This window comes from Macaca thibetana, chromosome 13 (assembly GCF_024542745.1).
Source record: "Macaca thibetana thibetana isolate TM-01 chromosome 13, ASM2454274v1, whole genome shotgun sequence".
NCBI lineage: Eukaryota > Metazoa > Chordata > Mammalia > Primates > Cercopithecidae > Macaca > Macaca thibetana.
Genome location: NC_065590.1, coordinates 84,226,701 through 84,298,789, shown reverse-complemented (window position 1 = coordinate 84,298,789; position 72,089 = coordinate 84,226,701). Strand labels below are relative to the sequence as shown.

At 44.0% G+C, this 72,089-nt stretch overlaps 1 long non-coding RNA gene across 1 annotated transcript; it reads right to left on the bottom strand.

The window, feature by feature from the left end:
• Window positions 1-42,287: 42,287 nt before the first annotated feature.
• On the bottom strand, window positions 42,288-44,760 carry LOC126933700 (uncharacterized). The gene is made up of 3 exons (XR_007718709.1): window positions 44,710-44,760; window positions 44,439-44,588; window positions 42,288-42,387 (listed from the first exon to the last, which is right to left on the bottom strand). It is a non-coding gene; the product is annotated as an uncharacterized LOC126933700 (long non-coding RNA).
• Between the last annotated feature and the right edge of the window lie 27,329 nt (window positions 44,761-72,089).

Genomic DNA, 72,089 nt, shown 5'->3' with positions numbered 1-72,089 from the left:
GGTGGCTGATCAGGGGGATTCCTCAATTGTCCAAGTAGACCTGGACACTCTACTAGTTCAAAACATGTCGGGTTCAGATGAGGAGTTTGCTTGCAACAGAGCTGAGCCAGTCTGAGCAAATGCATGATACTACCTGATATGAAGAGAGTGTCTGACCACTGCAATTGTTTCCCTCAGAGTAGAAAGGTGAGTGCATCGTGGCACCCAGTGATTACTTGGGACCCCAAGGTTTAAAATTCCTTATATGTTAAATGAAAATACATAAACTAAGCATGCATGATTTCTAAACAAAGAAAAGTTTTAAACAGGAAATTTGGAATTGTATAATCCTTGTAGCAAACGTTCAACTTTGTGAAAGATACCTCTTTATCTCTGGGGCGGGGCACACAGAGCTCTGCATTACTGTTGAGAAACAATAGATGATATTGACATACTATAATCCCATTTTCTTCCATGTGCAGGAAAACCTTGTTTTATGGGAGTATCAGGGTCTCAGCTCATTAGTGGGTTTGTCTCAAAGTAAACGGAAAAGCTGGGGAGGTTAGAGCTTGAGAGGTTAGATTGGGTGGGGGTAGATTAAGGATATGTTGAGGATACCCTGGCATTGAGGCCCTGTTGAAAGATGACCACATACACCTCTTTCCAAGTTTAACCTTTTCTTACAGAGGCTGACTCCCTCCTCCCATTTGCCAGCACAACCACCTAATCTTTTCTCTACTTTTATAAGTCAACAAGAAAAATAACATTCCCTAAACAAGAGATTTCATTTTTCATCAAAACAGAACCTTCTTTTATGTAGCTACACATAAGCTTCCTTACTGAAGCACCAAATTCTAAAGCAGCTATAAGTAAAAAGAATTTGCTCTTATCATAAATAAAAGATTGTATATGTGAACTTATTTGCAGTAAAGCCTTACAATAAAAACATAATTTATACGCTAGTTTCTCCTGTGCATTTTATGTAATATCCTAGTAAAATATTTCCATTTTACAACATGTACCTATTAAAACCATTCCTTATAAAACTGTCGGCATAAAATAAAATACAAAAATTTGGAAGAAAAAGCAGAGGAAAAGAAAATATATCAAGATGAGGTGATGAAAGGCAACTGAAAGATCCTTGTAGAAATCCTCCCAGTGAGATATAAATAATAGTAATAAAGAGGCAGTGGATGATGCTGATAATTAACAAGGATATTTTAAGGTGAGAAATACTTAAATCCTTCTTAGAATGTCATTTTCCTCTATGCTAAAAAGGAATTCTATAGCAATAAAAATTGGAGACAGGACCCTACTACTGAGGTGGAATGACCTTACAAAGTAAGTCAATTAAAGTGTCCTGGAAATGGCAAATACTGTCTGTGAAAATGCTGCCTGACATTTGATTGGCATTTGCTCTCTGGTGTCCAGATGCTCCTCCCACCTGTAGGTGGAGTTGTAGCCTGTTAGCCAAGGACCTCTTAAAACCTCTAATTAGATCTGTCATTCTTTGTTATGGTCATAACTATTTTTAAGTGATTTCAAATTTACAGAAAAAAAATAAAAGAATACAAGAACCGAAGGAACTTCAGATACCCTTCTTTCAGATTCGACAGCTGTTAATGTTTTACCACATTCCCTCTCTCTCTCAATCTCACATGTGAGTGTGTGTGTGTGTGTGTGTGTGTGTAAGATAGATAGAATAGATATAGATATCGATGTATAGGTAGGTTTGATCATTTGGGAAGAAGTTGCAAATTTATCTAACCCTAAAACTTCAGTGTATATTTTGGATACTCTTTTATATAATTAGAATAAAATTATCAAAACCCGGAAAATATGTATCTAATCTCTACATCTTATCCAAAGGTTGCCAATTGTCCCAATAACAACTTTCCTATTAAAAAAAAAATAGAGAACTAAAGAAAAAAGAAAATTTCTTGTCCCAGATCCAATCCAGGATCACACACTGCATTCCATTGTCATGCCTCTTTGATCTTCTCTCAGCTGAAACATTACCCGAGTCTCTGTGTTTAGTCTAACCTTTACACTTATTAAAGAGCACAAGTCGGTTATTTTATAGAATGACTTGGTTTTGTCTGATGTTTCTTCAGAGTTGCATTCAGATTATGCATTCTTGGCAGGAATACACAGAAGCAATCTGTCTTTCTCAGTGTATTGTATCAGGAAGCACATACTAATTTGTCCTAAAAATCTCTTGGTTAAGGTGAGGTGATATTCATCATAAAATCGCTATTTCCCCTTTTTAATAAGTGGACATATTTTGAGATTAAGTAAATATCCTGTTTCTCATCAAATGTTTGCCCAATAGTTTCAACATCTGTTGATGACCCTTGCCTACATCAATAATTACTGTGGTGGTAGCTGAATGAGAAGCAATACCTCGCTACATGAAAGGGGTGTGCCATTATCTCTGGGTATGGGATAGTTTCTTTACTTGAAAAATAAAGCAGTATCTATTTTTACTACGATCTATAGAAAGTAAAGATCAACAAAATTGTCCTAGTTAATGGGAGTAGCTAGAACATAAATCCATTTTCTGTGCATCAATAATTCTCAATGGAAGAGTGAGGTTTGTATTGCTATCAAAAAGTTCAGAGGTTTAGACTGAGAAACAGTCTACCAGAGACATTTCTTTCAAGAAAATTAACCTCCAGTTTAGAAAATGAAATGGATGTTTTCATCCTAAGTAATTGTTCTGTTTTTATGGAAAGACACTTCGAATTATGTAACAACCAAGTATTTTTTCTTTTGAGAACACCTGCTAGGAAATTTAAAGCCTCCACTGTGTCCAATTCACTGTGGTAGGTCTTCAGAATCTGTGTTCTTGGTCTCATTCCTGGACCACGCTATGTTTCCAGCTAGTTTTTCTTTCTTCTCTTACTCTGACTTACTTATGTTATCTTGTTTCCGTAGCTAGACTGAAACCTTGTGGAGTAAGGTGGGCATATGAATGAGTTAACAAAATGTGCTTTCTTTGTTTCATCATCTGCTCTATCTCAAATCTTCAGATATTTAATTTCTCATAAACTAGAGCTGTCTTATATTGTCCCACTTGATATGTCATTTTGGAGGATGAGAGTAGTAAAAGAACTCACGGGAAACTTTAAGTCAGTGTCACTGGTAGCTTCAGCAACTTCCTGGTTTCCAGGACTCTAAAATAATGATTGAGTTTGGTTATTGTATGTCACATGGAATGAGTCTTTGCCAGTACAGGTAAAAGAACACTGGGCCAGGGGTCAGAAGGTTCATGAACGGGACAGTTCTACCTCTGCCATTAACCAGGTATGTGACCTTGAATAAGTTGGTTCAGCTCGCTGGGCTACAAAATCCTTGTCAGAAAGGGGACACAAAAGCACCTAAGCTGTCCATTGCCCTAAACTGTTGGAAAGTGTAACATCACAGTGCTTCAAGAAGTGCACGATCCAAGGATTCTTTACCTTGCCTTCTGGTAAAAGAATCAAGCAGACATTTAACAAGAGAACAAATGTACAAATAATTTAATTTCAGATAATGGTAAATTATACAAAAACCGGATAGAATAAAATATTCAAAAATGATTGGGGGGAGTGCCTTATTTTAGATAGGATGGCCAGTGGAGGCCTCTGTAAGGAGTAGATATTTCATCAGAGACCCAGATAATGGGAAAGAGAAAGCTATGCAATGAGATGAGAGCCTGTGAAGCTGAGACACAAGCCCTGGGGCAGGAACCAACTCAAGTACCAGCCAGAGGCTGTGTAGCTGTCTCCGCCTGTGCAGGGTAGAGATGAGTAGAGAGAAGGCAGGTGTAGCTTTTGGAAGCCAATCCCTCTGCAGCCTGAATATTGAGAACATAGACTTTGAACATCTACAAACCTCGGTGCACCTCCTGGCTCTGCTTCTTACCCATCTTGGTGCAGGTACTTAACCTCTCTGGGTTGCAGTTTTCTAATACATAAAACAGGAGTAATAATAATAGCAGCTACTTCAAAAACCTGTGGTGAGAATTAAGTGGAATATTGCATAGCACTGTGCATGGCACAGGTAAGCTCTCAAGAAGCAATAGCTATTATTTTCTGGTCTACTCTGACTTCTCCATCAATTGAACATCCGTGGCCCTCACAGAATAAACTGCATAACTCAGGGTTCAGGAATATTTTCTAAAACTTTCATATAAGGATAAGCAGGAAACTCCCCAAAGGTAGGGACCATGTCTGCTTTGGTCCCATGGCACCCAGCACAGAAATGCACATAGTGGGTGTCCAATAAGATACTTAACCTGAGTAATTATTTGTGAAAGGTGGTTTCTGATAGTTGTAACAAGCCAGTCACAAAATGCAGGCAGTAAATCACACTCCCTGTACCCAACTCTCTATAAAATTCACAATGAGCACAATTTGTTTTTAAACTATGTGAAATGTTTTTAGATCACACTAACATATTCAGATGCATGCTCACCTTAAGTAATGTGTTGTCTCAGGAGTGAGTCCCTGGATCTGCCATAGTAGCTGATTTTTATCAACAATTAGGAAAAAGAGGCATTTGTTTGATTATGCGCCCAATTTCTGAACAAGCGGCTCCTCAGCCAACCATTGCAAATACCTCCCCACCACCACCAGCGTTTCCAAGTTCAGACTTCTCATTCTGATCATGCTAGGAATGTAATCAAGGCACTCTGTGGAGATAAGTTAATTATCTCCTCAGGCAATGAACACACGGGTTTGGTTTCTGACCATGTTGCCTAGTGAGAGGACACCCCAGAGGAGCTGAGAGCTTGTCAGCTACCACCCCAAGGCCCTTCGTGGCATCTGGGAGCCATGGCCCAAAGTGATTCTGGCCCCTCTGTCCCAGGTTCTGCACTGCACCTGCTTCTGGTGATGCAGCACTGGACACAGAACTTGACTGGCCCTATTCTCGTTCTCTCCGAGCCAGCCCAGCCATGCCCTGCGTTACTGGGGTTGGGCTCCTGGAGCTCACCCAGCACCTCCTGCAGCCCAGGACATCTCCCAGCACAAGATGCCCCTACGGAAAGCTGATTTGGCTCCGCTGAGCCTCCCAAGATAGATAAGGAAAGAAATCAGCTTTTCTGTCCTCCGTCACCGGGCTGCCAGGGACAGCAGGACCCAAAGACTCTAACAGAAATCACCTGCCTGTCTCCATGTTTTAAACTTCTGCTTTAATCCAGCTCAGAGTGGGATTAGCTGCCTCAGAGACTGCTAATTGCCAGATGGCCGCTGATAGCCGACTGCAGAAGTGTGTGTGTCAGAGCTTGTCATGGGGTCTTAGGAAGTCAGATCCGAAAGGGATCTTAGAGAGCCCAGCCAACCTTTCATTTTCTTGTTATGACAATGGGCAAACTGAGGCCCAGAGGGGCAAGGTGGCTTGCTCTTGGATACACAGCTAGCTTACAGCATGTGCCTGTGGATTGCATTTGCATTAGGAAGAGAAAGAAAAGAGCATTGAGAGACCTCAATATACCCCTAGCTGATTATGCCCTGCTGCCCCTAGGGAGAGGCAGAAGCAAGAGGAAGGAGAGCTAGTTTATTGAGTATCTCTTATATTCCAGACTTGACGGCAGCTGGTTTCATGAGTAATACCTGGGTTCAAGCCCTCAAGCTGACAGGGCACGTGATCTTGAGTGAATCATGTCCCCTCTGGTCAGGGGGCTGGGGGATTCTTAATACCTTACATGCAGATTGAGAAGAGTAAACTGAATCATCTTGAAAAGAGTGGCTCTCATTCTTTAATGTGCACCATAATCTTTTGGAGGACTTAAAATACAGATTGCTGGGGCCCAACCTGTTTCTGATTCAGTAGGTGTGCATTAGGACCTGAGAATTTGCATTTCAAATAAGCTTCCAAGAGATGCTGATGCTATCCAGCCATGGGCCACACTTAAAGGTGTATTGCTGTAAGATACAGCCCCTAACTCTAAAGTTAAACAGCATGAGTTGGTCCATGAACAAGAAACACACACAAACACACATGAACACACCAACACCTTTTTAAAAAGAGTAATCAAAAGAACCCGAACTAGTAAGTTAATTCCAATGGATCCAGGCTTTTATGTTTTCTTAAATTCTTCAAAAAAACTCCAACATTAACTTATGGCAACCCAAATACAAACTCAGTTTTTTGTCCTGTACCTCAAGTGCTTTCCTTAGAGAAGAATCAAGTACCATCTTACACTCAAGGAGCCTACAATCCTGAATGAGAAGAGTTCACCCACACAGTCCCACTCAGAATGAGACCCTGACGGCATCCCAGGAAAGCGTCTGAAGTACCTTTAGCACCTGGTACATCCAGACATGTGCTATAGCCCCCATGAGGACCATAACTAGTGAGTGTACCACTGAGATAAAGGCAGGCCAGAAGCACTCACCATCATTCCTGCAGTGTGACCAGAGGTACACACACTGAAATCCCCACCTGGAACACGGCCAACCTGCTAGGACATCTGCAGATTGTTTCCAGGAAACTTTTCAAACATGCATCAACCCAAATAAAGATGGGAGAAAATACATAAATATTGAAAAATCCTGGGAAAATACCTGGAGTTCTTCCAACAGCATTTGACTCTTAATAAACTGTACTTGTCTTGCTCTGATTTGAGTGAAATTTTACATACTAGAAACTTTATCCCAAAGTTCATATGTTGATTGGAGATGGAGCCTTTAGGAGATAATTAGGATTAGATAAGGTCATCAGGGTAGGGCCCCCATGATGGGACTGGTGGCTTTATAAGAAGAGGAAGAGAGAACAGAGCTGACATAGGCTCTTACTCTGTGGCCATGTGATGTCTTTGCTACGTTATAACACAGTAAGAAGTCCCTCAGCAGATGTAGACCCTTGATCTTGGACTTCCCAGCCTCCAAAACTGTAAAGAACATATTTCTTTTTAAAATAAATTAACCAGTCTGTGGCATTCTGTTATGGCAAGAGAAAATAGACTAAGACAGTACTTGTGAGACAAATATCCAAGATCAAAGCTACCTTGGAGGGGTCTTATGGATCTTGCAAGGAAAAAACGGACAGTAAGGAAGCTAAAGAGATTTGACAGGGCTCTGCCTCTCTGTTAGGATGTGTGGTGACTCGAGCTCAGGAATGGTTGATGTTGGTGTCATTTTTAGCCTCTGGCCCTATCAGCAGGTCTGCTATCATTGTAGACAGAGTAAGTGATGTGGCCAAGGATACCACATGTGGAGAGATGAGATAAAAGATATAAAGACACCTTTCCCAAATCCCTGTGAGGCACCCAAGGTGCTTGATCTAGGGCTAGAGCCAAGGTCTCTTGGCCAGAATGTAAACTAATGTTTGTCTGTCTCTCCAGCTCTCTCCTTCCTACCTTTCTAGGTAAGCACTGAAAGAATTTACGCTAAAAAGTAGTTCTATATAATTGTTATAAATGTAGTCACAAAACAGAATACAAATGTCATAGATAATCCTTCTGGTAGAATATACATAATGTAAAATAAATCAATTTAACAACATGAAACTTAGCAAAGAGTAATAATTTATCAACATGCACTCCAGAGCAGAGATGAGGGATCAAGTACAGGAAAACAGAGTGGGAAAGAAAAGTAATAATAGGCATCTGAGATGGCAGAGAGTTCATGGATTCTTGGCATTGATAATAAATGATATGTAAGATTTTACTGTAATATAACCATTAATAGAATTTAAAAGGGCTTATATTCCAAAGAAATTTTCAGAAATAAAATCAGAAAATATGGATCACATAACCACCCCACCCCCCAAAAAAGGAGCCATAAATAAGACAAAACCGAAAAATAAGATAGCAGAATTAAGACAAAGCATGCTTTCCCTAAAGACAAACCAAAGCCAAGAAAAACACATTCAAAATCATTACACAACGCTCTGAATATATTTAACACCTCTGAAATGTATGCTTAAACATTGTTAAGATGACAAAGGGACAAGGCATTTCACCCTGGAGTGATGGGAATGTTTTGCACTTACGTAGAGATGAGATTGCACAACATCGTGGATGTGCTAAATGCCACTGAATTGTTCACTTCAAAATGATCGATTTTATGTTCTGGGAATTTCATCTCATAAAGAAAAAATACACACACACACCCCAAAATCACTCCTTTTTGGCGATGGCACAATGTGGCTTTATAATCTTTCCCTCCTTTTCACCTCCATTCACCTTCTTATCTTTCTTCTCCACTTTTTCATTCGGGCACACACAGGACTTTTCCTCTGAGTCCTTCTATCATTCTGGATGGACCCAAGATCCTGATCCAATACAGAGACTTTGTTTTCTTCACCTCAACTTCATCTTTATTGACCTTTTCTCTGCCCCAGCCACACACGGCCATTGTCACTGACTGGACTTGTCATCACTAAAAGTGCCACACCTCCAAGAGCCACTAAGTCAAACACTGCATGCCACAGCTCTTGACATTTCAACTGTGAAAGCAGACAGTGCAGATCCAAGAAAAGGCTTTTGTTTGTTTGGGTTTTTAATAGGAGAGAATGAGATTTTGAAAAAAAAAATCCAATGGAAAGAATTGTAATCAAAGGAAGAGGATGAACACACAGGAAAGAAAAGGGAAATCAATAGTGGCGACTTTTGAAGATGGCAGGAAGAGATGGGGTCAGAAGAAAGGGTGGAGACACTGGCCTTTTGAGTTCATTAAGCCTGCAGTTTATAACTACACATCAGACTTAGAGAATGAGACCAAAGAAGTACTCAGAAAAATTTGGAGACTTGATTTTATTGCTTCAACAAGGGATGAAATACATAAGCTAAGCATCCAGCTGAAGAAGTCAGAAAAAGAGCACATTATCAGGAAATTTTTGAAAAGAAAGACATTACAAATGAATTCTTAATAAAATCTCCCCCAGAAATGAATAATTTTAAGAGTTGACTTTTTAAGAAACAGGAAAATATATAGCTGATATAATTAATAAAAAGTGATTTAATCACATTTAAATCATTTATATTTAAAGTAAATATGAACCTTATATTTTAGAAATTAAATGAATATTATTTCTACCCTAGGAATAAATTTGATAATTGCTATGAAAGTTTCTAGAAAATCTATAAATTACCACAATTGACTCAAGAATTGACCCAAGTAGCTCATTAATCAGACAACCTGAAAGAGTTGCCACAGAATATATGCCTGTACATATATATGTGCATGTGTGTATATATATATTATGTATACACATATTAGGGTTCTCCAATGAAACACCAATTTTATATATATGTATAAATATTTATATATAAGCCTTATTTTAGATAATGATAAATGTTTCTATATATCTGCATGTATATACAATTTAAAAAGGTTTATATTCCAAAGAAATTTTGGAATGCATAAAAATGTATGTTCCATATACATACAGATACCTAGAAAGATTATGAGAGATTGGCTCATGTGATTATGTAGGCTGAGAAGTCCCATGATCTCTTGTTTCTAAGCTAGAGGCCCAGGAAAGCTGGTTGTGTAGTTCCAGTCCAAGCTCAAAGGCCTGAGAACCAGGGAAGCCAATGGTATAAGTTTCAGTATGAGTCTGAAGCTCGGATAACTGGGGACTGATGATGTACATCCCAGACCACATCCAAAGGCCCAAGAGCACCAATATCTGAGGACAGGAGAAGACGGATGGTCCCGCTCAAGCAACTCATCCTCTTCTGCCTTTTTCTTCTGTTCAACTCCTCAGAGGATTACAATGCCCACCCACATTGGTGAGGACAATCTGCTGTACTCAGTCTACCTATTCAAATGCTAATCTCTTCCAGAAACACCTTCACAGGTACCTCCAGAAATAAGATTTTACCAACTATCTGAGCATCCTTAGCTCAGTCAAGTTGATACATAAAATCAACCATCACAACATATATTTTATATGTATATGTGTGTATCTATATCAATATATATATCTTCTTTTGAGAAGGAGTCTCACTCCATCACCCAGGCTGGAGTGCAGTGGCACAATCACAGCTCACTACAGCCTTGACCTCCCAAGCTCAAGCAATACTCTACCTCAGCCTCCCAAGTAGCTGAAACCACAGGCAACCGCCCCCACACCCGGCTACGTCTTTTTTTTTTTTTTTTTCATTGTTGTAGAAATGGGATCTCCTTTTGTTGCTCAGGCTGAATGTATCTGTTTTTAAGCAAGCTATACCCAGGTGAAACTTTCATGTTCTCAGGGCAAAGAGAATCCCACTGCTACCCAGTCTTGCAATTCCTTATTTACAATTCTAAAATTTCAAACATTCTTTTTTCATAAAACATTTAAAGGCAAAATCTGACTAGAACTCATTTAACAGTAAAATTTGACCTGAATTTATATGAAGCTGTGTATATGGTCTTTTTTCTATTATTGTTACATATTATACTTTGAAATATTAATGTGCTTTATTATGCACGCTTGTCACAGACCCCACTGGGCAAGATATGTGTTCTATAGTATATGTGTGTGTGTGTAGTATATGTTTAGTACATGCTATTACCTTTCTAAAAACCCAAATGTTCTGATTTTGGAAACATATCTCAACCCAACAGTTGCAGGACAGGCCTTGTCAGCCTGCATAAACTGTTACAGAGCATAGAAAAAGATGAAAAGTTTGTCAACTACTTTTCAGAAGTTAGCATGACCCTGATCTAAAATTTGGCGAAAGGGTTTATTCCAAAATGAAAACTGCAGTGTGATTTCATCTGACTCTAGAAGCAAAATGCTTAAATAAGTGGTACTTTTCACTTTCCATCCTGTTGACAAAAAATATGATCACTGTATGGGCTTGTTTCTCCTTAAAATTTCAACAGTGCTAATGCCCAGTACCTCAGAACATGAGTGTATTTGGAGACTGAGTCTTTAAAGAAGCAATTCAGTCATAATGAGGTCATTACGGTGAGTCCTAATACAATATGAACAGTGTCCTTATAGCAAAAGGAAATGTGGACCTAGGCACAGAGAAAACGCCATGTGAGGACACAGTGAGAAGGCAGTTGTATTAGTCCATTTTCGCACTGCTGTGAAGAACTGCCCAAGACAGGGTAATTTACAAATGAAAGAGGTTTCATTGACTCACAGTTCAGCATGGCTGGGGAGGCCTCCGGAAACTTACAATCACGGTGGAAGGCGAAAGGGAAGCAAGGCACCATCTTCGCAAGGCAGCAGAAAGAAATGGCGAGCGAAAGAGGAAGAGCCCCTTATAAAACCATAGATCTCATGAGAACTCACTCACTATCACGAGAACCGCCCTTATGATTCAATGACTGCCACCTGGTCTCTCCCTTCACACCTGGGGATTGTGGCGATTACAATTCAAGATGAGCTCAGGGTAGGGAAACAGCCTAACCATATTAGCAGTTATCTACAAACCAAAGAGAGAGGGCTCAGAAGAAGCCAATCCTGCCAACATTTTGATCTCAGACTTCCAGTCTCCAAAGCTGTGAGAAAATGCGTTTCTGTTGTTTAAGCCACCTGGTCTGCCACTTTGTTATGGCAACCCCTAGAAAACTAATACAATCACACTTTAACCTGCAAAATTAAAAAAAAAAAAAAAAAAAAAAAAAAAAAAAACAGTTAGTACCCATCCCACTATCATAAAAACGCCTCTTTTCCTTCTCTCTGGGCACTATCTTCATGAAAACTCCAAAAATCCCAAGGACACTCACTGAGTACAAATAGTGCTGATTACTAGTTTTACAAGAAGAAAAAAGCTAGAAAATCTGATCAGTCCACCAGAGGGCCAAGTGTACTGCTGCTGTTATTCATAGTACATACACAGTGTCTCCATTGAAAGCATGTGACCCAGTATCAGGGGTCATCCTTGTCCATGAATCAAACCTCATTGGCCCAGACAAGGGCACCAGGTAGTCCGGTGTGCAAGCATGGAGTGCTTGAGGCCAGTGCTATAGAAGTTCTCAGGACACGTTATTCAATATCTGAGCTCCCAGTGCTGCTATTTCACTATTCACCCCTTTCTCCATACACCAAGGCATTTTCCTTAAACACTTGAATTGTGCCAAAGTCACTGAGCCCAGGAGGTTCGGGCCTCAGGCACACACTCTGACCTGATACCTTGTCCCATTATCTATTTCCTGGCTCCCAGAAGAAAAAAAGTTCTTCCTTCACTCAGCCCAAAGCCTGCCTATTCTGTCTAGAATTATTTGTATTATTTTCAGTCGGAATTTTTGTTGTTGTTGTTGTTGTTGTTGTTTGTTTTTTTTTTTTTTTGAGACGAGTCTCGCTCTGTTGCCCAGGCTGGAGTGCAGTGGCACGATCCCGGCTCCCTGCAAGCTCCGCCTCCCAGGGTCACGCCATTCTCCTGCCTCAGCCTCCCGAGTAGCTGGGACTACAGGCCCCCGCCACCTCGCCTGGCTAATTTTTTGTATTTTTAGTAGAGACGGGGTTTCACCGTGTTAGCCAGGATGGTCTCCATCTCCTGACCTCATGATCCGCCCACCTCGGCCTCCCAAAGTGCTGGGATTACAGGCGTGAGCCACCGCGCCCGGCCTTCAGGGGGAAATTTGACCTTGCAGTAGCCAAGTAAAACCTTACCACATAGGATCATGCAAAGCAAAAAGAGTATTTATTGCTCCATAACTAAGTAAGGATTGTTCTAGGAATGCAAAGAAAGTTCAATATTAGGGGAAAACTTAAAACCTCGATCTTATATCACTAAGTCAAAGGAGACAGTGTAATAAGGTTAAAAAAAAATAAGAAGAAAAGGATCTTCTACCACAAGAAATAAGAAGGTTCAATTATTACCACTTAAGGATGAGATAACTCTAGATAAAAGAATCAATTGATAAATGATTAGAAATATAATATTTTTTAAATAATTAAAATGATTATTTAGAAATTAATGACTTCTTTCTACGCTAGTGTTAGCCAGTTAGAAAGTTGTAATGGGCAAAATAAATGCCATTTACATGTTAACAAAATATGTAATATACGTAAGAATGCATTGCATATAAAATGTAAGACACCGATACAAATAATTTTAAGTGGCTTCAGCTGTGCCTTTGCCCACAATTTAGAAAAGAACCTAAGATGTTCTCTGTGATGAACACTGACCTGCACTTAGGTACATCTTTCACCCACGACTAGGCAGGTCACTACTCTCATCAGACTAACAGTTTTTAGTTTTTAGTGACTGTTGCCCTATTATCCAGCCTGAGTGGCCATTTTCCAAAAGTAACATGTAACCTATAATAAAAGAACATCAAATTCACTGTTGCTCAGTGTTGAAAATAACACTATTGATGAGGGGAATAGAACAGCATCTTTCCTCCAGAGACTAAAATCTTCCTTTGGACCAAACCAGACAGTCATATAATCACGAGGCTGCATTGCATCATTTGTTCCTCCTTGGGGATTGCTTTAAGGGGCTTCACTTTGGTGCTGCAGTGGCCTATGCTGAGGAACATTATAAGGAATGACTTTATACTTGCAGATGTGTGTACCATTAAATGTCAAAGCACACACTGTTCACTGTATCACTCTGTCTATTATTATTATTATTTTTTTTGAAATGGAGTTTCGCTCTTGTTGCCCAGGCTGGAGTGCAGGGGCGTGATCTCGGCTCATCGCAACCTCCATCTCCCAGGTTCAAGCGATTCTCCTGCCTCAGCCTCCTGAGTAGCTGGGATTACAGGCATGCACCACCACACCCAGCTAATTTTGTATTTTTAGTAGAGACAGGGTTTCTCCGTGTTGGTCAGGCAGGCTGGTCTCGAACTCCTGACCTCAGGTGATCCGCCCACCTCGGCCTCCCAAAGTGCTGGGATTACAGGCGTGAGCCACCGCGCCCACCCTGTCTCCTTTTCACTTGCCTTCATGAAGAACTTTTGTCTCTGGATTCAAAAGCAGAACTTCGTTGGTTCTTCTAAGTAACTTTTGCTTTTATTGGTTTGGGGGCAGTGCAATTCATGCAATTGATTCTCTTTCCTTCATCATTGGCGGCTAGAAAACTTAGGACCAAATATGCCTCATATTTCTGCCAAATATAGTAGAATTTATGGCACATAAGTTGAGTAAAGACCCTGTTTCTGGCCCCATCTTACATTTCGTATCCTTATATTTCTTTCATTTTAATCTTTACTTACTTATCTGAGCACTGCATTGTAAAGCATGATACAGCCATTATATTGTGCACTGACTTCATGGTTTGTCTTTTGCCCTATCCCTTTAATTTTTGTATGTGGGGCTAGTTCCTCCTCTTTTCCCAGATGACATTTCTTAGGGAGCTTTAACACTTTTTCAGAGACTCTGTACAAGTCTCTGCTCCTACACTTCTGCCTTGTCATCTGAACAGACACCACTTCCTTTGCATTATGCTTACTTGAAAAATGCAACTCTTATGACTTTTAATTTTGGCCAATAATGCAGATACTGAGAAATATTTTGCCCTATGATATATCAAGGGCAGTCTTGCCTGTGCTGAAGTTCAGTAAGGATGTGAAGACATTCCTTAGCCAATAAACCTTGGCTGGCTTTATCTGGATGCTAACACAATGTCATTTAATATAGGAGGGTGTTTGTATATGGTTTCTCTGAATCCTTAATAGTGCAGTTTTAAGAGGCTGGAAAGGCAAGGCAGGGAGACCTGGGTCCATAGCAGAAGTCCACCTCCTTTCCCTTGTGTTTAGAGCAAACCTGAGAGACTCGGGGGTGCTTCCGGGACCCAGGGCTTTTGTGATTTTTTTCTTATCTGTTATTCTGGTCTGAGGCTTGGGACTTTCTTATCTCTCAGATGAAAGACGCCTTTGGTCCTCGGGGGGAAAAAAAAGACCCCATAGAAACCCAAAGGGACAATTTACAAAGGCCCAAACTCATGGGAACTTTGTGGTGTTTTTCTACTCTAGATATAAGGACAGGAATCCCCCAGGACCATTTTTTTTTTCTGGGTAAGGGCCCAGAGAACAGTTGGCTGTGGGAAGTCGGGGAGACATGGGGATTCAGGTTCAGAGAGGAGGGGTGTCATTTCCTAAACTTCAAGTGATGAAGAAGCAGCAGATTTGAATGATGAGAAGTTCTGTTTGGGATCTTTTTCATTTGATGTGGAACTACCAAGTAAAGATGCATTCACAGGCATTCAGACCTGGAATTCTGAAAGGACATGGCAGCCTATAGACACAGGCATTAACAACTATAAACCTCAAATCCAGCAGTATTTGTTGTTTTCCTCTGGCAAGTTACCTAGTTTTCATTGTCAAGAGCACACAGAGAATAAGTTTCAGATGACACACAGGAGGATTTCAGAATAACAACACTGAGGTCTTCATACAATGCACGTGACCAGGAACTCCTGAGTGGTATGTATCTTTCCTGTTATTGCACAACAAATTATCCTAAATTCAGTGGCTTTACAAAGCACATATTTATCATCTCACAGTGTCTGTGGGTCTGCTCAGCTGGGTTCTCTTCTCAGAGTCTCATAAGGTGTAGTTGAGGTATCTGTCAGGCTGAGATCTCATCTGGAAGCTTAACTGGGGAAGATTCTGCCTCCAAGCTTGTTCTGGTTGATGGCAGAATCATTTTCCCTTGTGTTTTTGGACCGAGGGCCCCAGATTCTTGTTGGCTAATAGTTTGAGGCTGCCTTCAGTAACTAGAGGCCCTCACCATACTGCCCTCAGTAACTAGAGGCCCTCACCATGTTAGGCTTTTCCAACATGACCACTTACTCCATCAAGCCAGCAAGGAGAGTTTCTAGTTAAACCTGCTAGCAAGAGGGAGTCTCATAAAATGCAATGTAATCCTGGAAGTGACAGCTCATCCCTTTGCCATATTCTGCTGGTTAGAGGCAAGTCACAGGTCCTGCCCACACTCAAGGGAAGGGACTGTACAGGATGTGAACAGGAGCTGGGGATCATGGAGGGTCACCTCATTGTTTGCCACGTTGTCCATGGATGGGAGACACATGGAAAAATAATTGAAAAGCCATCTCCAAGGGACAAGCATGGCAATATCAGATACAAGTACATTCAACATATATTTTGGCATGGAAAGTCAGATAAGACATGCAAAAGATTAGGAGTTTTGGCAATGTCGTGGGGAAAATAAGTTTTCCAATGCACCCATTAATCACTTCACTAGTGTTGCTCCTTGGTAAATAATTTCATTGGTATAACTCTGTTGCGATAGTCCCCATCATCTATTTTAGACGTCTTAGGGTGAAAGAGAGAGACTCAAAGAAGCCAGCCTGACAATAATACTCAACATGTATTATCTGGGGTATTCTTGAAAGATTTTATTGGCTTTGGATCTGAACATCGAGTGGGCACAGTGATTGGCCAAAGAATATTTTAGTTGATTGATGTCCCCACTTTCGAAAAGAATGGAGTTGGTGAAATTCTGGAAAATTCTGGAAAGATCTAAAACTATTTACAATTTAATAATCAAAGACCTATATGAAATATCAAATACATGCTAGGTGCTAAAAATCAGATCACAGATATCCAATTCATCAATAGCCTCCACAACAAGATGTCTAACCACTAAACACATAAAGCTTTGGCCTCAGTTGTTCCTCCTGTGGCCTAACTAACCTCCCATCCCAGGATTTCCCCTGCAAGAGCTGCTGGAGACTCTTCAGAGCTGCCCACGCAAGGGGGTTATGCATTTTCATCTCAATCTTGTCTCCCCACGACACAACCATCTGCTCCACAACACACACCTTGGGCGCCAGGGACAGGACACTGGTTGGGATGTGAAATTGAGTCTGGGGACATTTTCTGTTGACATCTCAGAATTCATTACACTTCCAAAACAATGAAGACAAACATGCCTGTTTATCAGGAGCCCTGCTAGCATGGCTGCAAATATTTGTTTCTGTAATTCTGAGACTTCAAATATGTTTGATAGTGACTGAAGCCAGTCTACTTGAGTGACAGCTTCTGCAAAGCCAGATCCCACAAGGTAGGTGATGGTGAGAAGGCCCTGTTACCCCACCATAAACCAGCAGAGGACATGCTGATTTCTATCTGTCCAAAGAAACAAGCATGTAAGAAAGCAGGCAGATTCCCTGTCACAAACAAAGGGGACAGAAGCTGCAAGAAAAACCTGTCAAGCCAGCCAGGGTAGAAGAGGTGGGATGTGGAGGACAGATAGATAAACATCTCATTTCAGGCTTTGAAGATGGATCTTTTAGATGTCCTTGTCCCTTTTTGGTTGGTTGGTTGGTTGGTTGGTTGGTTGGTTGGTTGGTTGGTTGATTGGTTGGTTTTCTGAATGCAGGGGTGTTTGGGGAAACATGGTACCATTTTGAAAAACAGTAAGTATGAGATTTTTGTTAAAAGACAGCCCCAGGTCTAAACGCTAGCTTTGCCAATCATTTGCTGCCCACCTTTCAAAAACACCACTCTTATCCTTTTAAATCTGTTTTCTCATCTGCTTAGAAGTGAAAATTGTTAAAGTACTTAATCTCCCAGCGTTATTGCAATAGGATCAGCACAGTGCAGAAGTGTCCTACACTTCTTGGTCCATCACACACACACTTTCACTCTCCCTATGCCTGGAAATTGAAGTCTGTGATGAGAAGGGGACTGGGCCAAACTCTGTCTACCAGGAAGACTCAGTATGGGTAATGCCTCCTGTCCATACCTGACAGGCAGGGAAGACAGAGCTGAAAAGCACACATGCCCACAGCCTTGCCTGTGATTGAGGAGCCTGATAGTTGTGGGTGGGGCTGAAGGGGAGAGGGCCAGGCCTAGAGCAGGTGCAGGACTGGCTGGGGCAACTTCACTCTCATTCCCTGAAAGGAACCCCCAGACCTAGCCATTGAGAGCTCCAATTTAACCTACAGCCGCCCCTAGATCTGTGTGCCACCTCTTGTCCTCTGCTGCTGGGCAGCAGAATGGCCCATTATCTCAGGTGCTCAGACACGTTGCAGAGGAGAGAGATGGCAGTGGAGATGGCCACGGGGCTGGCCAAGGGCGCTCAGTCATTCCCATGCAGATCAGCAGGTCTATGCCTGTGTATTGGTAAAGCCCCTCTCTCTGTGCATCCAGAAACTTCATGGACATATTTGTTTACTCCATTTGCCAATATGCAGTTTGCATAATATTGAATCTGGAAAGGACACTGCATCCACTGACAGGAGTTTTCCCAGCTGGAAAAAAGAAAAAAAAAGGATGAAAGAATCCAGCTTTACATTTGGGGGTAAAAATAAAGACACCAACAGTATGTGCCAGGCTGTCTGATGGATGGTTCGTGGCACGGGGAAGGCCACGTCTACGGTCAGGCCATGCTCCCACAGCCAACGTACTGTTGGATGGCTTTCTCGTAAACACTCTTGGCAGCTCCGGGGATGGCTCTTTTGGTAAAAAGGACGTACTGGGACAAAACATGGGCCTTCAGCCAAGACGCATTTCTTCCTATAAAATGGAAAACATGCACATGTCAGGATGCAAAGAGCCAAGCCTCTCCAAGAGTGGAGGTGTCCCCCTCCTTAGCATCCCTGGAGGAGAAGAGGACAAGAAAGAGCTGGGCTTTGACCTGAGATGCCCGTCAGGGAGCAGAGAATGCACAGCAGCCCCTCTGCACCAGGGCAGGCTTTTCCATCAGGTGCCTTTTGCCAGCTTGCTTATATTCTCAGATCGCTTAAATACCTAGCTCAAGGCTTAAATACCTAGCTCAATCACAGGGCACGATAAGGCCCTTCCAAATTTGTAAAAGCAAAGGCACAAAAGCACAAAGCCAAGGTCAGTGGAAGGAAGCCCACCAGGGATGTGCTCCACAGGCCCCAGACAACCATTCTCCTGGATGCTCTCTTCTCACTTAGACCAATAGCAGCCCCTTCTCGTCATAGACCCCTCCTCCCCCCACTGCAGGCGCTGGTGAGCTGTGGGGACTTACACCTTGTCCAAACATCACTCTATACACGATCCCCTGGGCCCTTCTTATGCAGTTTGTAGTCCTTGGGGCAATATCAGCATCCCCTGACAGTTGGTTAGACATGCGGTCTCAGGCCCCACCCCAGAGCTGTTGACTCAGGAAGGAACTGCTGGTTTACAAGATGCCCGGGTGATTTGTGTGCTTACTAATGAGATAATAGTACATGTTCATAATTGGACATGGATGCCTTCTTCAGGGTCCTGCACCTGAGGAGAATGGATAACCAGCAAGGCATGAAACAGGAAAGTCCCCCCACCCCAGGTCACAGCCCTGAGCTTAGGTAAAAGGTACTTTGGAATATAGACCCCATGAACCCAGCATCCCAGTTATCCCAGTCATCCAATCTCTATGGTAAGGAAGCATCCACTCACAATCCTGCCCTATCATAAAACCTTCCCAGAAGAGGACAGACTGTGGAAGAAAAATCCAGAATGATTTATGACCATGCTTGAAAGTTCAAATGAGGGGAAAAAAAAAAAAATCAGATCTGGGATTATTTATTGGGAATTTCTCAATCTTTAGCCAGAGTTTGGCTTTACCTTCTCTAAGGACAAAAGTTCAGGCCCTGTGCAGTCAGGGTGAAGTTTGAAACTAAAGATGGCTGTGTCCATTGTGAGGGGAGATCCATTGCCCAGGCCACACCGCAGGAGGGCTGGCCCAGCATCAGAGACTCTAGCTGGTACCTTCGCTTGGTTCTTTCAACGCTGTTGCTCTTGTCTGTTCGCTGGAATCTGCAGAACGTATGAGCTCATTCCTGGGCAAATCACCAAGCTCTGCAGATGACTCAGTGACAAGCGCTCATCAGAAGAAAAGTAGCCCTGCACACTAGCAAGGCTCACAAACCTGAAGCCTCCCTTAACGCTTATTGTGATGATGACAGAAGGGCCCATCACAACCCATCAATGGTCATTAAGCACAACTGTGTGCCCACAGTGTTATTCCGGGAGAAGCATTTCTCCACAGGCTCCCCACCAGGACCTCAGCCGTAACGATTACAGCCATCTCACTTTGTATAGTGGGCGTGGCACCTGGAAATGCCTGTTCTGTGATTTTACCTGGTTCTCTTGTGCTTATAACCTTGCAAGAGCAATGGGAACAGAATTGTGTTTACTATAGACATGACATACAAGCATTTTAGAGAGTTTGTTTGGCATCATACACATAGATTGTAGAATTGCAATTCTGGCCCATCACATGCATTTAACATTCATTATGCTTGGAAACTAAAGCCCAGGATGAGAATTGGACTTGAATAAATATCCAGAAATGGTATTGCCGGATCATATGGTGATTCTATTTTTAATGTTGAGGAACCTCTGTACTGTTTTCCATAATAGCCATACCAACTTGCATTCCCATCGACGGTGTACCAAGTTCTCTTTTCTATACATCCTTGCCAATGTTTATCTTCCTGTTTTTTGTTTTTTTGTTTTTTGTTTTTTTTTTTAATAATGGCCATTCTCATAGGCATGAGGAGATATCCGTTGTGGTTTTTATTTCTATTTCCCTGATCACTGATGCATGTCTTTTTTTGAGAAATGTCTGTTGAGGTTCTTTGTCCGTTTTTTAATGACTTATTTTGTTTGGTTTTTTGCTATTGAGTTGTCTGTGTTCCTTATACATTTTGAATATTAACCCCTTATCAGATATATAGTTTGCAAATATTTTCTGCCATTCTGTAGTTTTTTTTCATTTTGCCAATTGTTTCCTTTGCTGTACAGAAGCTTCTTAGTTTGACACAATTCTGCTTATTTATTTTGGCTTTCGTTGCCTGTGTTCATGGTGTTATATCCAAAAATGTATTTCCAAGACCACTGTCACAGAGCTTTTCTCCTGTGTTTTCTTCTAGAGGTTTTATGTTTTCAGGTGTTACATTTAAGTCTTGAGTCCATTTTGAGTTCATTTTTGTGTATGGTATAAGGATCCAATTTCACTCTTTTGCATGTAGAGATCTGGTTTTCCCAACACCATTTATTGAAGAAACTATTCTTTCCCCAGTTTGTATTCTTGGTGCTCTTGTTGAAAATCAGTTAACCTTACATGCATAGATTTATTTCTTGGCTCTTTATTTTGTCCCATTGGTCTGTATGTCTATATTTATACCATCACTATACAGTTTTGATTACTATAGCTTTGTAATGTAATTTGAAATCTGGAAATATGAGGCTTCAGTTTTTTTCTTGATATTTATTCAAAGGAATTTAAATCAGCATTAGAATCTCAAAGACATAACTACACTCCCATGTTCATTGCAGCATTATTCACAATAGTCAAGAAATGGACACAACCTGAGTGTCCATTGATGGATAAATGGATACATAAAATGTAGTATATGTATGCAATAAAATATTATTCAGCCTTAAAAAAGAAGAAAATCCTGCCATGTGTAATAACATGGAGGGACCTGTAGTACATCATGTGAAGTGAAATAAGCCATGCATAGAAAGACAAATACTGCATGATCTCACTTACATATGGAATCTAAATTAGTCAAACATATATAAGTAGTAGAAGGGTAGTTGCCAGGGGGTTGGGGGAGAGGAAATGGGAAATGGGGATAGGATGGTCAAAGGGTACAGTTTCTGAAGATCTGCTATACCATATACAGCTTATAGCTCACGACACTGTATTGTATTCTTAAAATTTGCTAAGAGGGTAGATCTTACGTTAAGTGTTCTTACCACAAATAATAATAATAGAAACAAAAGCGGCATGGAAGCCTTGGGATGTGATGGATATGTCTGCGGCCTTGAGGAGGGTGATGGTTTTATGGATGGACACTTATTATTCCCAAACTCATTAAGTTGTATACATTAAATATACATATAGTTCCTTACATGTCAACCATGCCGCAATAAAGTAGTTTTGTTGTTGTTGTTGCTGTTGTTGTTGTCGTTGTTTGAGATGGACGGAGTCTCGCTGTTTCACCCAGGCTGGAATGCAGTGGGGTGATCTAGGTTTACTTCAAGCTCCACCTCCCGGGTTCATGCCATTCTCCTGCCTCAACCTCCCAAGTAGCTGGGACTACAGGCGCCTGCCACCACACCTGGCTAACTTTTTGTATTTGTAGTGGAGACAGGGTTTCGCCATGTTGGCCAGGATGGTCTTGATCTCCTGACCTCGTGAGCTGCCCTCCTCAGCCTCCCAAAGTGCTGGGATTACAGGTGTGAGCCACCATGCCCCGCCAATAAAGTAGTTTTATAATAAAAAAGAAGGGGACTTGGACAGGTAAACTGTGCAAGTTTTGTTTTGTTCTTAAGGGCACAACAGTCATAGGGTTATAGCTGTTTTACATTTTCTTTCAGGCAAAAATTATTAGAGCATATTTCACCGTACAAAGCTGTGTGGCCTTGGTTATCATTGTCCCATGTGTTCAGGTAGATCCAAAATGACTTTCTGAAGAGAATCTTGGCCTTACCTACAGGTACATCCTGGCTTATCTCCAAAAGGAGATATAAGAGCTTTCTACTCAGGCAGGAGTTCTTGTAAGGTGACACAATTTTGACAAGAGTATGTTAATCTTACTCCCACCTTGGGTGACTGTTAAAACATAAGGCTCTACACCTCCCTACTTCCCTGCAACAGAGAATATTTGCACTCCTGCTAGTTGTCAGGGAATGTAACCTTGAACTTAGTGCCACTCAAACCTTTCAATTCCTCTTGATTGAGAAGAATTGTGTTTAGGGAGTATTTCCCAGCAGGGAATTGTATTCGCTAAGGTAATGCTAGCAGTTCTAACAGATAAATACTGAATTCCCAGTTGCTTAACACAATAGAAGTTAGTTTCTCATGTACATCACAGTCCAATTAAGGTTTTCCGGTTCCAAGTCTTTCCTCTAGGCCTTCAGGAGCCCAGGCTTCTTCTTTCCTGTGACTCTACCCTCCTGTGGGTCCTGATATTCTTTTCCTTCCAGACGGCAGATAGGGAAAGGGGTTTTAGACCAAACACATTTACTTTCCAACCACTTCTGCCCACGTTCAGTCTCGAGGCCACACCCAGTTGCAATGAAGGCTGGGAAAAGCACTCATGGTAAGTGTTGAGGAGGGAGGGAGACAGGCTTTGGTGAACTCAGAGTAGTTCCGCACAAAAAATGCATTGATCTAAATCATTTAAACTGACCCCGGATTAAGCCAGTTTATCTGAGTGCTGAGTATGTGGGAAGCATTGTATGCTGCACAATAGCTATAGAATAGCTAGAGATAAGCCCTCAGTCTAAACAGAGGCAGGAAAGGAAACTCTGGGTGCGTGGGTAGGGAGGATTTTACACCAGAGCCCTGCTGAGGATAGCATTGAGACCAGATGATGGCTCTTTTCAAGAAGATGGGCTTCTCTCAGGCCTCTGAATGTTACAGTAATGTCCCCCACCCCGCTTCTAGCTCCTGCTTGTTTTTGTTTAATTACACTGTGATTCCTGTAACCACTGTGCTTCCCTCTTGACCTAGGCTGTTGGGAAGCTTAGATTCCAATCAATACAGCCCATCTCTAGCAATTATGCAAGACCCTAAGGCATGCACTTTTTGAACCCACTTCATACCTGATTCCATTCATCTTTCCTATTCTTACTTCTCCTCTGCCTCATGTTTTGGAATCTTTTATGTCATCTTGCCATCATCCAACTATCTTTGTAAACTACATCTCATCCATTCAAGGAATAAAATGGAATACCACCAAATAAATAAATAACAACAGACTAACAGACAGAATACAGGGGTAGTTATGATGCAGGAGCTGCTAGAGAAAATTGGAAACACTTTCCATTTTCCTTCTCTTCTTGCCACAATGTTGGCCTTATGGGTGTGGCTTCTTCATTGTGGTCGCTCTTAGTGAGCAAGGCTCTTCCTTGGGCTCCAGGCATCTGCTGCACACACAGCGTTGGGCAGTCTTCAAGAAGACACTTCCTCAGCTCTCCAAATAGCCACAAACTCTAGGAAAAGCCTTCTCCAATTTCTCAAGGGGATGGGAATCTTTGGGTTTCTCCTTGGTGTACGGGGGTGGTAGGGTCACTGGTATGTCTCCCACCATGTTTCTCCCGGTGTCTGCGCATCATGGGAACACCTCTGCTACCCAGCAGTTGTTCTAAAGCCCTACCTTCGAGGTCCTTCTGAGCTCCATGGGCAGATTAGCCAAGGCGCAGCATAGCCCACTGGTGAAGAGCAAGACTTAAAGAAGCATTGCTCAGCATGGTGGCTACTAAGCACTAGAAATGAAACTAGTCTGAACTGACATGTGCTGTTAAGTGTGAAATACACACTAATTTTGAAGAGTTAGTAGGAAAGAATATATCACATTAATACTTTTCAATATTGATTACATGTCATAATGATAACATTTTAGATTGGTAGAGAAGAAAGTTATTACAGTTAATTTCCCTGTTTATTTTTAAAATGTGTTTAATGTAGCTACTACAGAATTTTAAATTATGTACTGAACTTGTCATTGGTACCTTCCATCTTATTTGTATTGTGCAGTGTTGTTCTAGAGCCAGACTAACTGGATCTGAATCTTACCTCGGCTACGTGATAGCTGTGTGACTTTGGCCATGTTATGCAACCTCTCTGGGTCTTAGTTTCTTCATTTCTCCTTTTTTAAAATGGGGAGTATAGTGGTTGTGAGGATTAAATAATTAATTTTGTAAAACAATTGGAACAATGACTAGTGCACATTAAATGCTAGATTCGTGTCAAATAAAATACAAATTAGGAAGTGTCCTTTCAGGACCCCCTCCCTGGGGCATTCCAACACTCACACTGAGATGCCCTCTCATCCCTGTGTGAGTGTTGAGTACATCCAAGCGAAAGTGCCTCTGTGGGCTGAGAAGACAGGAAACAGAATTGTGAAAATAAAAGTACACCCATCCCTGGACTGATTACCTCTAGATGCAGAAGCGGTCACCCATGGCAATTCCAATCAGAAGCAGGAAATTAATTAACAAGGAGAAGAGGCAGGTCAAGAACGGATAACCAAGTACCAGCGCGGTGGAAGTTGTGAGTGGGGAAAGTTACCGGAGTTGACCAAGGAAGAAGTCGCCTGTGGAAACTTGCCCCTGATGCTATGGCCCCACAGCCCCCACCCTGCCCTTGGCTGCTGACCATGGGCCTCATTCGAGTTCCTTCTAGTTCTGTCTCTCGGGCCTGAATGACCAGCCATTCATCTAGATAAACTTTCCCTCAATTGCGCAAGTTTTATTCACCTGTACATTTATCATGTGGTCGGTGGGAAATAATTTTTTCTCACTGGAGGACACTTCCTTATCTGAGGCAATTTTTTCAGTGTTTTACAAACAGGTGGAAGGGTTGCTGCCTCCATCATGCCATGGCCCATTTTCCATCATTATCACTTCTTGGCTTTAAGATGGTGCTTTATTCTGATCAGACATCCAAAGTGAAAGATAAATAATCCCCAGAAGTCACTGCTTCAGACATGATCACCTAACACCTGGGTAGGAATTAAAAAGACTAGAATTAGAGAGGAAGGGCCAGATACCAACAGGCACCAAAGATCATTTTGCATTTATCCTCCTTCTTAGCAGAAGGTCTTCACAGGTTTCCCCCCACTGCCTTCAGCTCCACCTTGACCTCTTCCTCAGACATTCAGTAAGCCTGTTGTGCTAGAGATGGACACACTCCAATCCATCTGAAGCAGGCTCTCTCTCCACTCCTACAGAACAAAGGCAGACAAGAGCTTACAGCCTGAGAAATCGGGATCTAAACTCTTATATCAAGATCCCCAGGCACCTACGTGTGATACCTTTTCCCTCTTCCTGCCCAAGTTATCACTTGGCAATGATGATCCTCAGGCAGAGTACAAAGGCATTCATGTCTCTGGCCTTGTACTCCTTTTTCTCTCAGATGGGAATAATAATTCATGCTATGTCATAGTTTTATCACAAAGTGCTAATGAAACAACATGCATGAAAGTGCTTTGACATAGTGCTTTGACATCAATGAGGTTCAAAGGACAAAGAATAAACCCGCATGTGTCCCTTATGTTTTGAGACTCTGTGTAATTAGCATTTAAGAAAACCCTGCCTGACCTGCTTTTCCACTTCTCCCAGTGAGGCACTGCAATACTCTCTTCATCACTAGTAATTTTAAATTGTCAAATGGGCCACAGTTCTCAAGGTCACCTTGTGGCCTTCTTCTGGCACCTCTCATAGGGAATTTTCTCAGCCCCCTCCTCTTGCAGTAACCCAGACACTCTCATCTTACCTCCCACATCACACTTTGCTTCCTGGTGGCAGCACCTGAATCTGATTTACTCTGACATTTGCCTTCCCTCCTGACCAACAGTGCCTAGCACAGTGCTATGAACAGAAAACACCAACAAATATTTCCTGGAGAAAAGAGCAATACAGTCCCCAAAGAAAAAATAAACTCTTCTGCATCTTTGGCTATGGTTTAAAAAGTACAAGGTCAGCTCTTACACACCTGCACACACACACACACACACACACACACTTCATTAGGAAGAACAGGGCCTATGGGCTCCAGTTTACCTGGAATTGTATCTAATCTCTCACCACAAAGCTTCTGATGGGCACTTGGTCATTAGGATTTGTCCTGATGTCTTGGAAAAGCCTGAGCTTCGTGTTAAAAGGGGGAAAGTGAGGATTCCATGACTCTACCTGCATTCAGCTTTAAGTCTTTGTTAGAGAACAAAGACTTTAGGGAACTGTCTGTATTGTGTGGGTTCTGTTTTCAAGGACAAAAAATATTAACTTAAGGGGAAAATGTCATTTTCAGAATTTTCTTTAGTAAAATTAAATCTTACCCGGAGCAACTTTTCTTTCTCAAGCAGAGAAGTTCAATCACCCACCCCCAGCCCTCTGAATAGCAACTAAGAAAGAAAAAACCATTTTTCTGTTCTGAGATTATTAGTGATCAAGGGCACTAAAGAGGGGGCATATGAGCAGCTGGCTTACAGATGTTTGTTTATGATGCTTGAATCTGCTGCTTAGGAGAAGCTGGGAGGGGCTGTATGGGAAGGAGATGGTCAGGGGGTGAAAATATTCTAAGTACACATGACGACACCGACACCTCACCCATGGAGAACATATGAAAGAGCAAGAACTCACAGTGTCTGGCCAGGTGTACCTGACAATCCATATACTTGCAACACCAATCATGGTGTAACATCCTGGTGAGCTTGAAAGAGGCCCTACCCTGTCCCTGCAGCCCAAAAGGGCTCAAGTTCAGGTCTGGTGGATTTTCTGTTCCAGTAGCCCACCTTCCACCACCTCTTTTACCTTCCAATATGCCCCTCCCCACACACCTGCACCCTGCCTGTCCCCTAAGGCTCCTCCCTCTCGCCATGTGACTTGGCCAATTTACATCTTAAGCAGCTACAATTTCCCTTCTGGGAGGCACAGGGGATTCAGTGCTCATGTATCATTCCTTGGCCCCGTACTCAAGCTCTCAGCCTTCTTTCTTCACAGCACAGCCCAACAACATAGTACTTTTTGTCTTGCACCTGGTATACTGGAGGGTTCTCACTCCATTTCTATCCTCTTCATCCTCTTTCAATCCCTTAACAACACAGCCCTCCATGACTTCAAGAAGCCAACAAAGAGTGGCAAAGACTCCCCAAGTAAATTATAGAAGAATTTAGTAGAAGACACAAAGGTTCAGTTACATTCGTAAGGAACCCATTTATTCATCAGCAAAGACTCACCAAAAGATCCGTGAAAAGAATTCAGAGGTCCAATGAACCTAGATGGGAAAAAAAGGCTCTCTTTATTTTCACAACCTTCTCACTGAACTCTAGCATTTCCTTCAATTATGAATGCAGGCAATAAACCACAGTTTTAGCAATATCTATGATTTGCCAAAGTAGAAATCAGATTTTTTAATATATTATGATTGTTAAAGATTTTTTTCAAGCATATGACAGTTATTAGGCCTCCAAATAGATCTTGCTTTGTAATGACTTAATAAAGAAGCACATGTATGACTGTACCACATACTTGTTTTATTTATATTTTGATAAATGTATTTCAATATAATTAACTTCCTTTGCAACTCTATGTATTTTATTATGTGCATTTAAAAATGTGATTCTGAGCATGAGTCCACGGACCTCATCAGATGCCAAAGGAGTCTATGAAAAAAAGGAAAACACTGGTTGAGAACTCATCCCTCTCCCCACCCTCTATAACTCCTGTGCATGCCCCTGCCCCAAAGATTCCTGTGACACGGTCTTAAGCTGCACTGTAGGTCTCTGAACACTCGGACTTGAGTTATCCTAATGCCTCTAGAAATGATAAATATCCATGCTCGTGTCAAAAGCTGGAAACTCAAAAAGTTTATATGCAGGCCGGGTGCAGTGGCTCACGCCTGTAATCCCAGCATTTTGGGAGGCCAAGGCGGGTGATCACCTGAGGTCAGGAGCTCAAAACCAGCCTGGCCAACATGGTGAGACCCCATCTCTACTAAAAATACAAAAATTAGCCAAGCATAATGGCATGCACCTGTAGTCCTGTAGTCCCAGCTACTGGGGAAGCTGAGGCAGGAGAATCGCTTGAACCCAGGAGGTGGAGGTTGCAGTAAGCTGAGATCGCACCACTGCTCTCCAGACTGAGCAACAGAGTGAGACTCCATCTAAAAAAAAAAAAAAAAAAAAGTATACATGCAGCACAGGAGTGGGAAGAGAGGAGTGGAAAGGACTGAGGCGCCAGGACCCCTGGTTTCTGGAGGTCTTCAGAGCTCTGTTTCTCTGGAGCAGGGCTAAGCAGCCTCTGCCCTGCCCCTGTGGCAGCCAGGCCACCTGTGTCATGCCCACAGGCAGGGAGTCAGAGGGGTCCATCGGAAAAGCCACCTCTTCAAAGGCCCAACCCACCTGAAAATACACCTCCAGTCATGAGGTACCTGCTGATTCCAGACCAATGAGGGCAACGTTCTCATCCCTTTCAGGAAAAGAAGAAGAAATTCTTTTGTGAACATAATTCTAAACTGGGTGAGAGATATTGTTAGCTACTCAATTCCCTACCCCTCACACTAATTAAACAAGCACTTTGGGTTAATTAATTTGTAGGAAAGGACTATATTGCTGAGTGTACATTTTTTTTTCTGGGTTTAAACTGCTCTACTTCTCAAGTTAAAATTACTTTGCTTCAACTTTTCTTTCTTTCTCTCACCTTTAACTTGAAGTCTGTTTGCATGTTTTCTTTTTGCAGTTTGGAAAAAAATTTAGGGGGAATAGAAAGAAAGGTTATTTGGTCCTTTGAAGACAGAAATCCTGCTCATGGATTTTCTGAATTTAATTCATTGGAGAGAAAACAGCGATTGAGTGAACAGAGTGGGAAAGGGAGGGACTACGAAAGGCAAAGGGGGCTTTAATCTTCTCCCAGTGGAGGCAGGGCAGCTGCCTCCAAAATTCCAGGGCACCTGGGACCCACGAGCCTTTGGAGACCCTCCCACAGCCAGGCCATGCTCGCCTGACCAGAGAACCCTGGGCCACAGCTTCCTAAAACAGCCCAGAAGAGGGGAGCATTGGGCTCAGCCAGAAATGCTCCTGCCCTCCCGGTGCTCACTGCCTCAGGCACTTTGATCAGAGGAAGAAAAGCTAAGAACTAAGAAATCATTCTGAGCTCAAGCTGAGAGGGGGAGAGCTGATAAACCAGGGAAATACTCTTTGTAACATGAGCTTGTATTTCTTCCTTCATCTTTAGGCATAAAGAGAGGAGGCAAAATTCACGATCATCAATACTGGGTGATAGATGCTCAGAACTTCTGGGTCAGCTCAAGGGCTCACTCCAGCCTGCAAAAGGGAAAACACCTAACACAGGGCGTGCCTTGAACTGAATACATGCAGACTCCCACTGCCATTTCCCACTGCAGAGCCCTCTGGAAATGTACTCCTGATTTTGGGCAGGGTCAAGATGTCAAAGGGCTGGGAGTCCCACAGGTCAGTAATTGGGATTCATTTCAGTTCAGTTTATGAAAATCAGAAACTTTAGCACTTAATAAGTGACAGACGTTGTGCTATAGAAATCTAGGACCAAAAGATCTATCGCAGATGGGGTGCCCACACACCTGTAAACTGCCTGAACTGGGCCTGGTTAATATCCTCTATAACTACCCAATTATAACTAATTGATAAATATATTATAACTAATTGATAAATGGTATAAAGAATTATAACTAATTGATAAATATATTATAACTAATTGATAAATGGTATAAAGACTGTATTCACCAGGTCAAGGATGGCAAAGACGAGTGAGTGATTAACTGGGACAAGTGATGTCCAGGATGACTTCATGGTAGAGGTGATAAGCTGAGTTTTGATGAATGAAAAGGAGTTCCTCAGTAAAACACTGGGGAAATGATCCTCCATACAAGAGAAAGAACCCATGCTAACACACAGAGGTGTGAACCATCCTGGTGTGTTCAGCAGTTAGAGTTGACTAGAGTATGATGTCCGGGGAGGTAGGAAGACAAGAGAGATGAGTCTGGGGTCAGGCAGTTAGGGTTGACCCTAACTGGGTGATGTCTGATGTCTGGGGAGGTGGGAAGACAAGAGAGATGAGTCTGGGATCAGGTCAGTAAAAGCCTGTGCCACACCAAGGCTTGGGATTTTATCCTGGTGGAGTGGTTTTAAACAGAAAGTCACATGATCAGAAGTGTATGGATGTGAGTGTGCTACGCACACGCATGCTGGCAACAGAATCAGAATGATATGCAATGTAATGATTTTCTTTGTGGACATGCTGATTTTAAAGCACCTCCTAGGGACATGGAGGGAGCAGTGGGATATGTGGTCCCATGGCTCAGGAAGGGAATCTGTGCTGGGGATGCAGATTTGGAGGCTGCCAGACTGAAAGTGGTGGTGGAAATTACAACAAGGAAGAAACAGCCATAAGATCGCACCTCTGGACTCTGACTCAGCTGGGGAGCTCACTGCTCTGGAAATTCCTAGAACATCGGGCTTTAAAGAGTCCATCGAGATAAGCCCTCAACGCTCATTTTACAGATGCAGGAGCTGAAGACTGGTGGCAGCGCTGGCCCTAGGTTTCTGGTCCTTGACTCCCTCCCTGGTCTCAGACCTGACCTGTTGCCCCACTGTATCTAAAATAGGACAAGGGAAGGAAGAGAAAGGGGAGATAAGAAGGATGAGGTGGCAAAGGTTTGATTTAGAGGGAGTCAGTCACAGCCAAAAAGATGAGGTAAAGACAAAGGATATTAACCAGGCCCAGTTCAGGCAGTAGGAGGAAGAGAAGGAAGCTGTAGCTCCCCACTAAATGGAGAAAAGCCTCAACCCCTTTCCTACACTTAACAAATCTCATTCAGCTCTGATAAGGAAGCTGCCATCTCTTCCAAGAAGCCTTTCCAACAAGCAGAGACAGAGCCACCTCTCCCTTCCCTAACCTACATTGGTATTTCTTGCATGGCGGTTTCCATATTTGGTCATGAATTGAAATTATTCATGGGCATGTCTCACATTGCTCTTGACTGTGGATTGATGGATATCATTGTCTGAGCCCCTAGAACTGAGCGTGGGCAGCCTGCTGCAGAGCGGGGGCTCAGTAGATGAAGCTGGAGGAGTCAAGGCTCACTGAGAGGACAAGAGAGGGCAAGGCCAGCAGAACCAGAGCCATGGATTAAAAAAGTGAGTAGACAGACAAGGAAAACCAGAACAGAGTTTAAGAAATACATGGAGCTGCCATCTCCCTGGAGGCCTGTCCCAGCTCCCGCTGAGTCACAGGCTGAAGAAAGCCCAAGTGATTTGACACCCATCATACCAGCTCTGGTAGAGGCAGGACGGGTTGATCTAATAGATATTTTCCAGCCTTCATGTCTATTATCCCCAAACAAAATGACATGTGCTTCTGAGTAGTTCCTCTCTGGTTATGTGCACTATAATTAAGCACATAGTACACACCCACCTCAGTCTGCACAGAGAGGGTGGGGAAGCCAACCCTGGCACAGCAAAGCTGCCTCACTGAATCAATGCAAAGTTTCTACATCAGACTGCTGGCTTTCAAACTCATCTGTCTCACGATGGCCTCTGAGAACTCTCAGTTAAGTTCCATTCAAGACCCCAGGGAGTTGGGGAGGGGCACTGGGCCAGGAGGAGTGGTGCCAGGACTCCAGCCTCTGTTCTGTCACTAAATGGGGCCCTTTTTCTTATCTTGGGATCTCCATTTGTTCATCTGGTCTACCCACCTGGCTACTCTCTCTACTCATGAGCCCAGGTTATTCATGGTTGCTGCCCCTGCGTTGCTCTGACATTGGACCCTTAGGGCTCCAGCAGTCCCCAGAGCCCCATGACAGCCCCACCCAGGTCTATCCAGAGGTTGCTTTGTAGATCCCAGCAGGGGCATTCAGTAGGGCCTGGAATCACAGCATCATTCCTCTCCCAGACCCAGTCCTAGCCCAGGCTGGAATCTATGACTCTTTTCAGGGATACTAGGTACTGTGTTGATTCAGTCTTGTCCACCCAGAAAACCCAAGGGCCTCTGCCAGGCTGCAACAGGCTGAAGAACCCTTATTGCAGACCCTCAAAGAGGTCCCTGGTGACCAACCTCCCAAAGCTGTCTCTGCTGATTTCAAGCACCAAGACGTGCCCTGGGGCTTCTTCACCATAGTGTAACCAGACTCAGGACACCTAATACCTTCAAAGCTCCTTCCCTACTAGGTCTTTCAGGAACAGATCATGTGCATCTCCTTTAGCCCTGGGCTGACCCCAACATCTCATGCCAACCGTCTCCCAGAGTCTGTGTGATTTTGGCTGGCCAAGTCCAGGCCAGACTTAGGAAAGGAAGATTGTGGGAGGAGAGACTGAGTGGCATCCAGCAGTGGTAGCATGACATTTGACATCTGTAGAGCGTCCCTAAGCAATCAGACCTCCTGTCCCCATCCTGGAAAGTTGCCATATGTGCAAGACAGTGAAACAGGAGACCATGGCTCTGCTGAAACCCAGAGAAACACTTTCAGACTGGGGAGTAAAGTTCAGTATTAAGTTCTGTGATTCTTCCTCCCTCTCTGACATCCATCCACTCTCTCCACCCCTTAGTCACAACCTTCCAGGCATAAGGATTTCAGGCTCCTTCTTACTCCAGTACAACCCTACTGCAGCAGTCAGAAGGACCTTTACAAAGTGGCCTCTTCACAACATCACCCAGCTATAAATCACAGGAGCTCCCCATCTCCCCTGAGAGATAAGATCCACGAGCCTCTTCTCCATAGTCCCCATGGTCACTCCGACACTGCACTTCTACTCTCATCCCTTACTCCTTGCCCTCCTATATTCTGCTCCCAGGCCAGCCCACGAGTTCTACTTGCATCCTCCTTTTGCTATCCCTAAATACCCCATGATGCTACTTTCTCCATGCCCAGCCATGCCTTGCCGCCCCCTAGGAAGCCCACCCTGACCTTGCCAGCTCATTCCTCTGCCCAGGACTCTCCCTAGGCCCCTGGGGGACAGTACCTCTTGGCCATCTCTTACATGATCTTATGAATTACAGCCTTCAGCTCTGTCCTCCAACTCTACCTCCTACCCCTTCTCCAGGCTGGAGAGATTGTTCAGCACCCCTCACATTGCCAGAGTGGGATCACTCGTTCTGCCACTGCCCTTACTACCTTGTGAGCATCCCTGCTGGTCTCTGACAAGAGACCTGCCACAGCAGGAACCCTACACGGTCCAGTCTGTTTTTCTCCATTGTCTTTTCTGCCTTCTGACATGGTTATTTATTTATTTATTTATTTATTTATTTATTTATTGTGTTTAATTTATGTCTCTCTCTTCTTCTCAAAAAATAGCTGCATGAAGAGAAGAATGTTAGTCTGTTTTTTTTTTCACAGCTGTATTCCACGTCTGGCCCAGTACTTGACCCATGGCAGGCACTCTATAAATATCTTTAAACATGGCCAGGCATGGTGGCTCCTGCCTATAATACCAGCACTTTGGGAGGCCAAGGTCAGAGATCACTTGAGGCCAGAAGTTCAAGATCAGCCTGGGAAACATAGCAACAGTGTGTCTTAACAAAAGATACAAAAATTAATCAGGTGTGGTGGCAGGCACCTGTAGTGCCAGCTACTTAGGAGGCAAAGACGGGAAGATCACTTGAGCCCAGGAGTGTAAGGCTATAATGAGCTGTGATTGTGCCACCACACTCCATACTGGGTGACAGAGTGAGACTTTCTCTCTAAAAAATAAAAATAAAATATCTTTGAACAAATGAATGAATGACTGGATGAATGCATGTTATCATGAGCACCAGCCATGCAACATCCCAGTGTAGGTAGATTATTTCCATGTGAGACCCCAGGAGAAGCTGAGCTGAAAGATTCTTGGCCTAGGTGTCAGGTTCCCTGAGATCTGGGTGAGCAACTTTTTCTGTCTGTGCCCTCAGTTTACTTACCTAAAAATTCTGGAGCTCACAGGTGCACCACTGCTGAGTCTGTCAAGAGTAACTCATCAGCAGCCCACTCCTGCCCACTTGCTGAGATCCCAAAGCCCCCCTGTCAACTGCCCACAGGCCCTCGCCTAAGCCCCTAATTAGTAGTAGCTGGTCTTATAATTTTTATAATTTCATTCTCTCTGGTCAATACCACATTCATTGTAGGCTTTCAGTCATTTTATTTCCCGTACCAAGGCACACACAGCACAGGATACTCCTTAAAGGGATGAGGCACCCAGCTGATGAGACCCAGTGCTTGGGCTGCAATGCTGCCTGGCTGCCAGAGGCCTGAGGGGCCTTGGGGTCGCGCCCCCCACCTCTCATTCCACAGTGCCAGGTGGATGTCTTGCTCTGCAACGCAGTGGGTGTTCCTGGTGGTGGTGGTTTCCTGCCCTAGTCCCTCGCATCTTCCATACACACCTCTGTACTCATTGGTTTTCCTTTTTGCCTAGACCAGAGCTGCTGTTCCGTTCTTTCTGTGCCCTGTAGAAAGAATTCAAACAAGGCCCAGACCCCAGGGGTGGGCTACCTCTTGCAAAGGTTCAAGGGAAGAGTCAAGAAGGGCACTACGAATGTATCTGTCCATGCATGTCTTTCCATGGGACAGAGAGAGCCTACCTATGCAACTTGATTTTTTTTTCCATCTAGACTTGAGGTTTATATTGGTATTTCTACTGTGGGGATCCAGTTAACCCGCCAGATCAAATTGAAGCTTTTTCCCAGAGAGCACTGCTTGGGGGGTAGCCCTACCCAAAGTCTCCGTGAGTGGGTAGAATGGGAGCTGAGGCCTTAAAGGGCAGGAGGCCGGATTTGAGTGCACAAGAGGAGAGAGGCTAGAGGGAATTTCAGCAGGGTGGGGAGAGAGGTTTGAACAAGGACATGCAGCAGGCTTTGGGAAACTCTTTTTCAATTGGAAGGTTCTTGACACAGACTACATCTACCTCCAGGAAGCCCATACTGCTGTCTAAAGGGCTGCCTACGGGGCCTGGCCCACACACTAGGCATGGTGTCAAGGCCAAGAGACTGCTTAGGGAGAAAGTATGTGCAGAGGTTAGGAACACAGGCTCTAAGCCAGACCACTTAGGTTCAAACCTGGCTGTACCACCACCTACTGGCTAGATAACTAGGCAAGTTTCTTAACCTCTCTCCCCATCTGAGAATGGGAATAATTGAGCACCACCTCACAGGCTTGCTGGGGCAATTAGATGACCAAATATGAGCAAACGCTTAGGCCAGCACCTGGGACAGAAGAAGCGCTCAACAAATGCTAGCTATTAGTATCATTATAATTAGATATTCCTTCCCATCACTATTGCCCTTCACCACCACCATCAAAGATAGCCCAAATGATCACACGCGGAGCCTCGAGACACACCCTTGGGTCTCCTCTTCAGCCAGTATACCTCCCTCAATCCCCTCCTCTGTCGAAATTCTGCAGCTCCTCTGAAGGGCCAGGTTCTGGTTCCGGGGCAGCCAAGTTCCCAGGCTCTGTCTGGGGTCTCCACTGTCCTGTCAGTGAGAAATTACAAGGCAGCCTCCTATCAGAAGAAACCAGCCACATGGAAGAGGAGATGCTCCCTGAAGGACACTGGGAAAGTTACCAGGCAGCTGCCCTGGGAGGAGGCCTGAGGATCTGACTCCCCATTGGGGTTGCAAAGTCCTTCCCTGAGCCCCAGGCCTTCCCCTTTGCCATCTCTTCCTTCTCTGGAGAAGCTGAGGTCAGAGCCTTGCACTCAGGAGTACCAGCAGTCTGTCCAGACCAATCAAGAATCTGCTTCAGATGGGGAAAACCCACTACTACCCATCCCGGCCTCTAGTCTCAATGATTTCAACTGCCAGAAAAAAAAAAATATATGCAAATCAGGGCCAAATTGAAAATCTGTTCATCACTTCTTCTGGTGCCTGGGGTCCCTTGTTGGGGAATTTTTAAATGGCTCATCTCATCTGAAGCCAAAGAAGAGAGAGGAGACAGATGGAGTCATGCATTTTTACAGAGATTCTTAAGAATTGTCCTTGTGGAAACCCCTCTGCCCATCTATGCTGTGGTGGGGAAGTCTCATTCCATGACCTGCTCTTACTAAAGATATTTCTCCCTGCACCTGACAGCTCTGGCATGCTTCTGTGGGGACTCGCTTGCACAGTGGCCTTCAGGAGAGGCATTTCTCATACCACCGGCTCAGAAAAACCCAAGGCTTGCTTATTGAAAAAGCAATCTTTCTGCTGCCCAACACAATGCAGAGCATTGGTTTTAATATCCAACACAGCTACCCCCCAAAAAACGTCCACCAGTAGAGGCACTTCTTGTCAATTAAAACTGACTCCACCCAAAAAGTAGAAAAAGTGGTGTGAGCCAGGCTCTGGCCAACACATTTATCACGTGTCTACACAAACGGAAAATCTAATTTAAAGAGCCCTGGGGATTCCCTTTGCATGAGATCTTCTGAGCAGAAAGTCTTATGGGCATTGAATTTGGCTGCAGAATTTGACTCAAGGTCTGGTCTTCAAATACCCTGCAAAAGGAGGGGGTTCTCAGAGGCTGCCCTTGGGACCATGATCACTTAGCAAAGCCCTCCCTTCACTCAGTGTAGTAGTCAGGGCTCTCCAGAGAAACAGAATCAATAGGATATAAATATATACAGAGAGAAAAAGAGAGATTTATTTTAAGGAATTGGCTCATGGGATTGTGAGGGGCTGGCAAGTCCAAAATCTGCAGGGTAAGTCAGCAGGCTGATAATTCAGGTAAGAGTTATGTTGCAGGCTTGATTCTAAATTCTGCAGGGCAGCAGGCTAGAAATTCAGGCAGAGTTTCTATGTCACAGTCTTGAGGAGAGTCTTCTCTTTCTCTTTGAAAAACCTTTGTCTTTGTTCTTAAAGCCTTCAACTGATTGGATGAGACCCACTGACATTATGTAGGGTGATTGGCTTTATTCAAAGTCTATGATTTAAATTACACATTTAACAAATACCTTTGAAGCAACATCTAGGCTGAGGTTTGACCAAACAACTGAGCACCATAGCCTAGCCAAGATGACACATAAATTAACCATCACACTTAGCACGTTCCTTCCACACCCTGGCCACACACCTAGCCGCTCTGCCCCACCTGCACCCCAGCAGTGCCTGGCTCCCTCTCCTTGGGTACGCATGCTCACTCGCAGTTCTGTGCTTTTTCAAGCTGCCTCTCCCTCTCCCACCGGATGGCACTCCTCCCCGCTCCCTCGCCTGTTCAAACCCTCCCTTCACCCTCTAACACCCAACTCCAGCTCCACTTCTCTGATGGAGTCTCCCTCCTGGAATGTCCATGGCCTGTAGCCAGACTTGGATCACACACCTCCTGAACTTCTCCTTTTTCCTCCTTTTGTCTCATTTCTGAATTAAGAGATTGGTACACACACCTCCACCTCCCATCTAGAGGAGGGCTGGGAAGACGAAATGGATGCAATCACCTGACTGGAGAGGATTTTCTCTGCAAAGAAAGCATAATGATGGTAAATGTTGGATTAAAAAACAAATGAACAGAATCAAAACAGAAAAAGGGAAAGTCATGAAAACTTGGAGGTTGTTCTGATTGAATTGAGATATAAATAAAAGTTGAAGAGAGGTCTGTTAAAGAAGGTGACTTCATTGTAGATAAATACATTAAATAGCTCCTATTCAAGCTAATCGTGAAAATGCAAGTTATTCTCTGGCCCTGCAACGGGAGTCGCCTCAGAACTGCAGATGGTGTTTCCGGCAGACATGGGGACAACATTAAGGGAGGACTGAGTGAGTCACTCCATGGAGACCTGTCCAAGCAAATGAGTTCGAAGTTCTGCTTTTAATCGATTCAGTGTGTGATATCACTGGGCAGCATTTCCTCTAAAGATGAGGACAGCATTGATTATCAGACAGGGAGCCCTGAGGAGCAAGGGGCCTGCGCCAGAGCAAAGGGCCAAAACCAGCTTCAAGAGGGGGGCACTGGCTGCTTTACCAGGATGAGTACAACTCCCAGCTCAAACTCCAACCCCTGACAGGCAGGAGGGCCTAGAGCCAGCCCACTGGGAGCCAGTCACCAGCTTGCAGGAAGGAGTAGAAGAGGAGGGAGATCCACAAAGACTAGGGGCATTTCTGAATGACAGAGTATGGCAAATCTCAATGTTAGCTGTATTCTAAATTAATTATTAATATTGTTGAGCATGAAAGAGTGTTACATGCCCTGTGCTAAATGCTGTGGAAATAGCAGACAGCCTGGGATCATGCCTATAGGGGGGTGCACTCTATAGCAGGAAAGAAAGACATTGGGCAAGTCCAGGTTGAGAATCCCTCATCCAAAATGCTTGGGACCAGAAGTGTTTTGGATTTCAAATTTTTTCAGATTTTGAAATATGTGCATACACCTAGTGAAATACCTGGAGTATCAGATCAACTTAACACTCAAAATTCATTTATGTTTCATATACGCCTTGGACACAGAGCCTGAAGGCAATTTTATACAATGTTTTTAATAACTGTGCATGAAAGTTTGTGTGAAGTACTTACATGTGGAATTCTCCACTTGTGATGTCATGTTGGCACTCAGAAAATTTCAAATTTTGGAATATGTCAGATTTCAGATTTTGGGATTAGGTATGCTCAACCTATACTACACATACTTGCCAAGATAAATCAGGTTGAACCATACACAACTTTGTTTTTTGTGTCTTGCATTTTGTTTTTTGAGACAGGGTCTCACTTTGTTGCTCAGGCTGGAGTGCAGTGGCACAGTCACAGCTCACTGCGGTCTCAACCCCCTGGGCTCAAATAATCCTTCTGACTCGGCCTCCCAAAGTGCTGGGATTACAGGCATGAGCCACCGTGCCCAGCCTGTACACAATTTTTAAAGGGCATAGTGACATCGTGGGAGCAGCTGGCTTGTCCTTGCTGAGGATGTGGAGGGAATTGCAGGAATGGTTGCTTCTCTACAAACAGAAGGCTCCCAGCACTGCCTTTGCTCCTTATCCCTCCCTGCTCCCGGTGGGCTTTCAGAGCCTCAGTCCAGCCTGGGGAGGGACGGAGGCAGATCTTAGACTGGATTAGATATGCCTCCTACATGTTCCCTTTGTGATCTGTGATGCCCCCCACCAGCACCACCCTTCCATAGAACTTCTTGTGCTATATTTTAATTGTTTCATTGCCAGTCTCATCCATTGAATAACAAGCTCCTTGCAGGCAGAGGTATGTCAGTCTCATTCAGATTTTACCTCCAGGACCAACAGAGAATATGAGACTCTGTTAGCCATGATTTCAAGTGCTGCCTGATGAATGCATGTTTAGAAAAACTTCACTAATAATGATAGCTGCCAGTGTTTGAACAGGCGTTGTGTGTCACATGCTGCTAAGCGCTTGGCAAATATTGGCTCATTTAGCGTTTGCAATAGTCTTTTGAGTCTGGCATTATTATCCCTATCAAGCAATTAAGGGATGCGCCGAAGTTCAGAGAAACTAAGTAATCTGCCCAAGGTCACACAGCATGAGACTAGATTCAAACTCAGAACCATCCGTGAACCCCACAAGTGCTAGTGTGAGGTCTCCTGGAATGAGAGCATAATCTGCAGATGCACAAGGAGAGAAAATTCCTTCTTGCCAGATGCAGAAAGAATCCAAGGAGCTTCGAGCGCTCAACAAATGCAACAGTAAATCCTGCCTTCCAGTTTGCTATTGCCAGGGAGAGAGGTACCCTCTCATCTTCCTCAGTGTAACAGCTGTTTTAGGACCTCTTGCTTGCAAAGGAAATGAAAAGTAGTGGTCGGCACACTCCAGCGAGTTGTTAAAGCAGCTCTGTCTAAATGTCCAGAGCAGCGCTGAGATGCAGGCTTGCCTTTGGAATGGCTTTCAGACGCCTGGATGAAGACCCCTTCTGCCTGCAAGGAGCTTGTTATTCCATGGATGAGACTGGCAATGAAACACATGGAAGGCAGGATTTACAGCTGTCAAAATTGAAAGCTCCCAGAAATGGGGCTCCTAAGCCTGCAGGATCCTCTGTAAGGAGGTAAAAGCAGGAGCCAGACTCCACTCATCTTCTCCAGGAGAAAAAGGAAAAACCTAAGCCAGGACATCGGGAGGCAGCCAGCCAAATAAAGTGGAAGGAGGCAGAGGTGTCCATCATCAATGTCCCTCCTCTAGGTTATCAGCATCCCTCTTTGTCTCATCAGGGCTTCTCTCCAAGACTCAGGGTCAGCAACATGCAGCAAATCCCAGAGCTAGTTCCAGACCCAATTGGGTCTGGGGAAGGAAGCAGAGAGAGAAACAGAGCATGTCACAGGTGAGGGTCAGGCACAAACTGACAGTCTAGAGGCATGGGCACAAAAGTGGCAAGTGATTTACCTGCTGTCACACTGCAGTTCTTAAGTGGAATGTGCTAAAACAATCTAGACTGCTCTGCCTGTGGAGGTATGCATCTCCCTAAAGAGCCACTTCAGCCTACTGCATCTCCCTGTGGAAAACTAAGAGAGGAGTTTGTCATCACAGAAAGAAAGAAAAGAAGCTTGCTCATTTCATCACAAAAACTCCAGTGAGCCTGTGGCAAATGGTCTCAATTCTTCCTTCCACCTGATTTATACCACAGCCATTGTTCACCCAAATAGTGTTCAGTATATCACTGGAATGAATGCTGTGCATCCTGGCATTTCACCCTCTAAAGCCTCATAGAAAAATGGATGCTAATGAAGAGACCTTCCATGTTTTCCTAAGAAGACTATCACCTCTGATAATATAGAGTGCTTCAACAGATCAATAAAAGCAATAAATCAATGCAATTTATTAAATACAACAAGCACTTTCCTAGACAAGTGCTCAGAAATACTCCAGAATAGCACGTCACCAGCACTCAGCATGAGAATAGGTGCCCGTGGTCACTTACTTAGTATCAACAAAGGTTCAACAAATAGTTCAAGAACAGACTTATAGCCAGGAACAGTGACCTTCGCAATCACCCCACCCCAATCCCAAAAGGGGTCTCCCTAGGCAGATTCTCACTGTTGCTTTTCAGACAGAGCTCCACTTACCATCCTTTCCACAGAAACACTCAGGTTGGCCCTTGAGACAGAGCTATCCAGTGTTCGAGTGAAACAGGGCAAGTTCTATCAGGCAAAGAAAAGCATGGATGAGGTGAGGTCAAACACAGTGAGTCTGGAGAACGTGGGGATTAACCCTCCAGTCTGCTCATTCTCTGCTCAGAGAAGCAGCAGAGAAGGGGTCTTCATCCAGGGGTCTGAAAGCCATTTCAAAGGCAAGCCTGCATCTCAGCGCTGCTCTGGACATTTAGACAGAGCTGCTTTAACAACTCACTGGAGTGTGCCGACCACTACTTTTCATTTCCTCTGCAAGCAAGAGGTCCTAAAACAGCTGTTACACTGAGGAAGATGAGAGGGTACCTCTCTCCCCAGCAATGGCAAACTGGAATTGTCATTTCCTCACCCAGATCCCTTCTTATCTTTCTCTCCAGTAAGGCCACTGAAAAGAGAAGAGTCATGGCAAGCTTGCTGTGAGGTCATGGTGCAGGGCATGACCTGAGGGCAAGCTCCTCCCCAGGCAAAGAGCCTTTGTGAAAACACTTACCTTCCTGTGTCATTCATTCCCACCACCTCCTTCCCTTCCTCCCTCCCTCCCTCCATCCATCCATCCATCAATCCATCCACCCATATCTCCCTCCATCCATCTTTCCACTCACCAATCCACCCTTCCATCTATCCACCAATCCATACATTCATCTATCCACTCATCTATTCACCAACTCACTTATCCAACAATCCATCCACCCTGCAAACACTGAGTGTTTCATGACATACAAGGCTCTGTGGGGATGCAGAGAGTTTCTCAAGGATCTAGGGTATAAAGCAAGTGATAAAACAGCCTGTTGACCAGTCATGTGATGGAATAGGCTGAGCTTGGCAGGCAGTTACCCCTGTGTCCTCATCTCAGCTGTGAGTCCTTGGGTAAGTTATCAAACCTCTCAGTGCCTCCAATGCTAAATGTGGAAAAAAGGAATAATATACCTACCTAATAGGTTATCTGCGAAGATTACATAAGATAATGAAGCGTTTCCCAAAGGGTGAGAAAACACACCACCAGTGGTACAGGAAAATTTTAGTTGGCACAGGGCAAACTGTTATTTAAAATAGATAGATATTTTAGAAAAAAATTAACCAAACATCAAACATAACTTCACAGATATTACTACTTAAGATAAATCTAAAGTTTAGATTTAGTTTACATAGAGTGAGAAAGTTCATTGCAACACACGTTACCAAGAAAAGGCTTATATCCAGAATATATAAGAATTTCTGCAAATCAACAAAAATATTTTTTAAAAAAGAAAAACAGATAAAAGACTTGGACACTCACAAAAGAAGGTATCCAAATGGTCACTGTGAAAATATAACTAATCTCATTAGTAATCGGGAAATGCAAATTAAAAACACAGTAAGGTATCACATCCCCTGGATGGCTACATGAAAACAAAGATAAAACTAAGTCTTGGTAAGGATGGAGGGCAATGGAAGCTTGCATACTTGCCTAAAACTTGCATAGAATAGAACTGTAAATTGGTACAATAATTGGAAAACCTATTTGGCACTATCTGCTAAACCCAAACATACCCACGTTATAACCCAGCCAATATACTCCTAAGTACATGCTCAGCATAAATGTGCCTTAATAAATATGGAGACAATGCTAATACTACTATTGTTTCTAATAGCCAAAACTAGAAACAAATAAAATGTCCATAAACAGTAGAATAAACAAACAATGTGCTGATACACACAATGGAATACCACACAGCAATGAAAATAAATGAACCACAGCTATATGCAACAACAGAGGTAGATTTCTCAACTATATTACTGAATTATATGAGCCAGACTGTGTTAGTCCACCAATGCTGCTAAAACAGAATACCAGACACTGGGTAATTTATCAGAAGAGAAATTTATTTCTTACAGTTCTGGAGGCAGGGGAGTCCAAGACCAAGGTATCAACAGATTTGGCATCTGGTGAGGGCTGCTCCCTGCTCCTAAGATTCACCTCCTTGCTATGTCATCACATGGCAGAAGGGACGAACACTGTGTCCTCACATGGAGGAAGGCAGAAGGGCCAAATGCGTAGCTAGTCCCCTTGATTAGTGCCTTATAAAGAGCACTAATCACTCCCTACAGGCCCCACCTCTTATTACTGCCACAATGGGCATTAAGTTCCAACATGAATTTTGGAAGGGATACAAACATTCAAACCATAGCACAGACACACACAAAAGTAAACAGACTATATGATTCCATATGTACAATGAGCAAACACAGGGCAACATAAAGAACAGTTTGAAGAGTTACCTCTGGAGAGGCAGGAAGAGGACCTTGGAGGTATTTCCAAGGTCCTGGCCCTGTTTCTTGACTCGGGTGTTTGTTTCATGATAATTTCTTGATTTCTTCATTTATGCTTTTTGTGCTTTTTAATATATCTCTTCTATTCATAATTTTTTAAATATTTCAAAAAGTATTTAAATATTAACACATGGGTACATGATTATAGTAAAATTGTGAGGGTAAAAATGATCAAAGAGATGTTAGAAAGAATTAACCTTCACAAGATACAGATCCTGTTCTGTACACTTTACACAAATTGTCTCACTTAATTGTCACAACAATCCTACGAGATACATAATACTATTAGTCCCATTTTATAGATGGGAACACTAAGGCTTGGAGAAGTTATTTGACTAAGGACATTCAAGTCATCAGCAGAAAGCCAAGATTCAAACCCAGGCAATCAAGCACTGAAGTCTGTGCTCTTGGCCATCACGCCATGTTGGCCTCACATAAAGGACAAGCACATTAACTGGCATAGAAGAGGTCACACTCATTCTGTGATGACTCTTGTTGTTACAGATAATGCTCTTTCCTTTTGATTCACTGCATTCTGCTCAAAAACCTGCTTGTCATTCATCACTCCTCTCTCAATTTGTTTTTTGCTTTGGTGTTGACACTCCTTCCTTCCCCTCAAATGTTGTGTCCCAATTTCAAGAAGGCTAATAAAGCACTGTCTACGTGGGGTCTAGAGGAAATCAAAGGCACAATAACACAGCATTCTGAAGCATAAAATAGCCAGGCTGATATCCATGAGCTATTAACCACAAGCTCACAAGGTGGGGTTTGGCTTCACCTGACAATGGCTGTCTCAGGGAGACCACCAGAAGGTTCTGGCTTAGGAGTAGGGTGCTGGCATGGACTCTGGCTCCTCTGGATCCCGCAGGAATCTGCTGCTACAGGATCACAGGGAGAGCCTGCTTTAAATGATGCGCATCTTTCACTCCTAGGAGAAAGCCGGGGATGGATGACGCAAGTGCATTTAGCATGAAGCAGGAAAAAATGGTTCACAAATGTTAGGAAAAGTAAGAAGATGCAGCCGGCATCCCAGGGTTTGAGGATGTTACCTGAAATAAATTCAAGCCTGCACCTGTACAGGGAAGCATTGCCCTTTGAGACTGTGAGGTCACCCACCAGGGAGAGGAACCCCTCCCCTGAGGTCATCTCCCAGGGAGACGAACCCCTCCCCTGAGGTCATCCACCAGGAAGAGGAACCCCTCCCCTGAGGTCATCCACCACGGAGAGAAACCCCTCCCCTGAGGTCATCTCCCAGGGAGACGAACCCTTCCCCTGAGGTCATCTCCCAGGGAGACGAACCCCTCCCCTGAGCTCCTCTACAGCCTGTTGGAAAGCCAGTTGGTTTGTCATCAGAAGATCGCTATTATGGCTCTGAATAACTGTACAATTCTTTTGGTGCTAAATTTATTTGTAATCATTGCAGTGGCCTGTTTAATTATAACTAATGGGCGTATTCATACTAAGTGGTATGCCGTTGGAAATCCCCTTCCCCCAACTGAGAATATCCACAAAGATGCAATAAAGATGCTGGGCCAGGAAGCAACTACGTCTAAAGAGACCAGGATTTTGCACTTGAGCCCCCACCTTAGATGGAGAAATTTCACCAAAGAAATTTCCCCACTGGACACCTGGGTGGACAGCTCCTGTACCTTCAGGCTGTGGGGACAGGGTGTCCTATTTGTGAGCTGCCATCTCTGAAAGCTTGATGACAGGGGCAGAGCCCCCCTCTGCAGGCCTCCTGCAGAGGATGTGATTTACCATGCACATTATTAATGAGCTTCATCCTAAAGTTATTCTGGCTGCATGTGGAGCTTAGAGGACTTGGGAGCACAACTTGGCAGGCAAGATAGGCTTTAAAATGCAGAACTTCTCCAGCTTGTTTAAAAAAAAGATCACAATATCAAAGAGAAAATCAGAGTGGGGGGCAGTAGTAGCAAACAAGGTTGGGAAGAGTAAATGCAGCAAAAAACTAAATATATAAATACACACACTATATGGATATCTATATCTACACACACACACACACACACACACACACACACACACACACACAGTTCCATTTCTGTTCTGCTCTGGTCCTTCCAGCCTCGGGGCCACTTTCTTGCCAGGACCTCCCATTCTTCTCTATCTGGTCAAAAACTGCAGGTCCTTCCAGGCTACCTGAGTCATCTACAAAATTCTCCCTTGAATTTCCCAGATCTCAGCACTTTTCCTCTTAGACATTCCTTCCTAGTAGCCATTTGGCACTTCATTCATTTAATTATTCATCAAAACAGATATGGATGCCTTGCTGTGCAAGTAATTGTGGCAGACGCTAATCCCTGGGTCTTTCATAAGTCAGCTTTCCCTGTGGGTATCTTGTCTTTTTCAAGCAGCTGAGTTCCCAAAAGTAGGAAGCACCACGGGTTTATAGTCATGCTGCTCAAGGCCTGGCACAATGCTTGGCACACATCGGACCCTCAGTAACACCTGCAGGATGACCACAGTGGACTCAGCATGATGGACAGTGGCCTTGCTTGCTCTTCCACACTGACCCCTGACCGGATGTTGCCAACAGCATCATTGTCCATCTTCCCAGAGGGCAGCTGGAGGCAGAGGACTGGTCCCTCAAGAGAAAGGTTCTCAGATGTTAATTCAGCTTTGCTTGTCTAAGGATCAAGCCTCTGAAGAATCGAAGCTCCAAACATCATCCTGTCTCTTTAGGTCTCCTGTCTGGGGACTCTGCCTCCAAAGAACCAGGCCAGAGACACTGACAGTGATAGAGGTGAGGAGGGCAGCTGCTGATGGCTAACAACAGGCTGGCTGCTTCCAAAGATAAACGGACATTCATTCAGTGAACACGTGAGAGCTATAAATGAGCTTGATGAATGGGAACTTCACGAGATGATGGGAAGGGGTAGAGATTCAGACCTGGGTCCTGCCCTGTCCTCTACAAGAAAAGATATTAAAGCTACGACATTGGAAGAATAACCAATCCTGACATGACATGACATGACATGACATGACATGACATGACATGACATAGCTATCTCAGCCTAAATCCAGGGAAGAGCTCTGAGAGAAGGCACCACCCCATTCCCCGATGGTCACAAAGGAGTCTTGTCACACGAAGGACTGACGCAAAGTGTCCAGCCTAAATTTTTCACCATCCCAAGGACCGGGCCAGGCTGTGAGATTGTGAAAGATGAAAAATACTATTTCTTCCAAGCTCTCTGCTACACACAGATTTCTATTGTAGATCACTTCTGCACTTCAGAAGGAATGGAAATTTCACAGCCAGACATACTGTTCCTATCACAAGAGGTGACAAAACAGCAGTTTGCTGGCCAAGGTAGAAAGAACTGTGGGCCCTTGGACCTTAGGCTTCATTCCTTCCTAGATCACTTCAGGGAACTGTGAGGGAAGTTTTCGTCCACTGGCAGACATCCTACTCCAAATCCCAAGAGGAGTTGCTTTCTCTAAAAGAAAACTTTGGCAAACACATCACTGTATCAGAAAGTGCATCAAAATCGGAGATGACCCAGTGTACCTCTGTTTTGAGAGAATCTCCTAGTTACATCTGACAAACATCAACAACTCTGAACCTTTCTCTGCATGAGGCTAAAGTCTAGATTCCTGAATCCAGCAATAACACTAATCTCCCTTTCCTTTTATGAAAATCTTGATGTGTGCCCAGGACTATGCTTTGTGATAGGAGGGGTCCTCTACGCACTCTGGCACTGAATGGAGAGACAGCACAACAGCTCATCTCAGAGTGTGCATGGATCTGTCAATTTGTCCTCTTCGTTTCTGGGAAGGTTGCAGTCAGGGTTAAACAACAAATGATTACAAAATGCCTTTCTCTTTGAGATGAGAATTAATATTAATGCAATTATATGCTGATGGCTTCAGTGCTCTGCTGAAATGGATCAACATTTAAACTGTCATTTAACAAAAATAAAACTATCCTGCAATGACTATAACAGTATGTCAAAAGGCAAAAATGCACAAAGGACTCTACTGGGTGCCATTTTTTGCAAGACTATTCTAAGAATTAGAGTAGAGGAGGAAAAAAAATGCAACTCTCCCAGTTGAAAATGTTTATTCCCATAAAAGGTAAAACTTGGTTTATTTTTGTGAAATACTACAAATATGTTCTTAAAGTCACTGAATTCCTCAGCTACCTTACCCAAAATCATTGCTTTATGGAGCTTTTAAGTCCATAAAAATACCACACTGTAGCTAAAATAGGGCCATTCACCAAGCAACAGGATTGTAAACAGGATGGCAGAGAAAGAAAGGACTCTTTCAGAACAGTGGAAAGCCACTGTCCATTTCTTACAATGCAGATGGTGTGATCTGGGGACAACTGAACTGCACAAGACTCCCCACTCACAAACATCTGTGTTCCCACTCTCCAAGCTCCGCATTGAGAATCGTCCCTTTGAATCTCCATCAGTTCATTGTCAAAACAAATGTACCACTCAACCCTTAGGCCTGTAGTGCTAGAAGAGACCTGGGTTGTCATCCAACTTAATCTGTCCAATGCACAGCTGCAAAAATGCAGATCTGGAGACTCAGCCAGGGTCACACAACCAGTCGTTAATAGCATTGGGATCCATTCCAAGGCCTCTGGATGCCAAGCCTGGTAACTTGTCCATTATCCAATACTATGGGTTGAATTGTATCCCCTCTAGAAAAAGATATGTTGGAATACTAACTCCTAGTACCACAGAATGTGCCCTTATTTGGAGATGAGGTCTTTACAGAGGTAATCGGGTTAAAATGAGATCATTAGGGTGGGCCCTAATCCAGTATAACTGCTGTACTTTTAAAAAAGGAAATTCTGGATACAAAAAGAGACACAGAGGGAAGATGTGAGGAGATGGGGAGAAAACAGCCATCTACAAGCCAAGAAGGAAGGCCTTGAACCAGTCCTTCTTTTACAGCCTCAGGAGGAACCAATCCTGCCAAGACAATAAATTTCTTTTGTTTAAGGCTCCCAGCTGCAGTACTTTGTTAGGGCAGCCCAAGCAAACTTATACACAAATATCAACCGTCTGGAGTACAGTAGGTGTCTGTATAAATGTCTACATAGACATGTTGGCTTTATTCCACAGTTCAGATATCTATTAACCTTGACTTCCTTAAAAATGAGATAACAAAATTTTTCTAGAAGTATATTTTATAAAGCCTAGCCTTTAAAAGACACAACCTTGGTCCAAACCAAGGATAGACCAACAGCCCTATGAAGTAGAGAGTATTATTAACTCCATTTTTGAGATAAAGACACTTAGACACAAAGAGGCGGCAAAAACTGCCAAAGAAAAACCAATTAGTAAGGGGCAGAGCTGACTGCAAACCTAACTGTGTGGGGTTCCAGAGTAGGAGTTCCTACGCAGTACACTACACAAGAGGTCATGAACTACCCATCGCTAGCAGTATTCAAGCAGAAGTTGGAGCCTGCAGTGAGAGATACTTTCTAAAGAATTTCTTAGGGAAAATAGAGTGACTTTTTTTTTTTTTTTTTTTTTTTTTTTTTTTTTTGAGATGGATTTTTGCTTTTGTCGCCCAGGCTGGCATGCAATGGCACAATCTCGGCTCACTGCAACCTCCACCTCCTGGGTTCAAGTGATTCTCCTACCTCAGCCTCCCGAGTAGCTGGGACTAAAGATGCCCACCACTACACCCAGCTAATTTTTGCATTTTTAATAGAGACAGTGTTTCACCATGTTGGCCAGGCTGGTCTCAAACTCCTAACCTCAGGTGATCCACACACCTCAGCCTCCCAAAGTGCTGGGATTACAGGCATGAGCCACTGCGCCCAGCCTTTAGTACTTTTAAGACCCTTCCAGCCTTGAGCTTCCCTGAGTTTGTGATCCTACAATTACTGCTGGTTTGAGTAGTCAAGGGAAATTTCAAAGAGGAAACAAGGCAGGAATGAAAGTCAGAATTGGTGTGGACAAAAAGGAAATTAACAATGGGGGGTGGCAGATTTCAGTAGACAGGAGGAATAGCCAGGAAAGTGTTAATAGTTCTGAGTTCTCCAACTTTCCTAGTTATAAGATGCCAATAGCTTCAGACCCTCCCAGATTTATGCTGAGTGTGGAGTCATCTGAGCCTCACAGTTGAGCCTCCATCCTTTGTGCAGCCTGATTATGTTGTGCTGAATGCTTTCAACTTCCGAAAGTCACATGTTATTATGGATGAATGCAGGGGCCAGTGCTCTGAGCTCTTAATTTAGCATTTTTCGCAGCCCTAAGTTAAACACAGGCACACACATAATGTCCCTACCATGCTATGAGTTAAATTCTGCTAGCATCTGAGAGCCCACGTATTTTATATTATCCTTAATGTGAGCTACTAGCACATGCCGTGGAAAGAAAGTAGGTTTCAGAGCCCTCAGTTCCCAGAGCAGCTCCCAAATTTATGCAGAGTCGGAATCATAGTTATTGGAAGGACGGCTTTCTGTCTCTGCCACAGTTCAGGCAGCAGACGTGTGTTTCTGATGAGGTAGCTGCAGAACATGAAACTTGCTCATTTTCAAGCTAAGTTTTTATTTTCTCTGGTTTCAACAAGTTGCTGTGCAGAATATCTACTCAGCATGTGGCATTTTCTTAGCGTGCTTTAGAATAAGAAAGGTAGACTCCCAAACACCCCAAAAGGGTGTTTAGGCCAGTGGGAGAGAAAAGCTACTCAGAAGCCTGGTGCCAGATGCCTAGAGGGGTTCTATGAGGTGGCTGCTTAGGGGACAGGAGGGGGTTCCATTCTGGCTGCTTGGGTGGGTGGGAGAGCAGGGGTTGGAGGAAAGGCTTGGATTCCACATGCAATGGGGAAGAACAGGTGCTCACCAGGGTCTGGGGATAGGAGCCCTGGAAGGGAGGCTCAGGCTTCACAGGCATCCCCGAAAGAGCCCTCTCCCACTTTCTAAAAAATGCTTTCAGCAAACCTTAAATTTGTCACCCTTCATCAGTTTCTGAGACACGTTTGCTCATTTCTGCCAAGGAAAATAGGAATTGCTAAAAGAGAAAACAAACAAAAGCTGTATGACAAAATCTTGCATTTTTATGGAAGTGCTGTTGATGAGTGGTGTCTTCTAGTGCTCTCTGTACCTCTTTCCAAGGTGCCAGTAATGCCCGGCTCTCCCATTACACAGGGCTCCCTCTGAGGAGCCGATGGGACCCTTCCCCCACTGGCAGCCAGGAAGGTCAGAGCTCTCCTTTAGTGCTTACTCAGAAAAGCCCTCTTCATCCAAGGTTTGCTATATTGTGTACTCCCACCACCACCACAACCACCACCACCTACCAAATACATTTGATCATTAATTGCTTTGTTAATGATTCCATTGCAACCACATCTCTTATGGTAACCTGACTCCAAGCCTCTTTGGAAAAAAGTCGGTTATAAATAATAAACACCATCAAAAATTGCTTAAGATAAAACAGGAGGAGGGAGGCAAACTTGAGGGAAGAACCTTCCCAGTGACTATATGAAGAAGCTTGGAGCCAGAAGAGAATGTCGAGTTCAGTGGCTCATTTTTCAGACGGGAAGGCGGATGTCCAGAAAGACAATAAAACTTGCCCAAGGTCACATAGCCAGTCTGTGGACAAATGAACTGACATGGAGGGCACCCGACCCCAACACCATGCTCTTTGCTCACAACCACACAACCACTGCATTAGGATCCATTCTGATCCATGGGCTCCAGCCACCTCCACAGATTCGGTGACAGCTCCACTACCCGTACCCAAAATAAAGGAGAAAGAGGACTCCTTTTCTCCCTTTTATTCTATCTGCTTTTTCTGAAGCCCTTGCACAGATTGCAATGGGTTTACTTTCTGTTGAAGATTCACATTGAGGAAAGAGGATAGCATCATCAGACATTGCTGGAGATGTACTTGCCACAAACAAGGCATGACCACAGCATTTTCCACGAAACCTTGCAGGATGTAATTAAGCATCCGCAAGACCTCCCAATGCCCTGCAGTGACGTGCAAAATACACTGTTTGTCCCCAGAGTCCCACATATCTTGTGTCAAGTTTCCCTTCCTCCCAGTCTGCCAACAACACTTTAGGGAAAGCACAGATTTCTCTTGAAAATTTGTTGCTCTGCTTGTTCTCAACTTGAAGTGACAACTCCTTGAGTGAAGAGCCTGAGGCTGCCATGAAAACAAGCAGACAGAGACAGTGTGCACCTAAGGACAAGGAGCAGGGATGGTGAACTCTCAGTGAACCTCGGCATGTCCCTGCCTGGTGCCCTTCGAGCCTCCCCACCCCACACCCTCACAGGGTCAAGTTCAAACACCCTATCTTACCCACAAGGTCATTCCTGGCCTGCCCCTGCCTAGCCTGCAGCCACAGCTGGTTGCCCCCTGCCTTTCACCTGGCATTCCAAAGACAATGAACTGCTTGGAGCTACCCAAACATACCAAGCCTGCTCTGCCTCTGAACCTCTGCCCCTGTGGCCTCTGCTGCCTGCCTGCCACAGTCTTGATTTCTCCCTTCTCCCCACACTGGGGACTCATGAGACCACTTCCCCGTGTCCATGTGGCTTCATGTTTTTCTTTTGGCAGTATAATCTTATTCCAACTACAACTATTAGAAAGATCTGTTTCGGCCGGGCGCGGTGGCTCAAGCCTGTAATCCCAGCACTTTGGGAGGCCGAGACGGGCGGATCACGAGGTCAGGAGATCGAGACCATCCTGGCTAACACGGTGAAACCCTGTCTCTACTAAAAAATACAAAAAAAAAAAAAAAAAAAACTAGCCGGGTGAGGTGGCGGCCGCCTGTAGTCCCAGCTACTCGGGAGGCTGAGGCAGGAGAATGGCGTGAACCCGGGAGGCGGAGCTTGCAGTGAGCTGAGATCCGGCCACAGCACTCCAGCCTGGGTGACAGAGCGAGACTCCGTCTCAAAAAAAAATAAATAAATAAAATAAAATAAAATAAAATAAAATAAAAAAGAAAGATCTGTTTCATTCTAGAACTCTTCAACTTTCCTTCAAAGTTCAGGGGTCCCAGAAAGTGTTCAAAGTGGCGACACTTCCTTGTAGGTCTCAAACTCCAGGGTGGCCTCCTGGCCTCAGCACCCCATCCTCTGTGGTCTCAAGGGAGGTCCCAGGTGGGAAGGGATTAAAAGTCCTACTTCAGCATCAGGGGATTCCACTTCTGGTCCTCTTTTCCCACAGCCACAAAGGTCAAGAAAACACCTTTATTTCTTGGTTTCTGGGAAAATATTTCAGGACCATCAGTGCACACTTCTGTCTTCTACACCCCAGGATGTTTGGAGACTCCTAAAGTCCCAAGGGTCAGCTGGTCCTGGCAAAACTAGGCATGGAGAAAGGGCAGAACTCCAGAGATATGACGGTTTCTCGAAGCATTGCTGATGAGTAAACACAAGTGGGCAGGGTAAGACCCAAACGTTTCCATGGACTGAGTCAAAATCTAAGAACTGCACTTTGTTGATAGGACCTCAAACTGAATCATCGGAGACAAATTTATTTTAAAATTCTTTGGAGTAACTCTTTATACAGTTATAGAATCATAAGCTGCTGCTAGGACTTGTGCAAAATCTTTAATCCACCCACCTTTTTCAGATTGGTTGGCCAAGGCCAAGCAAGGAAAATTAACTAAATCAAGTTTCCTCACTAGAGCCAGATTCTCTGTCCCCCAGCCCCACCCACCACCTCCTCATGCAGGAATCTGGCCTCCATTCACACGCCTCTATGTTACACACAGGGAAGGAATCTCTGCTCTTGCCACAAGGTCTGGAAACAGCTGCACATCTCCCAACTGGGGATGCTACAGTGAACACGACTAGAAAGACTGCCTGACAACAGCGAGAGCAAAATCTTATCTTCTCCCTAGTCTCCCAAAGTGACTAAATGACTACACAAGGGTGTCAGCTCATCCGAAGGCTCTTGTCCCCTTCCCTCTTCATCCTCCCACCCATCACCTTGAGCAAGACAAAATGAGGGGGATCTAGGGACACACCTTCCAGGCAGATTTTTCTGCCTAGTAGAACCCTCTCTTGTAACCAGGATCTTCTGCAGGATTAAAAGTCCAGTAGGGACAGCAACCAGAGACTTTCAGAGTTCAGCACAACTTCCAAATTGACTTTGCTGCTCAGCCTTGCATTCTTGAGCCTCAGTATGTCTTCCCAAAGACCCAGAATTTTTTTTTTTTTTTTTTTTTTTTTTTTTTGGAGACAGAGTCTTAATGTGTCACCCAGGCTGGAGTGCAGTGGCACAATCCCGGCTCACTGCAACCTCCGCCTCCTGGGTTCAAGCAATTCTCCTGCCTCAGCCTCGCAAGTAGCTGGGATTACAGTCACCCACCACCATGTCTGGCTAATTTTTGTATTTTTAGTAGGGACAGGGTTTCACCATGTTGGGCAGGCTTGTCTCAAACTCCTGACCTCAAGTGATCTGCCCACCTCAGCCTCCTAAAGTGCTGGGATTACAGCCATGAGCCACTGTGCCTGGCCCCAGAACTTCTGATTCTGTAATTCAGAGACAAAAGAAATATGCAAGACCTCTGTGATACATCAGAGCTTCAGGGTTCAGATTCATTATACCCCAAAGAGAAAGTTCTAACTAAGTAGAACCCCAGAGATGACTCTGACATGGGAAGTTTGATAAGAGATTCTGTCCTTATTGAGAAAAAGGCAGTTCATTCCTAAGAAGCAACAGCACTGAGACTTTGGAGGTCCCTATATTCCTACAGGGCAGCCTATATATTCAAGGCATTAGGAAAGATAAAGGGGACTTACTAAATCTAACAGCATTTAAAAAGAAGTAGCCATAGGTCCAGCAGCTGTAGTGTCTAACATTTTTGAGTACCTGTGCTTTGTGTGAGAGATCTCATTTTATCTTCAAAATAATCTTATGTAGTCATATGATTGTGGGAGGTAGAATAATGCCCCCTAACAAAAAAAAAAAAAAAATGTCCACAGCCTAATCCCTGGAACCTTTAAAAATGTTACCTTATATGGCAAAAGGGACTTTGCAGATGTGGTTACATGAATGACCTTAAGATGGGTGGCTGTAATGGATTAGATGGGTGGACCCAATGTCTTTGTGAGAGTCTGTAAGAGGAAGACAGGAGATTCGGAGTCAGAGAAGGAGAGGGGATGACAGAAGCAGAGGTCGTAGTGATGTGGTTGCTGGCTTGAACATGGAAAAGGACCATAAGACACAGAAGGCAGGTGCCCTCTAGAAACTGGAAAAGGTAAGGAAACAAATTCTTCCCTAGAGCCCCCAGAAGGAGTGTGGCCTTGTCACACTAGATTTTTAACCCAGTAGATCCATTTTGGAGTTCTGGCTTCCATAACTGTAAGTAAATCTGTGTTTTGTTTGGTTTTGTTTAACTTTTATTTTAAGTTCAGGGGTACATGTGCAGGTTTGTTATATATGTAAGTTTGTGTCATGGGGGTTTGTTGTACAGATTATTTCATCACCCAGGTATTAAGCCGAGTACTCATTAGTTATTTTTCCTGATCCTCTCCTTCCTCCCACCCTTCACCTCCCAATAGGCACCAATTGTGTTGTTCCCTTTATGTGTCCATGTGTTCCCATCATTTTAGCTCCCACTTATACATGAAGACATGCGGTATTTGGTTTTCTGTTCCTGTGTTAGTTTGCTAAGGATGACACCTCCAGCTCCATGCATGTTCCTGCAAAGGACATGATCTCGTTCTTTTTTATGGCTGCATAGTATTCTGTGGTGTATATGTACCACATTTTCTTTATCCGGCCTATCACTGATGGATACTTAGGTTGATTCTATGTCTTTGCTATTGTGAATAGTGCTGCAATGAACATACATGTGCATGTGTCTTCAGAATAGAATAAATCTGTGTCATTTTAAGCTACTAATACCAAATTTGTGGTAATTTGTTATAACAGAGATGAGAAACTAATGCAACTATCATTATCCTCATTTTACAGATGAAGGGATTAAGGCACAAAGTGGTGAAATAACTTGTCCCAAATCACACGCCCAGCAAAGCAGATTTAGTTCTTGAGCCCAGGTAGTTCCACTCCAGAGCTGGGATTCTTAAACTACACTGCCAATTACTAATGGAGTCCATGAATTAATAAATGAACAAATGATGAAGAAGATACTGTCTTAGGGGTTGCAGAGCCTAGAGTTGAGCTAAAAGATGATGTGTAAACAATGACAGAAATCCCACAAGGCATATAACTTGGGAAAAAATACAATAATTTCCTTTGTAAAAGAGTTATGATGAAAGAAAATAATCAAGGTTTGCTGCTGCTCATGTGCAATGGTATAGTCACTGTGGGAAACATTTTGATGGTTCCTAAAAAGGTAAACATAGAATAACCAAGATACCCAGAAGTTCCACTCCTTGGTACCTGCCTACCAGAACTGAAGGAAAAGTACTGAAACATGTATTTGTACACAATGTTTATAGAAGCAATATTCACAATAGCCAAAAGGTGGAAACAGCCCAAATGTCCATCAACAGATAAATGAATAAACATATTTTGATATACACAAACAATGGAATATTATTCAGACATAAAAAGGGATGAAGTACAATACTGATACATGCAACAGGGCAGATGAACCTTGAAAATATCAAGCTAAGTGAAAGAAACCAAGCACAAAAAGACACATATTGCATTATTCTTTTTATGTGAAATATCCAGAATTAGTAAATCCATACCGAGAGACATAGATTTTTTATTGTTGTTGCCAGAGGCTGGAGGAAGGGGGAGAGTGGGGAGCAACTTCAGTAGATAGGGGTTTTAATCTGGGCAGTGATAAAAATCTTTTTGAATAGGATGAAGGTGGTGGTTACACAACAGTGTCACTAAATTTTTCACTTTAAAATGATTAAATTTGGGTATATACCCAAAGGATTATAAATCATTCTACTATAAAGACACATGCACATGTATTTTTATTGTAGCACTATTCACAATAGCAAAGACTTGGAACCAACCCAAATGCCCATCAATGATAGACTGGATAAAGAAAATGTGCCACATATATACCATGGAATACTATGCAGCCATAAAAAAGAATGAGTTCATGTCTTTTACAGGGACATGGATGAAGCTGGAAGCCATCATCCTCAGCAAACTAATATAAGAACAGAAAACCAAACACTGCATATTCTCACTTATAAGGGGGAGGTGAACAATAAGAAGACATGGACATAGGGAGGGGAATATCACACACCAGGGCCTGTAGGGTGGTGGGGGGCAAGGGGAGGGAGAGCATTAGGACAAATACCTAATGCATGTGGGGCTTAAACCTAGATGATGGATTGATAGTGCAGCAAACCACCATGGCACATGTATACTGATGTAACAAACCTGCATGTTCTGCACATGTATCCAGAACTTAAAGTAAAATTTTAAAAAATGATTAATTTTGTGGTAGGTGAATTTTGCCTATGTCTCCCTCTTCCCCCAGCCTCTGGCAATGACAACAAAAAATCTATGTCTGTCAGTATGGATTTACTAATTCTGGATATTTCACATAAAAAGAATAATGCAATATGTGTCTTTTTGTGCTTGGTTTCTTTCACTTAGCTTGATATTTTCAAGGTTCATCTGCCCTGTTGCATGTATCAGTATTGTACTTCATCCCTTTTTATGTCTGAGTAATATCCAATTGTTTGTGTATATCAAAATATGTTTATTCATTTATCTGTTGATGGACACTTGGGCTGTTTCCACCTTTTGGCTATTGTGAATATTGCTTCTATAAACATTGTGTACAAATACATGTTTCAGTACTTTTCCTTCAGTTCTGGTAGGCAGGTACCAAGGAGTGGAACTTCTGGGTATCTTGGTTATTCTGTTTACCTTTTTAGGAACCATCAAAATGTTTCCCACAGCGACTCTACCATTGTGCATAAACAGGAGCAACCCTTGATTATTTTGCATGTTCTGCACATGTATCCCAGAACTTAAAGTAAAATTTTAAAAAATGATTAATTTTATGGTAGGTGAATTTATTTTTATTAATAAAAATGAAATATTGCAAATAAAAAATATCAAGGAGGGCTTTCTAGAAGATATAGAACTTAATCAGAGCCTCGGATGATGAGTAGGATTAGGCAGGCTAGGAAGAAATGAAATAGTAAGCAAAAATAGAGAATAATTCTCCATGAATCCCATACAATAGATATTCTTGCATATCAGCAAGTTTCCGCATAGCGTGCCCCAAGTTCACCTGGCTTTGCCTTCTCCATAACTCTACTCAGCACTCAGTGACTCTACAGGAATTAACAAGAACCACATTTACAGAAAGTTTTGTATACATGGTGTGAAACAGAGTACTTGCTGGAGAGCAATGTACTAATATCAGAAAAACTGGAGCAAGTTCCAAATAACTGAGAAAGCCCCACAGCTCCCCAAATGTGTCTAGGGCTTGCAGGCAGAAAACACGGGTGCTTGTGCACCAGGTGACCCTGCCTAGTCCCTAGAGGCACCCACAGTTCTGCCTTGCTGCTCACCATGACCTGCCCGGCCCTTTTCCTCCCCACCAAGTCACTAAGGATTCCCATCAAGAGCACAGGTCAGAGGTCCCAGCAAAGTGGAAGGGGCCTGGGGAAGGCTATCCCTGGAGAGGATAAAGCTGTTCTGCCTTTCTCTGGGCCACCACCCACACAGCCTTGGGGGCAAAGGAAATGTCAGTGGCCTCTCTGAAGGTAGAAACCCCCGACTATGGTGCTGGGCTGGACTCACCTTTCTTCAGCGAGCAGAAACAGGGGAGGGACCCAGGAATAAGCAAGGCCTGCTTTCCCTGCAGTCCCACTAGGAAAGGATCTAATGAGCAGCTCTGAGGAACCCTGAGAACAACCCATGTCTTAACCCAGTTCTCTGACTCTGGGCTCCAAGTCACTTCTGTGGGAGCTTCCCCATGCTGCCATCAGTCACGCCAGGGGTCTCTGGCTCCTTCCCACAAGCCTGAGCCATCAGTCACAGTGGGATGGAAGGCTGGAGGTGGGGGAAGTCATGAGATAGACTCTGTTCTGTTTACAAATTGCTTTTAGCCCTGTGGAGAGAAGTACTTCCAAATGTGAAGGTGTGTGTGACTGACAGCTTTGCCTGAATCCTACCAAGGTTAGTGACAAAGCCATTGCCCCTGCCTGAGTCCCTGAGTCCTTAGGCAGAAACAGGGATCCTGGCAAAATAGTCTTTCCTCTAGCTCCAGCCTGTCAATTCATCCAGGCTAGAACTTGTCTTATTCATCCTGAAATCTCTCATTGAACCTGTCACGGTGCCTGCACACCTATATGCTGGTCGAACAAATGTTGTGCATTTATATTCTTGCTCCTGTGTCAACAACACTGCTGGCTTTTATGACCTCAAGATTTATGTAGACATGTTTTTAAAATATAAGCATTTATTGCATGCCTATTGTGTGCTTGGTGCAATGCTGGGTGCTTTATATACACTTTCTCCAACCCTTCTAACTACCCTGCAAAGCAAGTATTCTATCCTCAAGGGAAAAGTTAAGGGCCATGCCATCTCTACATACTCTGCTCATTTTCTCTCCAAGCCACGCCAACTGATTTCCACTTCCTCCTATCTCTCCACCAAAATTGCTTTTTCTGCTGTTGCCTATAACCTCTATGTTATATCTGACCATATGGACCACCCCTTCCATCTTGAAGATTCTTTTCTTCATTTTCTTGACATCACACTCCTGGTTTCCTCTGGCTGCTCTCTCTCTCTCTCTACCTCCTGACACCCCTAGCTACTCCCCTCCAGGCTCCACAGGGGTTAAGGGAAAAAGTTTTGTAGCCAGATTGCTGAGTTCATACCCTGAGCTCCCCCATCTACTAACAGTGACTTGGGCAAATATTTAATCTCTCATGACTCAGTTTACTTCATAGGGTTGTGGTAAAAATAAAAGGATACACGCAGCACAATTAGCACAATGCACAGCACACAGTGAGCCTTCTATAAGAGCTAGCTCCTTATATTATCACTATTACTACAATAACCTATTATTACTCTTTCAGTAAGTGGAGAAGTTCCTTGGAGCCTTCTAATCCTCCTCTCATCTTGCTCTTGCCTAAGGCAACCTCATTCATCTCCATGACTTTCAGTGTCATCTATATGTTGACATCTCCAAATTCATATCTCCGACCCAGATCTCATTTAAGCTCCAGACTCATTTATCCAATCGCCTACTTGACACATCCATTTGGATGTCTCACAGGCATCTCAATTGACGTGTCTAAAACAGAACTCCCTTCCCTTGGCCTCTCCTCGGTCTTCTTTATCACAGACAATGGCACCATCATCCACTGGTGACATCAGTAAGAAGCCAGGGAATGTCCTTCACACTTCTCTTTTTCTCACCGCCCATATCGAATCCATTACCACAAACTTCCCATTTCACCTCCAGGATATCTCTCTTACTTCCATTCTCTTTTTTATATTTCTATTACCATCATGCCAGTCCAGGTTGTAGGTGTCTCTATTTCATCTCTAAACCCTCCATTCCTTTCCTCACATGCAATCATGAAGAGGTGGTGGTGCTTTTCGTTTTTAAGATAAGTCAAATTATAAAGTCAATCTCTACTGAAAACCCTCCCATTGCTTTCCATTGTCTATACAAGAAAATCAAATCTTTGCAGTGGCCCTCAAGGCTCTTCAACACCCAGCCCTTCCCACGGCTCCAGCCTCACCTTGCCACCTTCTTCCTGGCTGAAGCTACCCCACAATCCCAGGGCTGCCATCCTTCCTTTCCTTCAGGGACTCAGCAGGTTGCTCTTCCTACATCCTGCTATCTTAACCCTTTGCATGCTCTGGACTTCTTTGGCCGGCTGGTGAAACCTATGGAACCCTGCTGAGAGTGTTTTTTAACGCATAAAATAAAATGCATAGGATTGTAAAAAATATATCAAAATACAGCTGCATCTGTGAGGTACCTCTTTGGTGCAGGATTTTGGTAGGAGAGGAAGCCATGCATATGTAGAGGGCAGGAGATATATGGGAAATCTCTGTATCTTCTACTCAATTTTGCTGTGGACCTAAAACTGCTCTAAAAATCGTCTATTAAAAATACATTTACCATGTAGTAACAATATATGTGCTTCTTTATCAGTGCATTTGCTGACAAGATCTTGCAATGGTTCTAGTAACTACCATAATTTCAGCGAACATGATATGAAAACAGCTGTGATCCCTATTGGTGACAAGTTCACAGTCACCACTAACACTACACTGTGAAATAAAGTGGAATTCCCCTGCAGTTGAGAGCCTTATTTGTACAAAGAAAACTCTCCTCCCACATTCTTCCCCTGAATAGCTCCTATTCATCCTCCAGCACCAGAAAGAGCTTCTTTGACACCCACCCCCAACCCTGCAATTAAGTGAGGAACCTCTTTCCCTGTTATCCTCTCTCATCAAATCTAATTTTTACAACTCAATTTGTCTCCAATTGTAATTACATATGCTTTTGTTTGCATGATTAGGATCTTTTTGTGTCACTAGATCGAAAGCTTCCATGAGGGCTGGAATGATGGTCACCCTGTTCAGTGCAGGAAATGATTCAATGAATGAGTGAATACATGACTTTGCCCATCACTGGTAAGCAGTGGAGCATGGCTACAAGAAACCCTTCTGTCTAACTCCACAGCTTTAATTCTTTTGCTGTGTCACATTGAATGAAACTTATTCAGAGATGATTTCTGCTGCACACACGTACCTTCTAGTACCATCTTCCACCGATCTTTCTACTTAACAGAAAAGTTGTCTACATCATTTTATTTAACTTGGCCTTCAGGAAGGCTACTTTTACCAAAAGTGTTTATATTTACGATGGTAGCTTTTGCTGAAAACTGATGGTGAAAAATTGGGTTCATATTTTTAACTTACTTCATTTTTGGAAAATTTTAAATGACTTTAGATATATTCAGGGCTTAAGAAATATAAAGACAATGATGAGGATGGTGATGATGATGAGCATTTATTGAGTGTTCTAAGCACTTTTCATACGTTAGCTCGTTTAATCTTAAATGTGAAGGGTTCCTACTTCAAAATTTAGAAAAGTGAGGCATAGATAGATGATGATCTCAAGCAGAAAGCTATGCTTTCCACCAGCACACATACTGATTTTAAGATTTTCTTCTCCTGCCCCAAGAGCCTAGGATTAGACAACTATTTCAAAACTAAGAATTCTGTATGCAAATAGATTCTTAAGGGGTAACACCTTAATCTATTCCACTCAACTAATACACTACCCAAGATTAGCTGATCATCAAATCAACCAGTCTTCCACCTTAGAAATCACAAAGCAATCATATAAGTTCAAAGTTCAAGACTCAGAACCCTTCCTGGGAGATGGGTCATCACATTAAGGAGCCCAGAGCAGCAGACATGGGGAGTGGAAGGACAAGTAGAGGAAGAATCATAGATCAAGGTACCAGACCCCAGCTCAGAAGAGCCAGACCTTAAAAATCATTTCTGGGTTGGCTTAGTTTTAAGGCTAGGTCAACATTAGAGTTTGAATCTGTATTGGCAAAACTTAGTAATATTAATGTCGAGTCCAGGTTAGTGTTAGAATGAGACTATAGGTTAGGATGAGAATCTTATTTACAATAAAGCGTGGTGCCTAAGTTCCAGTTAGGGGCTAGACTTCTAGAAAGACCCTAGGCTTAGGTTACATTTAGAAGCTGTTGAGATGTGGTTTAGAACTGTTATCAGAGTCCAGGTCAGCATCTGGAAAATGGGTTGGAGATTCAATCAAAAGAAGTATTTAGGTCTAAATTCAGATTGTGAGTAACAGAATACTTTCCAGTTGCTGACAAAACCCTGGGTAAGGATCTGTGCTCTGCCTGTGGTCTTGGTAGAGATATGACACAGGTATGAGGGTGCTGGCAAGATGTAGCTGGGAGTCTGCGAGTGTATCTAATGCAGATGCTTCCATCCACCTAGAGAGTAACTGTGGACACAGCGACTGCCCAGAGCAGCTTTTGCCCCTGCATCCCTGGTACTGCCTGTGGATATGAACATGCCAGGGTTTCACACCCTCTACCACCTTGGAGTCCTGTGAACCCAGCCCTTCCACCCTGGCTTATTCACACTTCCTATGCTCCCATCAGCAGCCTTGATCCCTCAGAGAAAGTGAGGGGATGCCCTGCCCCCTAATGAAAACAGCTTATCAGGCCTTAGTCAAAGTCTTAGAGAAAGGCTTGCTTATTCCACTGATAAAAACAAGAAATTTCTCTGATTCCTTCAAACCAAATGCAAGGAACAGGTCCAGGCCCGGATGGAATCTGTAAGCCCTCTCCTCTGTGCCCCAAGACACCACCTCCCCTACACTTCAGTCCCAGCCCCAAACAGCCCCAGTCATCCACCATTCTAGCTAATGGAAAATGCTCAGGACAGTGATGGCCTCAACCCAGATACCATAGCTCTCACTCCTCCAGTGGTGGTGGGTGGGCATTGTCTAGAGCAAACAGCAAGGGAACCTCTTGAGTGGAATTCTCAGCAAAGGTGAGATTATAGGGATCTGATATGGTTTGCATTTGTGTTTCAAGCCAAATCTCATGTCAAATTGGAGGAGGGGCCTGGTTGGGGGTGATTGGACCATAAGGGCAGATTTCCCCCTTGATGGTCTCATGATAGTGAGTAGGTTCTCACAAGATCTGATGGTTTAAAGTGGGTGGCATTTCCCAATTCGTTCTCTCTCCTCTCTTCTCTCCTTTCTCTCTCTCTCTCCCCCTTTCCCCCTCCCTCTCCCTCTCCCACTCCCCCATGGTGAGATGTGCTTCCTTCCCTTTCACCTTCTGCCATGATTGTAAGTTCCCTGAGACCTCCCAGTCGTGCTTCCAGTTAAGCCTACAGAACTGTGAGTCAATTAAACCTCTTTTCTTCATAAATTACCCAGTCTCAGGTAGTTCTTTACAGCAGTGTGAAAATGGACTTAATACAGAATCCTTGGTCTCTCTTAGGAGACCTCAAATTTGCATAGGGTCTTATCCTGCTGAGGGAAAACAGGATATGATTTGCACAAGAAGTACCCACATTTTTTTTTCATGAAACTCTCCCAAAACCCAAAACCAAATTATAAATGGAATCACCCTATTCCACTGGGCAAACATTATAATTGGATATATGTTCCTCACCAAAGCCAGTGCAAAATAAGGGAAAGGGTACAGGGGACCTAGGTTCTAACCTAGAAAATCCCACTAACTGTGCCACCATGAAAGATCACATGACATAGGACTCATGTCAGCATCTGTAAAATGGGAATCACTGGGCTAAGTCCACCTCAGAGGGCAAAAACGAAAGGGAACGATCACTATGAAAGCCAGAGAGCTGAAACAAACACATCTGCTACCCTTGGAGATCTCACCTGTGAGGTTCTTAAAGTGCAGTCACCTGGGGGAAATAGCAGTGTGCAAGCATATCTCCGGTTCACCCCTCGCCCTGCAGGCCTGGCTCTGAGGAGTAGTCCTCCCCAGAGGTAAGCTCCTGTGTCTAATTGACTTGCAGTCACAAAATGTGCTCCCCACGTGGCCTGCATTTGTCCTTTCCTAATTTAGGGTCATTTCTCCTTGTTGTTCCTACACTGATGACTAAAATTAATCTCTGGCATTTCCCAGCAGCTAAATCATCATAATCAAACCCTGCAGCTGCCAGATTTGCTGACTCAAACCCCCTATGTATTCATATGATATTTGCCGGGTAATTACAGAATAGAGGTAATTATATTCATGACTCCATTACTTTCATAATTCCAGAGACCCAGAAATCACTTTAAAAAAAAACTCACAGAGCCCAGAGAAGAAATTCCTTCAATAGCTACCCTAAACTACCTCTTATTCTGTTTGCCTTTTCAGATCATTCTTTCCTCAAAACTTTCCCATTCAACAGTAGCAGCTCCTGAGCTCCTCGGTGAAGGGACAAAAGGACAGAGATGAAACACAGACTAGGATGGGGCCACTCATCTTGGTTAGGACCAAAAATTCACTGGATGATTTAAATCAATGTGCAGTGGCAACAGTAACACCAGTTACTACTGTAACAGTTAAGCGTTAAGTGCACTTAAGGCATTTACCTCAGTGGACTCTCAGGCACTTGCCACAATGAAGATTTGTTTCCTATTCATGCCACAGTCCAATTCAGGTGCTTCTTATGACCCATCTGTCATATGCCCATTCAGGAACCCAAGCTCCTTCTGTATTGTGGCTCTGCCCACTCTAAGTCCTCAATGGTTTCTCCAATCAGCTAACAAACAGGAAGACTTTGGTAACTCCCTAGACCTAGACATGACACTCATCAATTCCTCTCATCAATTCCTATTAGCAACAGCTTGGCCCAGGGCCCCACCTACATGCAAGGTAGCCCTTGCCAGAAAGCAACTTCCTGGCAGCAGCTCTATGCAACGATACAGAACACACACCTTTGGTGGCTACCTGGCCACTTCCGCTAACAGTGTGATACTAACAGGGCATAGAGGAGCATCCCAGGGCATTTGGGAAATGAGAGATCATCACAAGCTGTGTGCCCTGCAGTACAAATTAAAGTGGTAAAACAAATACAGTTGTCCCTTGGGACAATCCAGTATTGGCTCCAGGACCCCCTGAGAATACTATAATTAGTGGGAGATTGAGTCCTGTAATTGGCCCTGTGGAACCCAAGAAATAACAAAGGAAATTCACCATCTCTGTTAAATTACCGTCTACTAATTTAACATCCAAAAAGGATCGCATCGCAGTGGCATCCCAGTGTGATCCCTGAGTGACGCCTGGGCAGACTATTTAGTCTCCCTTCCCATTTCTTACTCCCATCCAGGCTTTTTTGTGTGCTGCCAGATGCTGTGACAGTGCTGCCCTCAAAATTCTCCCCTTATAACTCCTCCCTAGAGATCTGTCGACTCCTCACTGCCCGCAATTTGTGCCATGGCTGTCCCTCTCTGCAGCTCAGCCTGCTGGGGCACTCACAGAGAGGAGGTCATGTATGTCCAGCAATGGTGAGAGATGCCAGCAAGGACTCTGGTCACCAATCAAAGGGACAGGCAGGGTGACCGCTAATCCTGATTAAAGCAGAGAAGGAGGCCAGTTGTGAGGGCAGAACTCGGGAGTCAGGATGCAGTCAAGTCCCACACCTTTAGGGCTGTCCCTGGGGATGCTTGTCCCAAAATTGGTGGCAGTAGAGGAGACCCAGTAGCAGAGACACTGGAGAGTGTGGCAGGATGACTGGTTCGACTGGTTCCCTGGGCTTTGGGTCCTACTGAGTCCCAGGAGTGGCACAGAAGCTGCTTGTAGACTTGGAAGGGTTAACCAGGGACTGAGCCTGAGGCTGAGTGGCATCAGCAGATGTGCCCAAGAGGAGTTTAGAACTGGGGAGAGGGGAGATGCAGAGATGAACTGGGACTGATAATGAAGCCAAACAAAAGAGAAACTCGCATGGTGGTCCTCATGAAGCATCTCACCTACATCAGAAGGGCCCAGAAGACTGGAGTCCATTGACCATCACCCAACAGATAGGTGGCCCCCACCCATGCAAACATGTGGAGTACGCAGGCATTCTCTTCCATTTTTAAAACTCCAACCTAATGGCTCTCCTATATTTTCCATTCTGAATTTTCCACTTCAGCAGTTTTCTTTTTGTTTGTTCCAGAAAAAGGATAGAATTAAGTTTTACTGTGTGTTTCACACTTGAAAACCTCTACAAGATGCAGCCTTTCCCCAGAACTGCTTTTGTGGCTGATCATGGCAACCTATGAGTGGGGAAACAAGGGGCACACTCCTGGCACAGCAATCAAAAGCCCAGGGTGAGCACTTCTCTGAGGCTGAGCTCCCTCCATGGAAATGTGAGGAAGGCAGGTCGCAACCTCTTAGGTAAGAATAAGAATTCCCCAGCTGATATGCCATCCTCCAACGCTTGATTCTACCTCGTCCACTTTCTCATCTGGGAAGCCCTTGGGATTTCCAAATACTGGTAGAAAAATATTTTTTGTAGTATCACAATTTTTTTCAAAATGCAGTGTTTAGAAGCATATATTAATAAACAACAATAAGAAGAAAAGGTCTAGTTTCATTTTTTATTCCCCTTCAAGTAGAAAATGGACCTCTGCCATCCCCACCCCCTTTTTGGAGCCTCATGCTTTGTGTCCTCTTTCTGCACAGTTCCATTATATCCCATCTATCCAGAACTCAAGCATCCTCAACCATTCAGAGCAGAGTGGAGAACAAAAATGGTGCTGCAAGGCAGCTGAGCACCCAGGCTAGAGGTCTCGCTGTCCACCCAGAGACATTGGCAGCCACAAGGAAGCCTCACAGCCTTCTTGTTCCTACGTTTTAAACACTAGTGAGTTTAGTTCTCAACCCGTGGCATACCTAGGACAGTGCATTGGAACAGGGAGAGGGACCACCACAGGTGACAAAGGCTCTGAAAGCACAGTAGGTGAGGCTGCCCATGCCTAAACAAACAATCCAAGATTTTGCAAGAGGCTAGGAGGATTTTGGAGGAAGGGGTCTGACTCAAATGAACCAAAGTGGGCAATCCAGTCTGGCAAAACTCCACAATGAGCTGGCATTTCTGCTTAGAGGAAAGGCAGAGGAGAGCAAGAAGGGAAGGCAAGGTTTGGAAGGCAGGCCAAGCTGGTAGTGAGTGATTTGAACAGAGAGGCCATCTGACAAGGTGTTGTGTGCAGAATTTGGGTGTGGAAGCCCATGCATCATGAATACAGTAGCGATGGAGGATGCAGGCGATGTGGGGAGCTTCTGGGAGAGGGGAGGCATGAGCATCCCACAGCAACCAGGAGCACCCTGGCTTCTGAGTTAGGATACCATCAAGGGACGAGACCCCACCTGGCCTGGGGATTCCAAGGCTACCAGGCAACTCAGAATGGCAGAGCTGGCAGGAAACTGAGACATCAAAATCCACTTCCAATTTTTCACACACTGCTCTGAGACCTGGCTGGGAGTGGTGGGTATGGTAGTGGCAGGTCCACATTTTGGCAACAGGTGAGCGGGACGGCCACAGCTGCTCCCAGACCCCCACCTCCCAGCCCAGAAATCTCCCCTGCACTTGGCTGCCTCTCATTCCCTCCCCACCCCCAACCTGCGAAGTGTCCAGCCACTGTCCTGGCCCTGTATGGGGGTCAGCAGGATTTCTTAGGACCCTGTGCCCACCCAGGGAGCTGGCCTCAACCATTTAGCTTTGACTGAAGCAGGTAGTGGGACGCCTGCCGGGCTAGGGAGTTGGGAAGCTTCGTTAATCATGCTTTCAGAGCACTTTGCGATGCAGAGATGAAAGACGTCTGAGGAGAGCAAAGTACAGCCATTACAATCTCCATCTTCCTAATTGAGGAAAATGAGGTTATTTCCAAATCCTCTGTGATGCGACGGGAAATGTGCTTGATAGGCCCTCACTTACGGCTTCTCCCTCGCCACAGCTACTCAGAGCTCAGGTAGCCAGAGCACTATGTGTGCAGAGCACCCAGGTTACAGCCTCGCCACCCAGACATGCCCCCGCTGCCCTGTGTCACTCCTGATGCATCAGCCCCAAGAAGGGCAGCCTCGTCAAAACATCAAAGTTGGGCACCTTTGCGCAGCAAGGAAGTCCTCCTCCTCTGCACTGAGTAATTGGAACAAAACGACCCAGGTAGTCTTGCTGTAACATCAAAGCTGCATATAATAACCTCACAGATGAATTTAAGAGTGAATACATTCACAGCCACTGCTCAAGTTTGAAGTATGCTGCAATGTTTTTCAACTTCAGAACCTTGTAAGTAGAAGAAGAAAAAAAAATCACCCGCCATTCCTTCTTCTATTGACCCTTCTGGGCTGCAGTGGAAGGTATGGGTTTATTGTCTTTCCGTAAGAAGTCAGTCTAAGAACAATGACGAGGATAGGAACAATCAAGAATAGGACTAGGGGGCAGGAGAGAAATCCCAAAGGTAACATATATGTTCATACAAACCCCAGACCACCCACAGGCTCTGTGAGGCACAGAGAGTGATGCTGACCAAAACACCTGCCAGGGTTCCACCATCAAGGTCAGTGGGGAGGGGCCAGTCACTGATCTTGAATGAATGGCTCCCTTTATTTAGGTTAGAAGACTAAAGGTGAGTATATATTTATGAACATTAGAGCTACCAAAGAGAGGAATTCAGAATTGGTTCACAAGACAGTAGGTTGGTGTGAAAGTACTGTGGTTTTTGCCAAAGTAGTAGAAATTACTTTTGCACCAATCTAACACAGATGGCCCTTCACTGTGGGGCAGCTGAAGTCCTGGAACCTTCGAGAAGCAAGTCACAGACTCCCATTTCTGGGAGGGAACTCAGAGGTCACAGCTAAGGGGACCCAAGGACAGGATTGTGACATGCACTGTGGCCAGGAAGTGTCTGTAAAATAGCATCCTTTGGAACACAGCTGAAGGCAAAGATTCAGGACGTGTCCTTTCTCAGTGTTGCCCCGCACAGCAGCTGCTCTACTCCCTACCTGAGCACATCTAGACAGGTCCACTTCTCTTATCCTCACAGCCTAACGAAACTCCCTGGGTCTTCTATTTCTAGTCGATCTTAACTCCCTGGCGCCTAGACCTAGACATGCCCTGTGGTCAGTAGATACATTGCTACCTTTTTGTATAGCCACCACACTGTAGGACTGCATGCCAGGTTAATGCACTATTTATTCAACCCACTTCACAGCTGAGAAAACAAGAGAATAAGGATATAACTTCTCTCTTCAGTGAAAGAACATGTAGGTGGCACATTATTGCTATAACAACTGGTACGTGCATCCTCTTCAAAAATCAAGGGGCCTGTAAATATCACCCTCACAGTAACTCTGTGAAGCAGCATTCACCCTGAAACCCTGAAACCATGTTGCAGGGCTACACCCCAGCCTGTTCCTAAAACCCATGCCCTTCCTCATTCACCTATGATCCAGTGACGTCATTGTCCCTCATTATGGGGCAAACTGTGTCCCCCAAAAAGATGTTGGAGTTCTAACCCCCAGTACCTGTGAATGTGACCTAATTTGGAATGATCAAGTTCAGATGTCACTGGGGTGAACCTCTAATCCATTATGACTAGCGTCTTTACAAAATGGGAGAATTCAGACACAGAGGCTGACATGCACCAGGGAGAATGCCACATGCAGATGAAGTCGGAGACGCAGTTTGGTTGCATCTATAAGCCAAGGAACACCAAAGACCAGCAGCAAAACACCGGAAGCCATGGGTGCCAGGGAGGCCTGGAACAGATTCCTCCTCGTAGCCCTCAGAGGGAGCCACCACGGCAATGGACAGCTTGATCTTGGACCCCTGGCCTCCAGAACTAAGACCAGACACATCTTCTGTTTTTTTGTAGTGCCACCACCCAGTTTGTGGTATTTTGTTAGGGCAGCCCTAGAAAAGTGAGGTACCTCCTTATACTCACTCCAATCTTTTTGTCCTCATTGCTCATACTAAGACCTCCAACCCACCTCTCCAGCTGGCCTCCCTTGCACTGAAAAAGGTAAGGGTGGGCCAGTTTCTGGGAAGGCTTGCATATACCCTTTTATTCCAGGTCCTGCCCACCTTACACACACACACACACACACACACACACACACACACACACACACACCACTCCCCTAGAATGGAGAGGCAGGGATCAATGGGAGCAGAAGGCCTGGGCCAACCTTGGCACACTGGGTAAAAGTTGGAAAGTCAGGGGGAGTCTTCCTTGTTTTTTGTTTTTGTTTTGAGACAGGATCTCGCTCTGTCACCTAGACCGAGTGCAGTGACACGATCACGGCTCACTGCAGCCTCGACCTCTGGGATTCAAGCAATCTTCCCACCTCAGCCTCCCAAGTAGCTGAGACTACAGGCACACACCACCACACCCATCTAATTTTTGTATTTTTTGTAGGGACAGGGTTTCATCGTGTTGCCCAGGCTGGTCTCGAAATCCTAGGCTCAAGCAATCCTCTCACCTCGGCCTCCCAAAAGACTAAGGTGTGAGCCGCCACGCCCAGACCCGCCCTGTTCCTTGAGACTTCTGCCTGCCAGTATCAGCACCTCCCTTTGTCTCTGGGGTGAGCAGCCAGGCTCCTGAGCCAGCACACTTTTTCATCCCATACCCCACATGTCACCCTGGGGAGTCCTTTCTTGTCCCATACCTACCTCACCAAGAGGACAAACTGCTCTAGGCTACCAAGGCTGGCCATCTCTCCCCGCTACCTCCCAGCAAGGCACTTTGGTTTGAGTGTTTGCTATTAGGTGACTCTGGAAGGCAAAGAGCTCCTTGTCCCTGTGTTCCTCAGAAGGCCCAACAGAGCATTTCCTGATGCACTGTCTTCCCCTGGGAACTTTCACTACTTCACATCCCACTGCTGTCACAGAAATTCACTGCTACTTTTCACAGCAACTTTGCCTGGTCCTCATGCCCAAATTTGGGGGCTGTGTGTGAGTGCCTGCCTCTCTTGCTGTTGCCCTCTGCTCCAGTTTGGGCATCTTCACTAAGAAAAATAGATGTCCTGTGACATGCTTATAAAGCTCCAAATGATGCCAAGGCTGCCAGTTCACTAGATAAAGGAGTCAGGACAGGAATGGTGCAGTCTGCACAAGCACAAGCTCATAACCCACCAGTCCTTTTCTACTAACTGGGCCCCTGCACCTTGAGCTCTTCTCCTCCCCATCCAAGGATTCCTCTGGCATCCTCTGCAGGTCCTCAGGGCCTCGGAGATGTGGAGTTGGCTGGCAAGTTCAAACAACAAGGAAAAAAGCATTCCTTTGGATGCAAACAATCAGGCTGAAGAGCTTCTACAAAAGCCCTTGCCATATCATAATTTTGACCTAGACATTCAGTTTTAAAGTTTTTCTTTTCACTTAAATTTTGTGCTTTATTGTGACTAGCAAAGCCTTGTTGATTTAACTTTGTGCATTGTTATTTTTCCTATAAAGGGATGATTTTTTAAAAGCTTGTCAGTTAAATATGATTACATCCTACATAAACCAGAGTTACTTTTCTTCCTACAAATACATATCTGATTTTAAAATGTGCTTCATAGAAATTCCTGTATAGCCCACTTCTCTCCCATGAAGGGAGGCCTGGAGTTTGATTTACTTTGTGTTCCGTCGGTACCTGGCTCCTGCGCATGGGACATCACCACTCACATACACACAGGAATTAAATGAATTAAATGCAGGGGTGGATGATGAAAAAGCTTCTCCAGCAAATGAAGTATTTGGAGATTTATCAACATCTCTAGGGTACTCTGAGCCTCTCCAGGTTACCTCTGAAATGCACAGGATTTACGAGGGATTAAGAGAAACTTGAAAATCTCTAAAAATGCAAGAAAACAATTAATGACTTGAAAATAGGACTCCTAAAAAAAAAAAAAAGAAAAGAAAAGAAAATAGGACTCTTTAAGGTAGGTTAGGAATGTGGTCATATAACAGGAGACAGTGGAAGAGACAAGAATAATTTAAGGGGCCTTTGAGTCTAGAATGAC